Source organism: Panthera onca, chromosome B2 (assembly GCF_046562875.1).
Source record: "Panthera onca isolate mPanOnc1 chromosome B2, mPanOnc1 haplotype 2, whole genome shotgun sequence".
Classification (NCBI taxonomy): Eukaryota; Metazoa; Chordata; class Mammalia; order Carnivora; family Felidae; genus Panthera; species Panthera onca.
Genome location: NC_138343.1, coordinates 6797879 through 6869967, shown reverse-complemented (window position 1 = coordinate 6869967; position 72089 = coordinate 6797879). Strand labels below are relative to the sequence as shown.

At 42.4% G+C, this 72089-nt stretch overlaps 2 long non-coding RNA genes across 2 annotated transcripts; one reads left to right on the top strand and one right to left on the bottom strand.

Annotated features, from left to right (window-relative positions):
* Positions 1 to 32000: 32000 nt before the first annotated feature.
* Positions 32001 to 48283, bottom strand: LOC132666663 (uncharacterized). The gene is made up of 3 exons (XR_009604769.2): positions 48196 to 48283; positions 32703 to 32793; positions 32001 to 32075 (listed from the first exon to the last, which is right to left on the bottom strand). It is a non-coding gene; the product is annotated as an uncharacterized LOC132666663 (long non-coding RNA).
* Positions 32789 to 48339, top strand: LOC132666662 (uncharacterized). The gene is made up of 3 exons (XR_009604768.2): positions 32789 to 34007; positions 34120 to 34213; positions 48228 to 48339. It is a non-coding gene; the product is annotated as an uncharacterized LOC132666662 (long non-coding RNA).
* The last annotated feature ends 23750 nt before the right edge of the window (positions 48340 to 72089 follow it).

Sequence of the window (72089 nt, the reverse complement as noted above, 5' to 3'; positions counted from 1 at the left end):
ACATAATGTAGGTTGTAGTGATAGTAAAGAATTGAAATTTTAAAAGTGCACAAAATTAATTGTGGACATATTTTTATGCAAGATATATGGTAAAGTAAATGTAAAAAATGAAAAATAAACATAATTTTTCATATGTCTTTTCAAAAAAGGCTTTTGTCCAGAGGCGCCCCCGTGGCTCAGTCGGTTAAGTGTCTGATTTGGGCTCAGGTCATGATCTCGCCGTCTGTGAGTTCAAGCCCTGCGTCAGGCTCTGTGCTGACCACTCGGAGCCTGGAGCCTGCTTCAGATTCTGTGTCTCCCTCTCTCTCTGCCCCTCCCCTGCTTGTACTCTCTCTCAAAAATAAACATTAAATTTTTTTTTAAAATGGCTTTTGTCCAAAAAGGTCAAAGTTATCTGTGAAATGAAAAGGCAAAGGCCAAATTATAATGAAAGAATATCAAAATAAGACATTTTAAAATAAAGCCTTTACCCTCATGGACCAGGTTTGCCCGCAGGCATTGCGGGAGGAGAGGCCACCAGGAGAAAAAGCGAATCACAGAGTTGAAAGCCCCAATCCTGCTAGACCCTGGAGGGAGGTCCAGACGCCCCAGTTGAGCACAGGGGTGCCCAGGTGAACCCAAGCTCCAGTGGACCCGTCAGCTGAATGCTCCCTCTTGAGAGAGTCCCAGCAAGATGAGCAAATCAGCCCCTGGCCAATACACAGAATCCTAAGAAATAATAACTCATTATTAGAAATCTGAGACAGTATTATTTCTATTTCCAAACATGGAAGGAAAACAGACAAGAAAAAGAAAAAAAAAGGCTTGCCCAGTGCAATGCTGTCACTTCCTGCAAGAGGTCTGGTTGTGAACAAAGTCTCCATAATCCTTTTCCCTTCCTGCTATTTCTTAGAAAACTGCAGGGAATCTTCGAGACAATGAGGAAAACTGAAATTAGGTATGGATTATTGCCTTGGCCCATATCTGTCAGGTAAAGTTAATCCTCAGTTTTCGATGCTCTGACACTCGTAGAGCAGCAAAACATTAGGAGCAAAGTTTTTATTGGCACTGAGTTAACGTAGGAATGGATATATGTCAAATGAACTAAATAAGGTGACAAGAAAGAGTGCTTGGCAAAGTCTCTTGCACTAACATATGTATTCTGTCATTTTTTATCCGCACGCATATAGACCTGACCGAAAATTAGAACTCATTATATCCAGGGAAACCATGTGCTTCTGGTTCTGTAAAACTTATTATCTGAGGCATCATTAATCAAACATATCAAATTAACAGACACATATTTGTTGAGCTCATACTGTGCATGAAGCTCTGAGTCCAGGGCTGTATCACATTTTCCAGCTGAAAAACCAGTGTGGATGGCCTACTTGCGACTGGCTCACATTTCTAGAACGATGTGGATATTCCTCTCTGGTAGTGATGGTGGGTGGATGAAGACCTTGGATTAATTGTTGTGCACACTTGAGGGTCTGTGAATCATCGGTCATCCATATACCAAATGAAACATTTCTGCCATATATATTTTGCCCAGAAATATATTTCTAATATCATCCATCCATTTCAAATAGAAATAAGAAAGGGAAGCTAGTTTTTATCATTTTTTTACACCCTTCAGTTGTTTGAATACTTCTTTATTGTGTACATACATTATTTTTATTGCAAAATATGAATTCACAAAAGGACACGTGCTCAGAAGTTAATATATTTAAGACGACATGTGTCTACCTTTTTAATCATTGCGGTGTGGACATTTATTTATATTATTTAACATGCTTTCATTTTTGCACGGGTCTGCTCAGGCTGCTATGCAAAATACCGCACACTGGGTGGCTTAGACAACTGAAATTTAGTCTCCCGTAGTTCTGCAGGTAGAAAGTACAAGGTCAAGGTGTAGACAGGTTTGATTTCTCCTGAGGCCTCTCTCTTTGGTTTGCTGAAGGTCTCCTTCTCACTGTGTCCTCTAGTGGTCTTTTGGCTGTGTATGGACATTCCTGGTATCTCTTCTTGCGTCCAAATTCCCTCTTACAAGGACGCCAGGCAGACTGGATTAGGATCTGCCCAGATGGCCTCATTTGACCTTGATTACCTCTGTAGAGGTCCTCTCTCTACAGTCCTGTTCTAAAGTACTGAGAGTTCAGCCTTTAACATATGAATTTGGGGAGGGGAGCACAATTCAGCCCCTAACAGTTCTCATTATCCTATTTATAACATCAGAGTAAGTAAGTCCCTTTACAGTGTTTGTAAAGGGCGTTTTATGAATTCCTCTTTACATTATTTGAACACTACCTTGTTGATTATAATAATAATGAACGTTTAACATTTATTTAATGCTCACTACCTGTCCAGCTGGCACTGATTATTTTATTTGAATTTTAGCATTTAAGCTGCAGATAACTGCTATCATTCCCATTGCACTGATGGGAAGACTGAGATTTGGAGATGTTCGTGGGCTCGCCAAGTTCACGACTAGTACCTTCCTGCACAAGAGCTCTGTAAGCCGGCACTGTAGCTGCTATGGGATTTCTTGGGAGAAGGGCAAATGGATACTTCCCTTACCAGGTTTTAACCTCCTAGATGGCAGCTCCCCATATTCCTCTTTATCTTTCTAGCATTTTAGTTCAGTGCCTGGCAAATACTTGGTACTCAATTCATACTGAGTGATGCTGGGTGGTTTAAATCACTGTTATTTTCTTCTGAAAGATAAGGACACTAACTGCTCCATTTAAGAGTGAAATGACCTGGTAACGTTTGTAGGAAAAACAGAGAAACACATGTTGGGTCTTCTTCTAAAAATACTTGTTAGGGGTGCCTGGGTGGTTCTGTTGGTGAGGCGACCTTGCTTTCTGCTCAGGTCATGGATCTCACAGTTCCTGGGATCAGACCCCATAGGGCTCTGTGCTGTCAGCAGGGAGCCTACCGGGATTCTGTCTCTCTTCCTTTCTCTGCCCCTCGCCTGCTCGCGCTCACTTGCTCTCTCCCTCGAAATATTAAAAAAAAAAAAAAAAAAAGAAAACTTATTAGAGTTCTCTGAAAAGAACACCCCAACTCAGAGCTTCCCCCCCACCCCCGGCAATCAGATATTTATTTAATAACTCAGAGCCAGTTTGATATTAAGGGAACTTAGTGTTGTTTTCAGAATAGCCACAACAGTATTTTAAAATTTATAATGAAGGGGAACCTGGGTGGCTCAGTCGGTTGAGCCTCCGACTCTTGATCTCTGCTAAGGTTGTGATCTTGCAGTTTTGTGAGTTCGAGCCCCGTGTCAGGCTGTGTGCTCATGGCAGAGAGCCTGCTTGGGATTCTGTCTCTCCTTCTCCCTCCCTCCCGCATTTGTGCTCTCACTCTTGCTCTCTCTCTCTCTCTCTCTCTCTCTCAAAATAAATAAAAGTTATTAAAATTGGGGCACCTGGGTGGCTCAGTTGGTCGAGCGTCTGTCTCAGCTCAGGTCACGATCTCATAGTCATGTGTTCAAGCCCAGCCTCAGGCTTGGTGCTGCGTGTGGAGCCTGCTTGAGACGCTCTCTCCCTCTTTCTCTCTCTTTTTCTCTCTCTGTCTCTCTCCCTCTGCCTCTGTCCCCCACTTGCACACACACACTATCTCTTTTTAAGAAAAAAAAGAATAAAAAATATTAAAATCTATACTAAAAAAACCTACCTCTTCGGGCAAGCAATTACCATGATGTGTGTCTGCAAACTTGAAGATCACGAATGCACCTGGGCTTTGCTGGTTGTGTCCCTGCACCACCTCCCCATGTGCTTTCACGTTTTGGACGGTTTCGGCTTCAGCTCTGAACGGAGGGCCCTGGGGTCTCAGTGAGCTTTCCGTTAGCATCCGATTCATTGTTGTTCCTCCTTCAGCCGTCTGGATACGCCTGTGAGGAAATGGGAAGCAGCGGTGCTTTATCAAAGCACAGAATGATGAAATCCTAAGCACTTCAAAGGATTCCTAGTTTTTCCACTTAGAAATCAAATGGGATCGTGTTACTCTTTGCCCCTGTTATTGTAGTCAATTCTGTGTTGACTTAATAGGCCTCCTTTGACTTTTCGTCTTGTAAAAAATAGGATAGAGGCTGTTTACTGGTAATTTCTTGAACGCAGAGGTGTTTCACCTTGGTCTAAATAGGTGTTGTCAATGGACACACCTGCTCATAAGATACATATTTGCATATTTTTATACATACACGTAAAACCCACTAGTTCTGCCACTTAATACATGTTTTAAAGAAATAATTTTATCTTTTTTTTTTTTTTTTTTTTTTTACCATTTAATTTGCTTATCTGGAGACAGTAAGTCTGAACGATTTCAGAGGTAACCTGGAGAAATAAATTGCAGTTTGGAAAGAAGCTTAAGTGTCTGCTGAAGGATTTTATAATTGATATTATTTTTGTTTCCACCAACAGACTATGGAAAGTAATAGAAAAAATCATAAGCGAACAAGGTCCACGCCTCGTGCTCAACGGTTCAAGTGTAATTCTGTTTCAATATACATGCCTTAAGTTCAATTCTGGATGTGATTGGACCCACAAAAGGCAGGGACTCCACGAACTCATTACAATCAAATGGGACTTGAATTCTCTTGTCTAATGTCATAATAAGCAATTATGAGCATCTTCTCAGGCATTCAAATAGGGTAATAGTGAAACCCTAGAGAGACATTATATGCTGGCAGACTCTGGCTGATGTGATGGGCATATGCTCGATGGACCCCTAAAGGCACGATGGGTAGCTAGATGCCAGGGCAAATTGCCCTCGGTATTTAGGGTAGACACTACCTTCAATTACGACTTGTGTTTTATAAACTGAGCCGTTATAATAATATGTGTGTTCATTCTGGAGAATTCTCTGTGGCAACAGAACAAACAGCCTTTCTCATCCATTTCCCATTTTCATGAGAGAACAGCAAATGAAACTTGTCTTTTAACTTCGCATTTCTCTGATGGCGGAGGCTGGGAAGATACAAGTTGCTGCTCTCTGCTGCCATTTCATTAAGTTAAATGTGCTTTTGTCCACTCTGGGAAAGGTAGCAGATTTTGCATTACCAGGGGGACTATTTGAAGAGATAATTAGATAAGTAAATTCTCGCCAACCTGCGCCAAGATGTTGAGTGGAGCCTGTTACTTATTGGAAATTTCCCCTGCAAACAAATTTTACTGAATTGTCGTCTTCTTTTCAGCTGAGTCCTTGGAGCAACATGAGACGATCTCTCTCTTTTTCCACTAGTTAGAAAAGGAGGTTCAACCAGATGACTTCTAAGGGAGATTCCTGCTCAAAATGTATGAGTCAACGAAATAGTGATAAGATGTCATTAATACATACTGTAGAACTATCTAAATTGGATATCTGTAGAAGAATGTACTTTCCATAAGGACCCAGGCTACATGGTACAAGTAAAATAGAAATTTGGGCCAAATTTAATAGTTCTAAAACAAGTATCAGTATTAGAAGAAAAAATTAATGTAAAGAAAAGCATAAAGAAGTGGGAATGGTTTGCAGAAATTATCGATATTATTTTCACATATCCCTAATTGGCACGTTACCTACTTCCAAAAATAAGGTATATAGTACACATTGAAAACGAAACCACTGTAGGGGCGCCTGGGTGGCTCAGCGGTTGGGCGTCCGACTTCGGCTCAGGTCACGATCTCACGGTTCGTGGGTTTGAGCCCCGCGTCGGAACCTGGAGCCTGCTTCAGATTCTGTGTCCCCCTCTCTCTCTGCCCCACCCCTGCTTGTGCTCTGTCTCTCTCTGTCTTTCAAAAATGAATAAACATTAAAAAATTAGAATATTAAACCACTGCAGACACTCTAAATGTATAGACTGAGCTGTAAACTTCTTATTTAAAGATATTACATCTATTCATTTTCCCTTCAGCAAAATCAATGTAGTTATTTTGTTTGTCTTAACCAGATCAGCCTGCTGCATGGTTGGTCTGATCTGTGATGGCAGCGTTGGTCACTGAATCAGAAGCCTGGTGTGGACATCCATGCAACGATCGTCAGACTGTCCTCCGAACCAAACCTCAGCTGCATCCCAAGTAGTATCTTCGATGCAGGCAAATCATTAAGGGATTCCATTTTGGCTCTTTTTAACCATCAAAGTGAGTTATTTCAAGACTGTCTTACTTTGAAATGGCTGTTTGTAATTTTGCAAATTAGCAAACGCCATGCTTCCTTCCAGGTAGCGTAAGTTGTCGATAAAGGGGCTAGCACCCACTTTTAACAGGGTGACATTCTTCTGTTTATGGAAATCAGATGTAGGAATTTCCATAGCGTGTTGACAGAAAGATGAATAAAAATGTATAGGCAGCCCGGAACCCATTACAATTACCCATTGAAATTATTTTTGAACTGAAGACAAATTGGTTGGCTTTACTTCCAAATTGGCACATAATTCGCAGTAATATTTATTTACACAGTTAGGCTTAAGGATTGGGTGGAGGGATTAAAAACGAACGAATCAACAACAAACAATCAAATAATGACAGGAGATTTGACATAGTTGAACAGTTGCCTGCAGTTCAAAAGGCCGGCTCTACTTATCGGTTTTCATAATTCTGATTCTCTCCGTAATGACTCCTGCTCTCTGTTTCTATCTGATATCGAGCGCTGGTAACGCCAAGAAAGAAGCACAAAACAATGCTCCCGAGCGCGAGAAAGACATTTTTTTCATGCTTTTAGCAATGTGACCTTAGGTATTGATTTATAGCCCGCCGCAGCACCCCAGAGCAAGAGGGAACGTTGGTAATTAAGTCAGTATCTGCACTTTCTAAAATAGTGCTGACGTGCAACAAAGAGAGACCCTTTATTTTTCCTCTCTGTCTCCCAGTGAACGCAGATGCAGGCACTGACCTCTGACCTTTCGCCAAACTCTCTGGCTGCAGCTGGTATTTTTCTTTCTCTGGGCCTTTAGCTGCCGATAGACCGGTGAGATTCATTAAATTGTGTGTGTGCAATTTTCTTTTAAGCAAACATGAAACAATTTATACCCCAAGACTTACTTATGAAATATATCTTTACGGAGCTCAGAATGAAAGTAAACGCTTTCATTGCGGCGCCGATCAGGGATTTGCCAGATAAGTACCTAGGCCGATTGACTAAGATAAGAAGACACAGAAAAACATTTTTTGAAGAATTTTATATTAAACATAGAACTTTCCATTGTAAAACTCCCAAGATTGCAGAGCGAATTGAGTCAGAAATCTCACCCTTTTTTTTTTTTATATTCCATTAGAGTCATTACTGAAATAGGGCCACAAAAGGTAATAGCAATAAAATCAAATACCTTGAGGTGTGTATGCAAATTATATGCTAATGTATGATAATCTGAGTACCATGTTCAGTGGCCATAAAAAATACTAAATGCAGCTAATTAAAGGTAGGTAAGTTGCTGTGTTTTATACTTCACAGCAATATGAGAAAGGTAGTATATTATGATAATGATAGCATTGCTGGCCTTGGGGAATGCATCCAACATTTTAACGGGATTTCTTATTCTGGCATATTTGTCCATTTTGTTGAATGTAATCACTTTTTCTCTTTTCTACCCCAGGTTGTAGATCCATGAAGTGAGTGCAAAACTAAATAACAAATTAAATCTTTAGCCAGAAGGAAAGCAAACACTCTTCTCCCTAGAAACTTGGGAAGTGTCATGCCCACTTAGCAAGCCTTTTACAATGAGTGCCCCCCACTGGGGTAGTGGGGTTCAGCAGTCAGCCACATTGAAAATTTGGGTAACTGGAGCCAAGAATTCTCAACATAGCCAGGAAATGCAAAGACCTACTTCTCCCAGAAATGTAAGCTCAAAATAGAGTATTCTTTCGTATAGTGAACTCACATCATGGGATATGTATCTCCTTTTTTAATCCTAAGAAATTCAAAGAAAATGAAAAACAAAAACTACAAGGAGATTTATAAAAGAGCGTAAAGTTGGTGTGCGATCTACCTGCCTAAAAAAATGCCTGGTGTTCCATAGTCTAACTAAAATAAAAAGCTACATATGTATATTTAATGTTGATAGTAAGTTGATTTCTAAAGAGCTTTTTTTTTCCTCTATCATACAAATTTATATACTATACTAGCCTTTATATACTATACGAGGCTGAAAATTGCCAACCTAAGTTGGCAAAAAATTCACCTGGAATCAATTTATCAACTTGTGAAGTTTATGTGGTTGATGTTTTTCTGCGCGGCTGGGTGGAGATTTAAGTGTTCTTCAAAAAGATGGATTGATAGTTTACGAATTCGTCATATGTCATGTATCAGTATTTCAAACAAAATGAAATGCAAAAAAAAAAAAAAAACCCAAAAAATGAAAAATACAACAATCCAAACCAACTGACAAAAAACCCAATGACGTGGTTATCATGTGGGTTAGTAGGTCTCAGATTTTAGAAGGCATTAGAATCATATGGAGAACTTGTTAAACCTGAATACTCGACCCAGGCCCAGAATTTCTGATGACATAGGTCCGGGGCAGGGCCTGAGAATGTTTGTCGATAGGTGTTACCGGGTGATACTGCTGGCCCAGGGCTCACACTTTGAGAACCAAGGCTGCAGGCTAAGGAAGGCTAGTTGCGTAGCCAGCAACAGTTAAAAGTGTGCATTAGCTTGCTTTGAAGACCTTACAGGCCATTCCAACAATGAGTGCAAGGGTCTTTGCTCAAGTGGAGGTCATCCTGTTTCAGCATTGTATGGAGTGGTTTCATCTTCAACCATCTTCAGGGGATTGTGACCCAAGTTTTGTGAATTGCTTAAAATTTTTTAATTGACCTGACTTATTTGATAACACTTATTGTTTGCCACGACTCCTTTAGTTGGAAGAGTCATAAACCCGATTTAAGATAATTTAAGAAAAATAGGAGATTTGACTCTAAGAACATGGCTGGTCGCAAAATTAAGACCGCATAGGGCTAGGAAGTCAGAGCCTCACATGGAGCTCAGAGTCTGGAGTAGGGGATGAGGGTCTCAGACTACTGACTAGCCATATTCAGCAGTTTCCACTTCTTGTTGATTATGTTTATTTTTCTCTGTGGAGCAGAGAACAAGGCTGGGAGTACATCCAGTAATGTCTTCCCATATCTTCCATTGCTTTTCTCTGTTCCTGTGGACCCTTCGGGGAATCCCAGTGGGTTGACTCTGCCATATTGGTCTCAGGTCCTAGTGAGCCCAGCATGACAGTGCATATGACAAATAAAAGTCTGCCTTGTTCACTTCAATTAGGTGAAGAAGTTCTAGCTTGAGGAGATAGAGGGTATCTATTTTAAGGTGAATATATTTTCTTAAGAAGGCCTCACTGAGGAGAAGAAAGCAAATTTGAATCAAGAGTGGTTCATCGTTCTCCACAATGGTAGGGGACCCCGGTCACCATCAATGACAGTGGTACTTTAAGGAACGACACACGATCAGGAACAATCCAGAAACTGGGGGGCTGCTTCTTCTTTCTCTAGAAGGGATGGGGCCTGGAAAAGCAGTAGTGCCTTGGGAGAATATGTCTGCATTAGGACAAATATCAGCATATTCTTGGAAATCTGAGAGGGTCCCTGACTCTACATTCTGAGATGCTTATGTCTACTGAGTGGAGGTTTAGGAGACAGGCGTTCACCATAAACTGGTCTCAAACAGACTCTGTGGCAAGTGCTCCTTGTATTAGTTTCCTCTGGCTGCTGTAACAAATTAAGCCAAACCTGGTGGCTTCAAACCACATGAATCTATTGTCTTAGAAGTCCAGTGCGGGTCTCACTGGTTAAGGTCAAGGTGTCAGTAGGGCTGTGCTCCTCTCTGGAGGCCGTGGGGGATCATCCTTGCCCTTGCCTTTCTGGCTGCTGGAATCCACCTGCACGTCTGTACTTTGTCCCTTCCCTCCTCCGTCTTCTGGGACAGCAAGAGCAGGCTGAGACTTCCTCACGTGCATCACTCTGATCTTGTCTCCAGCTTCTCTCTTCCACTTTTAGGATCCTCGTGATTACTTTGGGCACACCAGATAATCCAGTCAAATCTCCCTTTCCTTAAAGCCAGAGCCTTAGAAAACTTAATCCCTCTTTGCCAAAAGGACAACATATTCACCAGTTCTAGGAATTAGGACGTGGCTGTCTTGGGGGAGGAAAGCATTGCTCTGCCTACCACGTTGGTGTTTGTGGATGGGGAGTAGATTCAGGTATGACCAAGCCCCGATCCTACCTTCAGTGATTCGATAGCCTATGCCAAGAGACAAAAGTGCAAATAAATCCTTCTCATACCGTTTGATAAGTGGTATAATAGAGGAGTCTGTAGGGCCCACTGATGGAGTAACAAAGTCAGTTTTGTTAGATCATAAAAACATTTAAGAGAGACGGGGGGAATTGACTTGAGTTTTGAAAAATGGGAAGAAAAGTTCTGCAGAGATTTCAGGTAGGTGGAGATTCAAGGCAAGGATGAAGTGCACTGCACTCTCTTACAAGAGGAAGGGGTGCTATGTAGTTGCAATGGTGAGCAGAAGCAAGTGCTCGATGATGCTCAGAACTTGGAATTTTATCCTGGGTGCAAAGAGAAGTCATTTATGGGTTTTGAGCATGGTAGATATGATATCCAATATGTGTGTTAGGTGGGTTTTTATATTGACAATGTAGAGGAGAATTTCTGGAGGAATTCATCTAGAATAGGACACATCACCGGGGAGATGATTGCAGCATTCCAGGAAAGTGGATGTTACAGGCATTCAGTGAACTCTGTGGTGGAGATGATGGGGAGAAGGGTGGATCAAGAGAAATACCAAAGGATGGCTGGAAGGAGTTGCTGAGGTTTGACTGCAGAAAGTCGAGGGAATAAGAGTCATGGAATCACTCCTGGCTTCTGCCTAGGGTAACTGGTTAGACTGTGGCACCACGAACCAGGGCAAGGATTACGAGAGGATGAGCAAGGATGGAGAGGAAGATTATTCCTTTCACCTTGAGTAGGTTGACCTAAGTGCTTGTGGGAGGAGGTTGAAGATCCGTCTTTACAGCAATTGAAGTGAAAAGATCTGGGATATTTGGTTGACTTTTCCGTTTAAAATAAACCCTCCAAATTATAATCTTAGCTTAGCTAGATGAAGAAGTTCTCTCAGAATGAGATGGGGTATATGGAAGGGGCTGATGGCCCAGGGGATCAGGAGACAGGGCACAGAACAGTGTGAATAATGTCAAGAAGGAAGAAGCCAGTGAATTTACAAAAATGTTAAGTGTCACTGAAATTACTCTGTAATGTGTATGTAGAGTGGAGAGAATACAAACGAAGGGCACGGGCTATAATATCTAAGGACCAGGGCTTACAGTGATTTTCCTGTGTCTTCACAAAAGAATGGCCTTTCACTTGAAAATGGGCATATGGATCCAAAGAAAGATGAGAGAGAAACGTAAAGAATATCTTTTTGCTTTGAAGGAGTTCCTGTCTTCCGGCTTAGAGTATTCCAGAGTAGTGAATTAATTTGCAGATGCTGTCAAAGATGCTCCTCATAATCTCCAAGGAGTTATGCAGAACTGGTAGAGTACCGGAAGACAAGCAAGCACCTAAATGACAGAGTCCAGGGTGGTGATCTTCTGTTTGATTCCTGACAAATTCTGGAATGGGCTACTCTGTCAAGTCGTCTGTGTTTGGACAACAGTCACATGAAGCAATGAACAGAAATGCACAAATGGGAAGTCATTGCATGTTTATTTCATTTATGGCATTATTGTTGAGAGCACACAAAGTTTGGAGGAAGCTAATTCACGGGGGCAGGATAAAAATAGAATGGATATTCTCATTTGGGAATAATAGACCCAGATAAAGTGAAATATACAGGGGCAGATGGAAAGTCCTATGTTTAGGTTTAAAAACAAACAAACAAACAAACAAACGAGACAAATGGGAGAATGTTGAGGATCCAGCCTTATAGCAGTTAGAGTGACCAGTCTTGTGTACTTGGCTGATTTTATGTTTAAAAGAAATACCCAAGTGGCACTTGGCTGGCCCAGTCAGTGGAGTGTGGGACCCTTGATCTCAGGGTTACAGGTTCGAGCCCCACACTGGGTGTAGAACTTACTTAAAAATAAAGTCTTTTTGAAAAAAGGGAAAGGGAAATACCCAAGGGTATAAGTTGGTTTGCCTTCAGAAACATGGGTCACCTCAGACGAGAAAGAAAACAGCTTTACCTGCACTGGCAAAGATCTCATTTTGAGCATTGAGTTGTCTTTTGGGTGGGTACTCTATTTTAAAGGGACAAAAACTAAAAGAAAGGAAACTCTCGGGATCTGGAAATTATGCCAAACGAGTAAAAGTTGAAGGATCTAATTACAGTGTTTAGGCCAGAGAAGACATGTTATGTCTTCAAATATTTGAAGAAACGATGAGATTAGGCCTCTAATTTTCTTTAGCTTGAGAAGCTGAAATTAGTGCAGTGAGGTGCGATTCAACTCAATATTGAAATAACTTCTAAAAATTAGGTCTTCTAAGTTTCATCTAGTACTCCGTCCATAAAAATTTTTTTAATTAAAAAAAATTATATCTTCTAAAGAAATGATTGAGCTGGATAATGAGAAGTGTGGTTCTTCTCCACAGCGATCCTCAGACACAAACTAAGTGGCCACTTATCAGGGATGTTGGAAAAGAATTTCCGGCATCAGGTGCGAGTTTGAAATGTATTGGTTTTCCCCTATCTTTATGAAGATTCCTTTTAATTAAGAAAAAATTCCACGGGTCTTCATATACTAATACTTCGACCAGTTACATGAGAAGGTATATATACTAACACAAAAACATTTATTTGGGTCCAGAACTATTGCCATATAGAGATATTTGAGATGGCTCAAAAGCATCTTTATATTTTGCAAAACTTAAGTTCTCAAGACATATTTATCCCAGAGACAATGCCTCCTGCTCTTTTGGATTCATAACTCCTGTGAATAACTTCATGACCTCTCATGTTTCCACAGTTCACGTGGATACTGAACAGGATAATAAAAATATGATTTGTGAGGCATCTGGGTGTCTCCGTTGGTTGAGCATCGACTCTTGGTTTTGGCTCAGGTCACGATCCCAGGGCTGTGAGATCGAGCCCCGTGTCAGGCTCTGTGCTGAGCAGAGAGTCTGCTTAAGACCCTCCCTCTCCTGCTGCCCTTCTCCCAGACTTGTGCTTAAGTGCTCTCGCTCTCTCTCTCAAAAAAAAAAAACAAAACTATATATATATATATATATATATATATATATATATAGTACATATACATACAAATATATATGTATATATACATACAAATATATATATATATAGTACATATACATACAAATATATATGTATATATATATATATATATATATATATATATATATAAAATATATATACACATATATATATATATATGATTCAGGGGTTCCTGGGTGGCTCATTTGGTTAAGCATCTGACTTCAGCTCAGGTCATGATCTCAAGGTTTGTGAGTTTGAGCCCTGCATCAGTCTCTGTGCTGGTGCAGCAGAGTCTGCTTGGAATTCTGTCTCTCTCCCTCTCTCTCTGCCCCTCCCCTGCTCAGGCTGTCTCTCTCTCTCTCAAAATAAATATATACATTTAAAAATAACATGTGAGGGGATCCTGGGTGGCTCAGTCGGTTAAGCGTCCGACTTCGGCTCAGGTCATGATCTCACGGTCCGTGAGTTCGAGCCCCGCATGGGACTCTGTGCTGACAGCTCAGAGCCTAGAGCCTGCTTCCGATTCTGTATCTCCCTCTCTCTTTGCCCCTTCCCTGCTCATGCTCTGTCTCTCTTTGTCTCAAAAATAAATACAAACATTAAAAGAAATTTTTTTTTTTAAATAAAGTGATTCGATAGGTCTGGTTAGGGCCCAAGAAGCTGCATTTTTACCAGATGATGAGGTGATGTTAATGCTGCCACTTTACAGATCACATTTTGAGCAGCAATAAAGCATCTCCCGGGTTCAAATTTTGTCTTATCACGAGTTTCCCCTCATATCTGTATCCAAGCTTGATACTCTTCCCTGTGGATAATTTATAGTGTAGTTCCCCGGCTTACTCTGAATCCTGGCTTTTACCGTTTACTCAAGCAGAGTGATCTTGAGGAAATTCACTCGTTACTGCTTCCTTTGTGAGGTTGTTACGTAAGATTAAGTGAAATAATGTATGTAAAGTGCTTAGCATGGTACCTGTTGTACGTTTATGGTTGCTGATTGTTTTGATAGCAATGAGCATAAATGTGATGGTAAGAAATTGAGTGGAAAGAGAATACAGGCATGTCTTCTCAAGTGCTGTGTATGTTCCTTTAAACATCGCACATTAAAAATAATAGGGTTTAGAGAAACAGGCTTGTCCAATGCATTTTTTGCAATCAAAGTACAAGGAAGGAAGGGAGGAAGGAAGGAAGGAAAAAAGGAAGGAAGGAGGAAGGAAGGAAAATAATTTGTATCTGGGGAGTTAATTCCGATGGCCCAGGCAGATGGCTCAGCATTGCTGAAGATCGCCTCCATGGATGTTAAAAATAAGCAAAAGAGAGTTCTGTAGCAATTCTGGGAGCACATTGATTAGAGTGGTGGTGGGCAAAGGGAGTGTGGAATGGTCTGGTGGGTTGCTGTTAGGATGGGCCAGGGGGGTGGGCGGTGCAGGGCGGCTGGAGTGAAGAGCCCCCACAAGGCTGGCTGTGCCTCCGAAATACCTTCCAGTAGTAGAGTCAGCTCTTGCCAAGTTGGAAGATTTTGAGATGGAAGTTCAACTGATTTTCCGCCTCTCCTCCTGCAGATCGTAATTCGAATTTATACCCTTCCTCACCTTGGGGCTGGGGAGGGCCGGGATCACCTCTAAGCCCAACTTTCCTGTGCTTCACTGACTTAATTCCAACTACAACACTGCGTTTCAGAACCGGTTACTAATTTCAGCTACCAAGACCTGCACTGCGGCAGAACAGAACGTCCGGAGTTTTGATTTGAAAAATGTCTCAACAAATTTTTCTTAAGTCTACATTTCATCTGGAGGGCACTGAGAAGGCACACTGCCTATAACCCTGTTGGATTCTCTAATCCCTGGGGGGCTAGAAGACACCCCAGGGAGAGCACATCCTGTGCACGCCCTGGCGTGAGGGGTGGGGTCGCCATCACAGAGGTTCTTGGTGAAACACCTCCCTCGTCTTCCCTCCCTTTGCTCTCCCTTCACTGGGGAGCACAGAGCTCCAGCCTGAAGCATTTTCTCCCGCTCCTAGGTCATTCCTAACCCCCCCTGCCCATCCCACACCGCCTCACCCTGGAGCTCCAAAGAGGACTGCAGCATACACTGGCTAAGCCAGCATCTTGAAAGGGAATGGAAAGGATCAGGTGCAACCTTGGGGTTGGCGACCTCATTCCTCTTGGGAAGGAAAGGATTTAAAACAAAATTCAAGACGAGGCTGCGGCTCTCAGCCCGGGATCTGGGCTCACAGAGCTTTCGGGTTCTGCCTCGATGTGTGTCTCAGCAGCAGCCCGCCGTCCGGCACAAGGCAGATTTTTCCTCCGCTTGTTTTATTCTAAATAGTCTTCAAAAGCGCCTACGGAACGCACGCAGACTGTCGCTTAGAACGGGTGAACTCACTACTGACGTTCCCGTGAAGGAGACTCCAGCCTGGACCAGCTGTAGCCACTTTTTAAATTCTCATTTAGATTCAAATTCCATATAATCCTGACACTAGGCGGGAGATAGCTGGAGAGCAAGAAAGGGACAGGGAGGTGCCTCTCCTGTGTCCATGAGGCCCTCGGGTCAAACAGAGCCCTGGAGGCCGCAGGGAAAGACTGGAAATCCTGGGAGAAACCAGCAGAATACTGGATGTGTGCCCTGGTCCATCTAGCCCGGGGCTTCTGACCCACACCTGGTGCGGACACGCCTGCCACGGGTTTATGGGGGTCCCCGGAGACTGTGCAACTCAGAACAAAGTAGCCATACGTGTCTAAATATCAGGCTGTCTCGTAAGACTGCTGAAAAACGTGCAGCCCTGTTTTTGGTTAAAAAATAGAAATAAAAGGCCTGGTGTTGTGAGCAGTGTTTGTCCTTGGCTCGTGTTCGCTTCCGGGGTCTTCCTGAAATCCCTCCTCGCGTGAGTCTTTCCCACCTCTCACCCCATCACCTCCTCCAGATTCACGCTCAACCGTCCCGCCTCCCCCCTCCCCGTCCTTGATAATTCGAGGGATTTATCTACATTAGAGCTACAGGGGGATATGTTTAATTTATATGCACTGGCAGCACTTTCACACTGTTTCAAGGGGCTGCGTAGGAAATAAGACACCCTTTCTCTGCTTTTTCACCTTTGACCCCAGGGGACCGGCCCGTCTCCCATTTGCTTTGTTGTACAATTTGGTACTCCTGCCCTTCTTCTTCTTCTTCTTCTTCTTCTTCTTCTTCTTCTTCTTCTTCTTTTAAGTTTATTTATTTATCTTGAGAGAGACAGCAAGTGGGGGAGGAGCAGAGGGAGGGAGAGAGAATCCCAAGCAGGCTCCACGCTGTCAGCACCGAGCCAGATGTGGGCCTCAAACCCATGAACTGTGAGATCGTGACCTGATCCGAGATCCAGAGTTGGACGCTTAATGGACTGAGCCCCCCAGGTGTCCCTGGGGTGCTCCTGCTTTGCCACGGAGCACCCCCCTCCGCCAACAATCCACTCTGCTCTACATTTGGTGACTTGTGGTGAGTCTGTTTGCACCATTGAGGCTTCTCGGCTAACTTGTCAGAGGCAGTGACCTGTTCTCTGGACCTGAGTCTCTGGCCTCAGGACTCTGCTCTTTGCTGGACTCATTGGTCTCTCCTTCGAGGCGGGAGGGAGGCTCATCCCCTTCCGTCCCTCGCGCTCAACATTTAGGGGGGATACTATAGGGTATGTGTTCTCAGCCCCAAATCCGATTTCTCCAGAAGGGCTGGCAGGACTCAAACTAACAATGAGTTAATGTTAATCATATTCATCTTCAGGACAGGCCTGGGACACATTATGCTTCTCTAAGTTGCAACGCATGTCGCCCAGGATCCATAGCTGAAGAAATCTATATGGTGCGGAGACAGAGGGGACAGATGATTCGACAAACTATTATTTCCTTAAACTATTGTTCGCTTCCTGTCTCTCTTCCCTCCGCCCGAGATGACCTTCTTCCTGATCACTAATTACCTCTTAATTAGTTCTTTTGCTGTCAGGCCCAGGCCTTTCACGTTGCGACCAGAGGATAATGTCAAAAATGTCAGAATACAAGACCGATATGGTCTCTCTCTTGCTCTGCTGTTTAAAATATTTCACTGTCTATCCAGCAATTACATCAGCATTTTCTGAAACAAAAACAAAAACAAAAATGACAGAGACTCAGAGAGAAACTTCAGCAAACGAATAAACGGTTGACTATACATTTAAAAACTGACGTAGCCAAAATCCCTCATGGAGACCCCATATGCATTCATAATTCAGAGCGGTAATGGTTCTGAAGGATCCTACAGCGAGGAGACATGTTCAATCCAGAATTTTCTCAACATAGTTGATCACGGAATTCCTTTTCAAATTTTCCCTACTAAATATCGACAGTACTAGTTTCCACGGAGACCCAAGGGTGATGCTTTCTGGGAAGAAAATCAAGCTGCTTAACTTTGTTGCACTGGGCACGGTGTGATGTGCTGTTTCCTGTCTGCTTGTCCAGACTGACTTTCTGCCCCCGGGAGCCTTGCCCTTTTATATTCCACCTGAACACGGATGCAGGGCTCTTCCTCTGTGCTTTCGCACCTGCTCATTCCTCTGCCCAGAGTTTCTCCTCCCCTTGTCTGCCTGGCAAACTCGCCCTCCCCTTTCTGTGAAAATCCACAGTAGAAGCCTCCCCCAACCTGGAGAATTCTTTCCTGACTCATGCTCATTAGAGGGACTCCCTGCTCCTCAGAGCTACCACCACGCCTTGTTCCCTCCTTCTTACTTTGCTTGAATTCAGATGCTGGTTTATCATTGTGTTTTGGGGTCTAATGTATTCAAGTGGCTGTGAGTTAATGGATGAGGGAGGTCAACTCTGTGCATGTGGTTAGTTTTTAGCATCATGCCTGGAACGTGGTAGGAGCTTACAAGATGTTGGTGAAACAAATGAGTGGCCACACGTCATGCAGTGGTAACATCACTTGGGATTCTGAACTATTCATTTGGATATATTTAAGTTAGAGAAGCCATGTACATCAAGAAATAAGAGCAAACATGTTCTCATAGGGAAATGGTAACTCACGAGATATGTGTATATAAATCTGCATATATACATACACATACATGCATAATACGTAAACAGATAGCTTTATGCATATAGGGGACACACAAGACACCTTTGCCTTCACGGACATCGTTTTCTCCAAGTCATAAAACATGGCTATCTACTATAGACAGACCTTGTTTTATTGTGTTTGGCTTTATTATGTTTTGCAGGCATTGTGTGTTTTACACATCGAAGGTTCGTACGTCAAGCCAGTCTATTGGCATCATTTTTCCAACAGCATTTGCTCCCTTCATGTCTCTGTGTCATATTTTGGTATGACAAACATAATCCTCACAATGTTTCAATCTTTTTAATGACCAGTATATTTGTCATGGCGATCCGTGACTTTGACCTTACTACTGTAATTGTTTGGGGGCACTGTGAACCACACTCATATAAGACAGCAAAATTAATTGATAAATGTTGTGTGTGTTCTGACTGCTCCACAAACTGGCCATTCCCCGTCTCTGTCCCTCTCCTCAGGCCTCCCTAGTCCCTGAGACGTAACAATATTGCAATGAAGCCAAATAATAACCCTACACTGGCTTCCAAGTGTTCAAGTGAAGGAAGTGTTGCACATCAGACTTTAAATCAAAAGCGGGGGTGCCTGGGTGGCTCAATGGGTTAAGCATCTGACTCTTGATTTCGATGCCTGCATTCGAGCCCCCTGTGGAGCTCTGTGCTGACAGTGCAGAGCTTGCTTGGGATTCTCTCTCTCTCCCTCTTTCTCTGCCTCTCCCTTGCTTTCTTTCTCTCTCAAAATAGATTAGCAAATAAATAAATCTTTAAAAAATATTTTAAAAATGCTAGAACTGACTAAGCTCCATGAGGGAGACATGTCGAAAGCCGAAATAGGCCCAGATCTCGGCTTCTTGCCACGAACAGTTGGGCAAGTTACAAACGCAAAGGAGAAGTTCTTTAAGGAAATGAAAAGTGTTACTCCCATGAACACACGAGTGATAAGGAAGCAAAAGATCTTATTGCTGATATGGAGATGGAGTGGCCTGGATAGAAGATCAAACCAGCCCCACCATTCCCTGAAGCCAAAGCCTCATCCAGAGCAAGGGCCTGACTCCCTTCAGTTTCACGAAGGCTGACAGAGGTGAGGAAGCTACAGAAGGAAAGTGTGAAACCAACAGAGGTCGGGTCATGCAGTTTAAGGAAAGGAGCCATCTCCGTAACACCAAAATACAAGATGAAGCAGTAAGTGCTGACGGAGAAGCTTCGGCAAGTTCTCCAGACGATCTAGCTAAGATCTAGCTAATGAAGGTGGCTACACTAAACAACAGAGTTTCAGTGTAGGTCAAACAGCTTTCTATTGGAAGAAGATGCCATAGAGGACTTTCAGAGCTAGAGAGCAATCAATAACTGGTTTCAAAGGACAGGCTGACTCTCTTGTCAGGGGCTAATGCAGCTGCTGACTTGAAGTTGAGGCCAACACTCAGTTACCATTCCAAAAATCTTAGGGCCCTTAAGAATGATACTGGATTTAGTCTGCCTGTGCTGTACAAATGGAAGAACAGAGCCGGGGTGACAGCACATCTGTTTACAACATGGCTTGCTGAATATTTTAAGCCCGCTGTTGAGTACTGCTCAGAAAAAAATAAGATTCCTTTCAAAATATCACTGCTCATTGACAATGCACCTGGTCACCCAAGAGCTCTGACGGAGGCGGACAATGAGATGAACGTTGTTTTCATGCCGCTGACACAACACCCATTTTGTAGCCCATGGATCAAGGAGTCATTTTCACTTTCAAGTCTTATAGTTTAAGAAATTCATTTTGTAAGGCTATAGAGAGTGATTCCTCTGATGCATCTGGGAAGAGTCAATTGAAAGCCTTCTGGAAAAGATTCACGCTTCTAGATGTCATTAAGAACATTTGTGATTCATGGGAAGAGGTCAAAATATCAACGTGACAACATGAACAAGAGTTTGGAAGAAGTTGATTCCAACCCTCATGGATGACTTTGAGGGGTTCATGGCTCCAGTGGAGGAAGTCAGTGCAGATGTCGTGGAAACAGCAAGAGAACTAGAGTTCAAAGCGGAGTCTGCAGATGTGACCGAATGGCTACAATCTCATGATCAAACTTGAACAGATATTGCTTCTTATGGATGAGCAAAGAAAGTGGTTTCTTGAGATGGAATCTACTCCCAGTGAGGATGCTGTTAGGATTGTTGAAATGCCAACAAAGGATTTAGACTAGTATGTAAACTTAGTTGATCTAGCAGAAGCGGGATCTGTGAAGATTGACTCCAATTTCGAAATAGATTCTACTGTGGATAAAATGCTATCAAACAGCATTGCATGCTACAGAGTAATCATTTGTGAAAGGAAGGTTCAACCAATATGGCAAATTTTACTGTTGTGGTATTTCAAAAAGTTGCCATGGCCAGGGCACCTGGGTGGCTCAGTCAGTTGAGTGTCCGAACCATCCCAACGTCATGGGATAAAGCCTCGAATCACGCTCGATGCTTAGCATGGAGCCTGCTGAAAATTCTCTATCTCCCTCTTTACCTCTCCCCTGCTCAAGCTCTCTCTCTCTCTTAAAAAAACAAGAAAAAAGTTGCCATGGCCACTCCAACCTTCTTCAGCAACCAGTACCTAATCAGCAGCCATCAGCACGGAGGCAAGACCCTCCACCAGCAAGCTCAGATGATGGTTAGCAATTTTAACAATAAAGTGTGTTTTTTTTTAATGTTTATTTATTTTTCAGACACAGCGAGAGAGACAGAGTGCAAGTGGGGGAGAGGCAGAGAGAGAAGGAGACAGAGAATCCCAAGCAGGCTCTAGGTTCTGAACTGTGAGCACAGAGCCCGATGTGGGGCTCGAACTCATGAGCCGTGAGATCACGACCTGAGCCAAAGTCAGATGCTTAACCGAATGAGCCACCCAAGCCCCCCAGCTACAAAGCATTTTTAAATTAAGGGTGTACCTTTCTTTTAAGCATAATGCTATTGCACACTTAGACTGTGTAGTGTAAACATAACTTTTATGTGTATTGGGAAGCCAAAACATTCATTCGATTCGCTTTATTGCAATATTCACTTTATTGCGGCGGTCTGGAAAGGAACCCATAATATCTCTGAGGTTGCCTGCACTAAATAAATAGATGAGAATGAATGCAATAAAACCCGTACATACTGTTGATGGAACAGACTCAAGCGTGCTGCTGGTCATTCTCCGAATCAGTTCTGAGCCCTTTCCTGGCCGGCTCTGTGCCCGAGGCTGACTCCCGGCCTCACCGCCCATTCCGGCACCAGCTGTAAATGGGAGGACGTGAGGAGGGAAAGTGGGGCCCGTTTGCCTTGTTCCCTCCTGCGTTGCCATCAGGAGGACAGCTCCTTACTGGGCCCAGGCGACCCCTCCTCCCTCCAGGCCCAGGAACGGGCACAGCTTCCCCTACTGCCAGCTTCTGGAAGTCTCCGCGTCCCTCTCCTCCCCCGTCGGTGCCACAGCTGGCAAACCGAGTACAGCCTCTGCACCTGCACCACTTGGGATGAAGTGTCTCCAGCTGGAATCTTGTCCCATATCTCCTCTTGTGCGCATGTGAGTTAGATATTTTTTTGTGTATATACAAACTGTAAACATAACTGTCCATTCCTTTTTCTTTAATTGTCTTTTTTAATTTTTCTGCTTTCTTTATTTTTAGATTATCCTCTGTTACTGACATCCTAACTGAAGGTGACTCATATCTATATTGTGGTGTGTGTGTGTGTGTGTTTGCGTGTGTGTGTTTGCCATCAAGGGAAAACTTTTATTTTGGGACACCTGACCTTGGGCTTGGGAGTTTGAGCCCCACGCTGGGTGTAGAGGTTACTGTTTTTATTTTTAATAAATTTTAATATATTTTATTACATATCATATTTACTAATAAAATTAATAAAATATAGACAATAAAATCACATATTTATTAATAAAAATTAATAATTTTTACTTTTTATTATTTTATTTTTTTTTTAATTTTTTTTAACGTTTATTTATTTTTGAGACAGAGAGAGACAGAGCATGAATGGAGGAGGGTCAGAGAGAGAGGGAAACACAGAATTGGAAGCAGGCTCCAGGCTCCGAGCTGTCAGCACAGAGCCCAACGTGGGGCTCGAACTCACGGACCGCAAGATCATGACCTGAGCCGAAGTCGGACGCTTAACCAACTGAGCCACCCAGGCACCCCACTTTTTATTATTTTAAAATAAAATCTTTAAAAGAACTTTTAACTGTATGAAAGTTAAAAAATATTTAAACAACCAATATCTCAAACCAAATGATAAAAACGTTTAAACAAATAACAAAAACATAAGTCACAAAATTTAAGCTCTCCAAAATTGGTTTATGATGGGCGCCTGGGTGGCTCAGTCGGTTAAGTGTCCAACTTCAGCTCAGGTCACGATCTCGCGGTCCGTGATTTCGAGCCCCCCGTCGGGCTCTGGGCTGATGGCTCAGAGCCTGGAGCCTGCTTCCGATTCTGTGTCTCCCTCTCTCTCTGCCCCTCCCCCGTTCATGCTCTCTCTCTGTCCCCCCCAAAAAAATAAATAAATAAACGTTAAAAAAATAATTCAATATTAGTTTATGAACTCAGGGCTAATCTAATAGAAAAATCATGAAGTTTGAATGAGTATTGCTGCTACTTAGGGTTTCCCCCATTAAAAGAAAAACAATCAAAATTTATTCTGGTAAATATTAAATTTCTTGTACAGACTGGTTAATACATGCTCATATATTTCAAGGTGGCATATAAAAATGCTGATGCCATACAAAAATGGTCTTCATTGTTTTAAATCTCAGTATGCGTGCCAAATTTTAATGATGGATAAAGTAATAGTGGACTTTTTATTTAAATCAAAATACAATACTTACATTATCTAATTCTGCAGTGTCCAATGATGTGAAAATAATGTATTCACAAGAATTATATCAAATGAATCTTTATTTGAAAAACACTATCCCAAAATTATGTTATATCTACTTGAATAAGAACGACCGTAGCGGCAATTAAATGACAGCAACTAAACCAAGAAGAGATCAGTGAAAACGACTGTGAAGACAGAAAACGCTTGCAGGTGCGCCGAGGCTGTGGGTGACCAGGACCCGGCTGCCGTGGGCCGGGCCACACCTGCAGGGGAGCCTCGATCCCTGAGCCCTCAGCACGTGACCCTCCTCTTCCCTGGGGGGCTGGTGGCCCAGGGGACCCCCGGACACTTGCGGGCCTCTGTGGGCTGTGAGTGGAGCACCGGGAGCCAACGGGCCACTTGGGAAAGGCTGGGAGTCGGACGTGGCGTTGGCCAGCATTTGCCTGTGGCGATCCTTTCCTTCTCTCAGCTCCTCGAGGTTCCTCCAGTCAACACAGCTGCCGTCCAGCTTTCTCCAGCTCTGTCCTCAGGGAAGAGGATTTATTTGGGGAGAGAGGAGAGTGGGGGAGGGGCAGAGAGAGAGGGAGAGAGAGATTCCCAGGCAGGCTCCTCACTGTCGGTGCAGAGCCTGAGGCGGGGCTCAGTCTCCTGAACCAGGAGGTCACGACCCGAGCCGGAACCAAGGGTCAGACGCTCAACCAACTGAGCCACCCAGGCGCCCCACGGATCTCTTTCGATTGGAGGCAGTGCTTCTCTCCATTCTTTGCCCATGTCTTCGGCCGTCTTCCTCTAGAGGCTGGGAATCTGATTTGTGCAGTTCGTGCTTCTACACACGCTGGGAAGTTTCTTCTCGACTCCCAAGCAGCCTGTTTCCTCCTCAAACAACTGTCTGTGACGTTGCACGATGTGTTCTTGATGTAATCCAGGCAGAATTGGAAGCTTCAGCTTCAACCGCAGAATCTCACTTTCAAGCTGTGAATTTTCACGCTACAAAGGTGCTTCTTCGGTTTGGAGTCTTGTTATTTGTCCTGCGAGCTGTTCATTCGTTTGTTTTCCTTCCCACAGTTGTCTGGCTATTTCTTGATTTTCCTCTTCGTACTTTGAAGGGACACCCTGAAGTCAGCATCGTCGACACTCTTCAGATCAACTACTGACTGGTGGATGGGGCCATTGCCATCTTCTCTTTTGGTTGACTGCCCCTCTCTCTAAGGAGATCAGAGAAGGGGAAGGTCGTCAGCAGGTTTTCTGCCCTTGATATCAACTGGCTGAGTTTCTCCCTCGAGACCTGCCGCATCCCTGCGTTCGGCTGCTCCAGCCCTTCTCTCTCCTCCTCCTTTTCCTGGACTCTCTGCCTCCGTCTTGCAACTTCTTGTTTGGACGGTTCTGGACTTTCCTTCAAACCACCCATTATTTCCTCCTGAAGTTGTCCTCTGTCCTTCTCTGATGCCTTGAAGATGGGTTTTTCATCAGTTGCTTGGGAAAATTTAGGGGGCTGGCTCCCCTGTGCCTTTTTCAGGGAGTTGACGGTGACATCTTGGAGTGACGACCTGCTCAGGTTTGTTTTCATCGCCGACAAGCACAAGGTCTGTACGTGAGAGGACCGGCCTCCACCCCAGGTGCCTGAGGGCCTCATCGGCCTGTGTCACTGGTGCGAAATTCTCACCACGTTCGCCACAGACTTTGTTGCAGGCAGAACACGGTTTGCCTAGAGCCTTCACACTTCTTGAAGTTCGTAGTCTCTTTACACCCGAACCAGCACCGCGGTACAGACCGGGATCTCCCAGGGAAACACACAGAGGCCCGGGACATGGCTCCAGCTTTCAGAAATCACCCACAGGGCGCCCCCCCCCCCCCACCACCCAGGTGCTCCAAGGCCAGCTGGAACGTGGATCTGGTGACGGGCGGCAGGCCCTCCATGGCTGCATCGCGCTCCACAGCGCTGTCTCCAAGTGCCAGCATCCTGTGGGTCTCTACCGATGGCTCAGAACCCCGGGGAATGTTCTGCCTCTAAGATAAACAAGTGCCCGACAACCAGGGCAGAGTAGTCGGGCCGGGGGAAGGGGAGGCCAGCCAGGGGCCAGAAAGCAGTTCTCCCTAACTTGGCCCTGAAACAGAAAGGGATGTCACTTAAACAGGCACGGGCTCAAGTGCAAAGGGCTGATGGCAGCTTGGAGCCCCCGCTACTCCAGGCCCACCTGGCCCTACAGCATACCTAGGGGGCTCAAAGCAGGGCCAGGCCATGTCCCTTTTCTCACACCAGAGCAAGTTAGGACAGAGTGGTGGGGCCCCTCTCCCTGTCCCTGGGTGAGGCTCATTTTCCTGATTTAAGGTTTTCTTCTGCTGCAGGAAGCCTGGTGCTGCCCACGAGATCCCGGGGATCCCACCCTTCTGAGTCTTCTTCTCTCCTCTGTATGTGGCCAGTGTGGGCAGGCAGGGGCCCCGGGCGGACGGATGTCCCCAAAGGTATTAACTAAGAGACCTGGATTCCAATCCTAACAACTCAGGAGAAATCAATCACAACTGGCAGGTCTTATGATTTCCCGGACTTTCTGTGGAGCCAGTAGCCCCTGTTCGACCCAGCGTTCCTGGAAGGGGTGACTCTGCTCCAGAGGTGACAGAGTGACCGGGTTCCTTCCCTCATGTGGCCCTCCATCTTGAGCCTGTGCCTCCCAAGATGGCCTCGGGGAGGGTCCCTAGTCCATGAGTCATCTTGAGAAGTGGGACTCTGGGGAGGCAGTCCTTCTTTGGGCTCAGTTTACCACCTTTTACTTCATTAAACCACATCTCACACTCTGGTGTCTCTCAGGCAGACCCTGCTCAGGGCCTCCTTGTCTACCACCGGGGACTCTGTCGTGAGCAGCTTGTCCCCAGTCCCTTTACTGAGAGGGACACAGGACAGCTGTTAGCCAAGGCCTGTCTGGGGGTCCTGAAGGGCTCCATGGGCGCAGAGAACAGAGGCTCTGACCAGGCCTGGTGGTGCAGGGAGGAGGCAGCCAAATGCCCACGGTGAGAGTGGCTTCGTTTCTTCTTTCTAACTGGACTATTTTTTAGGAGCATTTTTAGGTTTAAAGGAAAACTGAGCAGAAAGTACAGAAAAGTCACGTATGTAAAGGACTATTAGGAAGAGAAGCTTCCCAAGGACACTGAGGCACATCAGCCATTTTAGAAAGAACACCTTGGGAATTGTAATCTTTACACATGACCTTGGCTTCTAAGGTCTCATCCAAACAACAGACCCGCGGCATCGTGCACAGACTTCCACTTACCCGCTCGGGCTGAGCTGACCCCACTAGCAATCGAACATGGCTCTGGATATTGATCCGGTCACATGGGCAGCGGCGAGGCTCCCTTTGTGTGAAATTTACAGAAGAGCCTGTTAAAGAGAGCTCTGATGGGCAGAAGCGTCTCAGAGGCTGTGACTTCCCCTCATGGGGCGGGGAGGGAAGGATCTGTGGCCACTTCAACCCCGGCGAAGGGGGTGGCCCCTCTGGGATGCCTCTGAGGACTCCCATGCTGGGTGTGCTGAGCTCTGCTGTTCCCCGGGCTCCTTTCTCCGGACAACCCCTACTGTACTGTGACCCCGCTCGTCATGACCTTCACCCCATTAGTCGTGACCTCCACATGCTGCAGCGATGGTCTATGTTTCTGCCGCCGTGTCTCCCTGGCCTTGAGCTACAGTGAACTCACTGAGCACGAGATCCCTTTTCGAAAAAAAGTCCCTACTGAAAGAGGTGTTGTTTGCTCTCTGGCCCTCAAACACCAAGGCACTGTTGTGCTCCTTAAAATTGTAAATTATGTCTGTTTAAGAAAATGTCAGTGTTTTTTAAAACAGAATAACAGTGCTGGAAAAGAGTTGGCTGTGCTATTTGTTACCAGTGTTTCATGCAAGAAAAATGATACATTCATCATTATGAGTGCCGTCAAGGGGCCTAATGACTCGGGCACAAAGCTGCTTCAGTTCTTGTAAGTAACATGATGGATTTTTTTTTTTTCCCCCTCCTCAGCAAGTTATCTGAGTAATGGGAAAGCTCGTAAACTGAGATCCAGGGAGACTTTGTCAATACCGTACTATGCTTAACAACAATTAAAACGTAAGACACATCTCGTATAATTAAATTGATTTTTTTTTTTTTCTGCCAGAAACAAGACTTTTTCAGGTAATGATTGCTTTGGCTGGCGAAAATTGTATTTTTATTGAGGTGGGGGGAGGAAGGGATCTGTTGTTACATTCAGACACCACTCCTTGTGTCTTCAAAAATCCAATTCTTAAATAGGCCAATAGGATGATTTTTGAGTAGAGAAGGGTACGTAGCTATGGATAATCTATGCAATCAAGAAGGAAGCCCTGCGCTGTTAAACATGTTATTTGGGGACATAGAATTTCAGCCCTGCAAGTGGCCTTCGATGTGTAGGAAGGCAGGGAGAAAGGTGTTCACAAAGGGACCAGGGCTCTGATTTTGATCCGGACGTTGGCTGGTTGGGACCCCGAGCAAGGCTCTTAATTTAGCCCTGCATTCGGCAGTGTAACGTAAGCATAAAATGGTCACATGTTTCTGTGTCTAAAATATGTTAAGGTCTGTAAAACAAGGGGCTTCACTTTTTCCATTAAAAATTGCCTTTTAAGGGTAAATGTAACACCATCCCCCCAAAAGCACATAGCTCCTTTTTGACCCCTGGATAACTCTACGAAATTGGGATATTTACCTGAACTTTCCTTACTTGGCCTCCAATCATGTTAAACAGCTGTTGGAATGAATACAAAGGGATTTGCCTGACTTTCTAGTAATAACTTGATTTTTTTCTTCCCCCTGGTGGCTTGAAAGCATTATTTAGTGAATTGAACTTTACCTGTTCCAGAAATGGGACTGGCTGTTTTTCCGTTAATATTACTGGGTTTAATGGGGCTAGAAATATTAAAAGAAACCCTAGCTAGCCATGTGAAAATTTCAAAAGAAAGAAAGACTGTTATTTTCTTTTATTTTTACTCCTTTTTTTAAAAATTTCTGTCTTTCTTTTCTTTCTTTCTTTCTTTTTTTTTTTTTTTTAAGCTGTAATAGCCAGAGCAGACAAGGGTTCTGTGCGAGCGGGTGGGGTATCCTTGCTGTGAAATATGCTGGAATGTTTACCAAGCTATTTCCCGTGAGAATCAAGATGTTTCTCTTCTCATACTTCATTTTCATGGCAGTGGCCTTTTCAAAAACGGTGCCTCTGTGGCTGCTGGTCAGAGTCCATGTGTTGCCCCCTTTGGAAGTCATGGCTGTGGCCTGTGGACCAGCCATGCTCCTGCTGTGGGCAGAAGCACTGAGAGCTCTGCTCCATTTCCCACCATGTGGGGATCGAGTGCCATCTCCTTCCAGTATTTGCTGGAGAAATGTCTGAGGGGTGAGGGCATGGGAGAAGACTTATCCCTGCTGGCTGGGTCAGCATGTGTCTCTGTGCCTCACTCTTGTCCTGCAGCCTCCGCTTCTGCCATCACTTGGCCCTGGGCAGATGATGGAGGTGGTGTGGTGGATTGAAATAGGAACATTTCATGTCATGCACACGGGGAAGAATAACAACGACAGAAGGCCTTGGGGCGGGTCTTTCACTATGGATGATTCAGTATTTAGTTTCACCTTTCACATGAATCGATAATCTTCAGTTTACAAAAGTAAAACACGTCAAAATAAAATACAGAATAGAATACTCTATCATCCTACTTCATGGGTTGTTTTGAAATTCAAATCGAATGATCAAGTGATGGTACTTCCGATCATACAGCCCATTCTACAGGTAGTAAGTAGATGTTATTCTGGGAACCAAATTCTCTTAAAATAGTGATGATGAATATCACAATCCCTTCATTCTACCAAGAATATACTTTCCGCACTTGTAGTGAGTCTATCGGCTAGTTGATAATGTCCTCAATACATAAGCAAGGAGTCCATGAGGTAAGAGGATTCAGCAAGTAGGCTAGGGTCACCCCGATAGAAATGAGGTCCAAACCAGGTTCTCTGCTTCCTGACTCCATGATCTTATTCTCATTGCTTATCGACTCGCTTGAGTCAAAGAACTAGAATTTGGTTTGGGGGGCTTTTTTTTTTTTTTCCTTAACTCTTTGTTGTTTAAAGTTTATTTCTTTATTTTTGAGAGAGACAGAGGCTGAGTGAGCAGGGGAGGGGCAGAGAAGGAGGGAGAGAGAATCCTTAGCAGGCTCTGTGCTGTCAGCCCAGAGCCCGATGTGGGGCTCGAACTCATGAAACCCTGAGATCACCACCTGAACTGAAATCAAGAGCTGGTTGCTTAACTGACTGAGCCACACAGGCGCCCCCGGGATTTGTTTTAATTTGATACCTGCCTAATTATTTTAATCATATGGCTCTCTGAAAAATATAGTTTATCACATATATGTATCATATATCATATATAATAATTGATATATATTTAGATAAATATATGTTTCAGTCTTTGGAAATGGGAATATTTCAGTTTCGTTTACAGAACTTTTAATTTTTAAATATCTATTCATGTTGCCGTATTACAGTAAATTGAATGGCGAGCGAAAGCAACCAGCTTCTTGACTGTAATAACATTTCAAAGCTCAGTGATAAAATATATGCAGTAATGATTTAAAACAGTGCTGTGCTTAGGGCTTTGATGTTTCACAACAATCCCCAAAATGTGAAATTTCTTTGAGTATCAAATTTGAATTCACTCAGGTGAGAAGATATTCGTTCAAGCCTTTAGTTTGGAAATGTGAAGATGAACTCTTCTAGAAGTTCCTTTTAGTAATTAACAAGTTTTTTTAATAACAACAAAAAAGAACATTTTTGTTGTTTTAATTACTTCTATAGTTTTTAAAAAATTTCATGTTTTCCACCCAAGCCCACCATTCTATCTTTAAAATTTCCTTTAGATAAATGAGGTCCTTTTTGTTTCTTTCATTATTGATAGATCCTACATTAGAAAACCACCAATTTATTGTAGCTTGTAATTAATTACAAAAAGATAACTTTGCTATTATTGACTTCAATCTTATAAAACAATGAAACCAAGTATAAAACATTTTAAGTAAATTGCTTTTATAGGATTTTTATCTTCAAAATTGACCATGACTCCATGGTTTGGTGTGATTAATGAAACCTCATTAGTTTGAACTTATGATCAGATCAACTATACTGGGTGAATTTGTTCTACATTTGAACCAAAAGTGTGTTGGTAATAACATAAAGTAGATTTTAGGAACAATAATAAAGACTGGTAAAAGTACTAAATAAGGAAGTGCAGTCATACCTCATCAATGTTCGAACTTGAAGATATTTAAACCAAAGGCAATCAAGTAAACAAGCAAACAGAAAGAAAAGGAAAGAGGTATGTAAATAATCTGTATAATGTACTAGAAAGAACACTAGGCCCAAGTCAGGGGACATAGCTTCCTACCTCAGCTTTAGAAATTCCTGGGTGGATTTGCATGAATTTTCCCCCCGGGCCTTAGTGCCCTTCATTTGTAAATAGAATTGATTAGGCCAAAATGGCTTTGTAACTGTTCTACACTTAATACTAATAGAAGATTATAATATGTCCTTTTTGATTTGTTTATTATTATTAGTTTTTAGTGTTTATCTATTTTGAGAGAGAGAGAGAGAGAGCTCTTGTGCAGGGGGAGGGGGTGGGAGAATCCTAAGCAGGCTCTGTGCTGACATCACATCAGTTTATTATTAGTTTTTAATGTTTATTTATTTTGGAAGAGAGAGAAAGAGAGAGAGAGAGATCTTGTGCAGGGGAGGGGCGGGGGGAGGGAGATTTCCAAGCAGGCTCCACGCTGTCAGCAGAGCCCGATGCGAGGCTCGATCTCATGAACCGTGAGATCATGACCTGAGCCAAAATCAAGGGTCAGTCACTTAAACGACTGAGCCACCCAGGTGTCCCTAATATGTCCTTTTTGGAAAAAAAAAACAAAAAAAAAACCCTCTACAGCTCTACAGCTCTACTGTATGTGTTGCATTTTCCTGTTCCATAGGAGATTCACTTTGGGGTAGGGGAAGTGTTCTCTGTTCAAAAATCTCTCTTCCTCTCTGTCTCCTTGTATCTATCTATTATCTATCAACTCTCTCTCGCTCGCTCGCTCGCTCTCTTTCTTTCTAATCACTGAGACAAATTGGCCTGCTGTGTTATATGATTGAGGATAGTCCTCAGTGTAGAGAAATTCACATGATCTGGAACAATGTATAGAATAAAATAGTGATCTTGGGGTACCTAGAATCCAGCTGGCTTCATACATCAGCCAGCTCTACCTAAAGCAAGTCAAATTTCTAGGAACTGGAGCATTCATAATTGGATTCTCTGAACATCCATCTTGTCAGATTTTGCCCTGGATTTGACTCGTCCACCTGGTACTTTCCACCTTCCAACATCCTGAACGTACTCACACTTCTGTAATGTAACTTGGACGATGCTTCTCTCCTAATGCAGGTTTGATTGCTCACTGCTCTTAGGTTTTATGTTTCTGGAAACTCTTTTCCAGAATATTTCCTTCTCTGGACTTGGGTTTGCCTATCCTAACACAAAAACATTTGTCTCCTTTGAGCACGGGGAGCTCCACGGTCCTTGAAAACATTCCTTTGGGCGGGAAAAGCTTGTACCCACTGGCACTTTGGCACCCATTAAGTCAACAAGTACTTGTCCCCAGCAGGTGGGATTAGCACAGTGGGGTGGAGTCTCAGATTGCCTAACTATGGGAAAGAGAGGAAAAGGAAAAGGAAGCAAGTGAAAGACCCCAGGAGGGGAAGATGGGAAATTGCCAAATCTGTCAAGAACACAAAAGTCCTGATGTTCTCAGAAGAGTTTCGGTTTCTGTCATCAAGGAGCTTTACAAATATTTTTAAAGACAAAGCATAGACTGGAAAAATTAAATGATTATACAGGTATGTAGGAGTTCGCTCTTGAAGTTGATGGATCGTAGAGTTCTATGAGAGTTCATAAGTTTAGAGTTCATCTCTGTTGGATGATTTCTGTATCGATGGACACCTAAACGTAAAAACCAAAACGATTACGCTGAGCCAACATCCTTGTCGCATCCTTAATTTTATGGAAAATTATGGGAAAATGTTAAGATCGCAAATATTCCTGTTCTGGTTAATAGGAACAACTCACATTGGAAAGACAGCTTTCCCAGTCAATGGGTGGGAATACATTATGGAGTTTTTGCTCATGAAAAGAGGCAGAAAGTTGTTACCCTAATCAAGGTCATTGGCAGCAGCAGGACCTGACCTGGCTGGTGATGCTAGGTTCAACCCGCTCCCATTTCTGTAGATTTGGTTTGTTTGTTGTTAATAAAAATAATCACTTCACACACATTTATATTCAAATAGAGACTCAGAAGTCAATAAATGAATCTATTCACTCGGTTGAGTAAAGCAATCCAATTTTCCCAGTGTGTGCACATGTGTTTGTGGTTTGCTAATATTTTTTTTTTTGTCTTTTTGAGAAATACATATGCTATAGCTTCAAGGGTGGAAAATTTTACACACTTCTGTAGGGAGGAAGTTTAATTGTAACCCTTTTGCATATATTCTTGGAGAAAATCTATTTTCTAAAAAAAATAGATAATTCCTTAGCACCTAGGAATATAAATAAAATATTATATTGACATACCCTCTTCCAGGCTTTCCAGATAAGAATATCAGGTCACTTTCTATGCCTCATCTTGTGCCTCTGCTAATTCTTTGTAAAACATAAACACATCCTGGAAAACAGCAAGGAGATATTCCAGTTATAACCTTCCAAATACATTCCATTTCTCTGCATGCTAGAATATATTTAAAACAGATTATATTTTCCCTCTGTGTTTCAGTTTTCACAGTTAATAAGACAGGCATTTTCATGGCTGGCTTGCTGTTTTCATGGGTAGCAAATATTCTGATCAGTATTCCAGATACCAAGTTTACTGAATTTTATCCAGAATAGAAGGTGCCATAAACATGAAAGATTTTACTTCTTGCCATCTATATTTAAAATATCAAAATAGTTCTAATCACAAAAAAAATAGTTCTAATCAGATCATTAAATATGTCATGATTGCTTTGGTAGCTGGCGTTTCTAAAGAAATGTCTTGTGAGCTAATTTGTCTTGAAGGATTTTCATGCCAAGTAGGAGCGGGTGAGATTAAAAAAAATAATCTCCTAGCATTAATCGCGTATTCACAACTGTAAAATAAAACCTTGCTTCTCACTAGAGAGAAGGCAAGTAGGAAGTTCCTAACATTGACTGAGTGTTAAGAGTTTCAGTTCTTATGACCTGAATTTCTTTGCTATTTTATCACACGTGATCAACCTGTTAACCCCTCCGCTGAGTGTAAATAGTTGTGTTAGTCACTGGTAAATTTCTCTCATTATTCTTGTGAAATTTACAGAATCAGTTTGGTTTTAGTGCAAAATATACTTACCCTCCCAACTTCTATCTTCATGGGAAAAATTGAACCAGCATTTCCAAAAGAGAAAAAGCTTAGCCATTTCCCTCTACCATTTCCTCAATTTGATTCATTCTGAGTCTTATGATATTAAGGATAGCACCATCCTAAGTAAGATAAGTAAAGTCCAGCAAAGTGATTGGCGGGATAATGGAAGAAAATGTGGATGCCCTGTGTGTTGGGGGGGAGAGATGGACATTTCCAAGGGAAGTGATGAACCAACAACATGGAGGTCATGGGAATTGCTGTCACAACTTCTAGAGATCAGCCAAAAAGCACGAAGTGAGTTTTCTTTTTAATTTTAAATATTCTGCATAAAAATGTGGGGTAATATCACTGTTACATGGGCTTAAAAGTTCACCGGTAAGCCTGGGCATTCTATTTGTTAGTTGATCACTAGTGTCTTGAGTCGCCTGCACCAGGAACCACAGCTTGAAAGCACCTGCATCTAAAATAATATCCTGTGCCTACATTGACAGCATGGGTACCAGGTAAGCTGTTGTCCAATCTCACGCTATTGAGAATTTTCCAGAAAGGGACATATTTAATTCAGGCTGCCATACAATACGTAACATGGTCCTCTCTCTTCTAATACACTCACAGGTACGTTTGATAGGGGGTGAGGATACACAGCTGACTGGCCAGCTCGTGCCACCCGGTGAATGTTCCATGACAGGTACTGGCTTCAGCAGTCTTGGTGGGTATGGCTCTCATCTGCACTCTTATCTCAGGCTGGTTGACAGTCGGAAGACCCAGACTTCTGCGGAGTTACTTGTGCAGGACCCTTTCATGCCTATAATTTTGGTTTGGAGCCGCAGCAAAGAATCAGCGTGATGGGACCATCTTTTACTTCCCAGGAAGTTGAATAAATGGAAGAGAAGGCAAATTGCCGCTAGAAAGGACACGCACCTTTTGGGGGGGGGGCCGTTATTTTTGTTTTCAGCTTTAATTTTTTTTTCAGATTTATTGAGATATAATTGACAATAAGATTGTAAGACCTTTAAAGGGTACAATGCGATGACTCAACATACATGTATGTTATCAAGGGACTCCCACATCCCACAACTGAACTAACAACATATTCATCACCTCTACATCTTTATCTTTGTTTTTGGTGGGGTTTTTTTGCTTTTTTTTCTTGTTTTTGGGGGTTTCTTTTGGTGAGAACATTTAAGTTTTACTCTCTTAGCAGATTTCAATTATACAATATAGTCTTATCGACTACAGTCACCATGTTTTACATGAGGTCCTCAGACATTATTCTTAAAACTGTAAGTGTATACACTTCACCTTCCCTCTTGCCCCCACCCCCAGCCCCTGGCAACCCCCATTCTACTCTTTCTTGCTATGAGTTCAACTTTATTTCTTTTCTTTTCCTTTTTAGATTCTGCATATAAGTGATGCCATAAAGTGTTTGTTTTGCTGTGACTTATTTCCCTTAATATAATGCCTTCTATTTCTATTCCTGTTGCCACAAATGGCATGATTTCCTTCTTTTTGAAGGAAATGTACATTTCAAAAACTGTTTATTTCTTTACTTTGGGGGAGGGGGAGAGAGAGAATCCTAAGCAGGGTCCATGCTCAACACGGGCTCCATGTCACGACTGAGATCATGACCTGAGCCAACATCCAATGTCGGTCATTAACCGACTGAGCCACCCAGGCATCCCAGGAAATGCAGGTTTGTTTTTTTTTTTTAAATGGCAGGCGTCAATTTAGACACAATGGCCCCTGATGTGCCTTCAGAAAATAAGTACTCTGTTCGCCCAGGCAAATAAGGTCTGTTACCTACAGATTTGACTTCTCACATTACATTAAAGACAAAAGAAAGAAGAAAGAACCAGCAAACAAAAAACAAGAAGGGAAAGAGGGTGGATGGAAGGTAGGAAGGACAGAAGGAAGAAAAAGGGGAGGAAGAAAGGCAGAGTGTTTAAAAATACGCTACTTTCTGAAAGTTATCCAAGTAGGTAAATTATAAAAGCAACATAAATGTCCAAATCTCATCCCATTTACATAAATTAGCATTCACCTCTTTGTCAGTTCTGACACTCGCTCATTCTGCCAGGCACGGTTAAGCACTCCCAGGAGCGGGATAGAAATGACCTTGCCATATAAGGCAGTGGTTTGAAACTACAGGAGACACACGACCCTTAGCACGCTTGGAAATATGGGACTCTCAGGGAAATGACCTCCATGGAGTGCCATCCAACTTTTATTATCCATCCCACTTTCCTAATGTGTCAGGGACTGACTGATAGATTATGCCTTCTGTACTGGACATTGATAAACCAGTTCAGTGTGTCAGGCTTCGGCTTCAAAGCCGCCCAAGATAGGGCAGAGTGTGAAAGAGAGTAGTCAGCTTCAGAGAGAAAAGCAGACAGAAATAGAGTCTCCACAGAGCTCCAGTTATTTTCTGCAAGCAACTGGCCCTCAGAAAACAGCTACCATCCTGGGCCAGATGCTAAGCATGTGACGTGGGAAGGCCCTTCACAGAGCATGGAGCGTCTCCACCGCACAGGTGTCCTGGCCCCGGAGGCCCACCAACCAGCGATCTGATTCTCTCAAGGGATTATGCAATGCACACTCGCCTCCCAGTGAAAACAGGCCACTTACGCAAACACGGGATCCACTGTTAACTTCGGCTGCTCTCCCTACCTCCATCCTCCGGTTTGGAAACAGGAGACGCCTGATGTAGGCAACGCAGGCTTCGCGATTCTTGGGTCTCTACTTGTTAAAATTGGCAGCCCTAGTTTCCACATGGTGACTATGCCACTCTGAAATGAGGCATGAAATGGGCAAGAAACGGAAACAATGTTTGCCCTGAATGCCCGGGACACAGAAGTTGCAGACGTAAATTCACACGACGAATGGTATTAAGCGTCCACTGGGCTTCAGCCCGAGTTCGGCAGGACTGCGGTAGGTCACGCCAATAGACGGAGTCAGAGCAGAGTGGGGAGTAGTTCGTCTCCTTGGATGCCGCGCCGTCTGAATCTTCTCAAGCCCTGCCCTTCTTCCAACCCACCCACCCGTGCCTACTTCTCTGTAACCCACGTTGCTTCCTGCTTGGTTGCTTTTGCTGGAGGCTGTCCCCAAATATCCAACCTTCCATTTGTGTGCACCTTCTCTTCTTTCTATCCTTGTGCTCAAACTTTCTTAACACTTAGTGGCTCCTCGGGAAGTTTGCGGAAGGGAGGCAGAGTGGGAATGGGGTCCTGGAAGTGATTATTTATTTCAAATGCACACCGACCCAGTAGGGAGAGCCACCAAGCATCACCTATCTTATGTGCCAGTCTATGTATTCTAAGGAAAGAAAAACCATGCCATGTCACCCGGTTATGACTCTCAACCAGTTGCCTCCTGGGACATACTTGGGAAAGACCACTGTCTTTCATATTGCATGCTTGCGTGGGTGTGTATACCCAGAGAGCAGGGACTGGGTGACCCCGGATGTCGGTCTCTGTTTTCATTTCTGTCTCTCCCACTGAAAGAAAGAAAGAGATTGAAATGTAAGAGTAGGAGATACATTAGAAGTGTAACTTTGAAATTTATTTGAAATAAAGTAAAATGAAAACCTTTACTTCATTTTAAAGGCCACATACCTTGGGGATTTTGCTGTTCGGGTGAGGGTATTGGTTATAATCACCCCTGCTTCTCTTTCTTTGTGAATTGTTACTTGACTTTTGAGAATTTCTGGGGTTTCCAGGAAACGTATGGGACTTGAGACCAGTATACTGGCAAATAATTCTGGCTGTGACCCCTACTAGTTGTACAAACTGTCAAAATCAGTTAATCCTCTGAAGCCTGTTTTTTTTTTCTTTTTTTCCATAAGGGCAGATTGGAGCAAAGCCCTTTTGAGAATTTTGTAAATCATATGAGATGGAGTGTGTCCAGGGCCTTTTAAAATCAAGCCATTGTGCATGCAGAAGGTTATTATCTGCTCTATGATGCTGGCCCCTACTTCCATTTGAGATGGTTAGACTCTAAGAATTGGTTTTAACTTCTTCACGATTCACCGTATTGGTACACAACCAAGTATTTGCAGAGTGAGAGTCTAAGATCAACGTAAAGAACCCATTCCACACTGGATAGGAGCACGAACTCTGCAGCAAGTCTGTATGAGTTCAGATCCCGACCTTGCTATTTGGCTTTGTTTCCCGATTTGTAAAATGGGGGTAAGACTACTGCCTACAGCACAAGATTGGTATAGGGACTCCGTGATGGAGACTGGTGCTTGGCACGTATAATGTGCTCCATGAGCATTTGCTGAAATACAATAAAACGTGCTCAAGGCTTTTGTGGCCACGACTGCTCTCGTTAGTGCCCTCGTCTAATGGCTACAAATGCCATTTGATCGCAGAGTTGTTGCCCAGAGTTCAGCACTACAAGTTTCTTTTTGGTTCCAATGAGATATTGGAAGCCTTTTTTTTTTTTTTTGCTTTTTCATCCCCAACAAACCACTTCCCGTGATACATTTTTATTGGCAACCAAACGCGCTGCTTTAATGGCACGGAGAATTTAATCAATTAATGAAATTCCATAGGCCATTTCCAGTTGCAATATTTTGAGAGGTTAATTTTGCAAACACCTGAACACTTTGGAGGATCGTGGAGCAGACTGAGCTATTGGCACATGCATAACCTCATTGGACCAAAGAGAGAATGATCAGGATGTACGGATAATCATGTCCCTAGCAGATGTTCTTGGACAAGATGATAATCCCCTACCAACTGAGTGTCTTTGTCTTAAATTGCCACGTTCAGGTTGTTTTCAAAAATAGCGTCACAGAAAAAAGTCGTTCATGGCGCTGACGATATTTACCATGTGTGCTAACTTCTTTCTTTACCATTGTCCACCTCCTTGCTCACATCCCAGGAATAAGCAACTGTGTGTGACAAAAATACTTATCATTCGAACACGAAATATTACAAAAACAACAGCAGCGAGAGCAACAACAGCAACGACCGAAGAGTGAAAAGAAAGAGAAAAAAGCGTGTGTGTAGAAGCAAGGACAATTGTTAACTACTTATCAACCATGTTCATATTAGAGAGGATGGTTTATTCTAATAGTCAAGGAACGCTGCTAGCAAAATGGAGTTTTTAAAATTTTCTTTTTTCAACGTTTTTTATTTATTTTTGGGACAGAGAGAGACAGAGCATGAACGGGGGAGGGGCAGAGAGAGAGGGAGACACAGAATCGGAAACAGGCTCCAGGCTCCGAGCCATCAGCCCAGAGCCTGACGCGGGGCTCGAACTAAAATGGAGTTTTTAATAACTAATGTCTTGTCAAAAAGTACGAGCTAACTAAACCATATTTAGAGTTGACAAGTGGGTTACGCTTTCACATTTTCCACATATGATGCAAATGCAATTTAATGCATTTCTTTTGCCCTTGAATTCTCAAACTTCTGTCGGCAACAGTATTGCCCAGAAGGCCCGATAAACATAGATTTGTGCACCTGTCCCCGGAACTTCTGATTCAGTAGATTTGGGATGCTGCCCAAGAATCTGTGTTTGGAAACAGTTTTCTGGCTATGCTGATGCTGCCAGTGTGGGGACCACACTTTAAGAACCACCGTCCTATCATCCCCTTGTAACAAAGGGAACTGCATTTTATTGTGACAGACTGTTGACTTCTGCGGCCCCTGTAAGTCACACCTCCCGGGGCCGACTCCCGGCGCATGTGACTTGCCTTCAACAAGGGAATGCTGTTGTGCCGTTTCTGGACCTGAGCCTGGCAGGTTTTGCATTTTGTGCTTGTGGAAATCTGCCACTGTGTAAGGAGCCTAACTTCCCTGAGAACCTCACATTTGGGAATGTTCGAGATCAGCACATGGAGAGCGAAAATGGAAAAGAACCGAGGAACCCAGCTGGCAAAGAGACCAAAGGTCCCAGGCAGACAGCCTCAGCTGGGCTCCCCACAGCCAGCCAGCACCAACTTATCTCACGAGTGAGGGCGTTTTAAACCCCCCAGTCATCAGTCAACACCAGGTAAAGCAGAAAAACAGCCAAGTCAACTGATGATTGTGAGAGGTCATAAGCTGTTAGTCTTGGGGTGTTTTTTTAAGGCAGCAATAGAAAATGGAAAAACAAACAAACAGATTGGTACCCGCAGATGGGATGTCCCTGTGACAGAAAGCTTCATCACGTGCTACTAATTGGTTTTGGGATTAGGTGGCAGGCAGAACTCTGAAGGGACTCAAGGAGACTTTTCCTACGAATGGGCAAATGGAAGGAAGTTATGTTGGTGACTGGAGGGAGTGGGGCCGGCAGAGGAGTGAGTGCGGACTTCCCTGTAAGGCAGGTGAGGAGGAAGGTACTTAATCGGGTTGTGGCCCTGGGGATGGAGACCTCCCAGCAGGATTTGAGAGCACAAATGTACTTCCTCTGATAAGGGATAAAAGGCATGAGATGCACTAACGAGGAAAGTTTGGTCGTTAGGCAAAATTAAAAAGAAATGTAAAGACACCAGGGTTGGCTTCATTCAAATATGGCTGCTTCTCATTCACACTTTTTCCATGTGTTAAATAATCCTCAAAGTAAAGAACGGCCGTCAGGGAAGGACCAAGGCTGTCATTGTAGGTAAAAGGCGGTGTCTGGGTTAGGGTCAGGTCTTAAGACCATTTGTTACTTCCTTTGAAGGACATGAGGTGATGTTTCCTAGACCCTCTCTGCTAGACAATAGGGTTTCTGAGAATCTTTTTTAAAAATATTTTTTAACGTTTATTTTTGAGAGAGAGAGAGAGAGAGATTGAGAGAGACAGAGTGCAAGGAGGGGAGGGGCAGACAGAGAGGGAGACACAGAATCCGAAGCAGGTTCCAGGCTCTGAGCTGTCAGCACAGAGCCAGACGCGGGGCTCGAACCCACGAGCTGTGAGACCATGACCTGAGCCAAAGTCGGATGCCTAACCGCCTGAGCCACCCGGGGAACCCTGGGTTTCTGAGCATCTTAAAGGTGTACCACATTGAGCCCTTCAGCTAAACAAAAGCCATCTAAGAATTATAAGACATTGTGCCGTGGCCAAAATTACAGAGGAGTCTTTTTCAAAGAGATCTGCTTTTGTGACCTTTATATGTTTTGTAAGGGGATGAATTACAATGAGATTCGTTGGAAATCTATGGGACTTTGAAGGCAATTGTATTAACAGAAGGACTTCCAATTTGGATTAAAAGGGACAGACACAGTTCCAAATAACAGAGGCCTTTGGACCCTTGGATTCCTATTGGCAGGAAGTAGTGAAGAAAGCTACTCATCTACAAATATTGGTTATTTATTATGGAAAAGGAAGGGCAGGTCAGAGGATGGAGCCAGTAGTCATGGGAAAACCATGCCAGGCCCTAATCAAGGAACTGTTTATGTTTACCCCAACAGATTCCAGAGTTTCTTTGACCAATGATTACCACGTGGCTTCCATATTCCCTGTCTTTGAATGGGAGTTTCTATTACGGTTTTCCTGTTCCTGGTGTACAATTGTATGTTGGGGAGATGAGGGAGAGAAAGTCTATCTCATATGCTCACAGGTCTCCAAATCAAGTGGGAGGGTGCCTGATGAATGTCCTCTGCACCTAGATTTAGGGGGTGAGTACCTGGAATTCAAGCATAAGGCCATGCTGGAATGAGATGAGGTTTCGGGTTCATGGGAAGAAGTACATATATTTTGCATGGGGAAAGGACATAAATCATTGAGGGCCAGAGGGCAGATGAACCAAACTGTAGGGAGGGGCCAGCTGAGAAGGCACGAATGCCCTTGCCGGCAGCCCCTGGGCCTCAAGCTGACAACTGGCTTCAGCTTGCGGGACAACCGAGTGAGCCATTGCGGAAGGACATCCTTTAGCCCCAGCTGAGCCACCCCAATGGCCACCATGTCAAAGACAATTCAGCACAAACTGCAGAATTATGAGCACATAAATCAGAGTTGTTGTTGTTTTAAAGTTTACTCATTTATTTTGAGAGAGAGAGAGAGTGTATGCATACAAGTGGGAGAGGGGCACAGAGAGAGAGAGAGAGAGAGAGAGAGAATCCCAAGCAGGCTCCTTGCTGTCAGTGCAGAGCCCAACATGGGGGTCAATCTCACAAACTGTGAGATCATGACCTGAGCTGAAATCAAGAGTTGGACACTTAACTGATTGAGCCCCCCAAGCACCCCTAAATCAGTGTTTTTTTTTAACCTGTAAGGTTTAGGGTGGTTTGGTATGCAGCAAACTTCTTTCAAATGTCCCTGATTGAATTGTTGATTGATATTGAATATTGATATTTGATACTGATATTTGAAATGTTGTACCTTTAGAACAAAGACAGATTAGGGTTCACCCTAAAAACTACCACCCCATCCCTTTACCCTTTCCATCTGTATTGTGGGTAATTTTGCCTTCTAGGATTCGTATTCTCTTTTGCACATTTATGAGGTTTTTTTCTAGATGATAGAGGCAATTTTCTCCATATTCTCAACCCCCACCCTTCTGCTTTTTGTTCATTGCTTGTTAACAATTAGTGGACACATTTACAGTCATTCATTAACTTTTTTCTGCTTCTGTGTAATGTATCTAAGATGGGACTTCAAAATCTCCTCACAGAAATGAGCCAAATGGATCCTACTGAGACGTGTTGAAGTCTGTCTGGTACGGTGATGATGGCGAGCTTCGGAGCCTCTGTGTCCTCTCTGCGTATTTTCCTAGACTTGAAGGATGCGGGAACGGCTCCCAGCAGTGACCCTGTGGTGCCTCCAGGATACTGCTGGCCTCTCTCCTGCCTTCTCCAGTTCCGACAACTGGCAGTTTTGCCTTTCTTGTTTTTTTTTCAAGTCTACTGAACGTCCAGTTTTCTTTTCCCAGGACTAAGTTAGCATTCTTCCTGCCTTCTAAAATATGGCTCTATTTTATTCTTTTATCTTCTAATGGTAAACCTGAGTAAACATTCAACATGAGGTATATTTGTAGCATTTCACCTTCCCACACTCTACTTAATTCAGTATTGTTCATTGATTCACACGTTCACTTATGTGTCTCCATCTTCCCATCCCCCTGTTGCCTATGCTTATCCTTTCTGAGTAACTCTAAACTAAATATTGAAACAAACATGAAAATAGAGAGTAATGTCCCAGCTGTGATGCATATTTAAAAACAAATATATTTGGCTTCAAAAGATCTGTGAGAAATAGATTATTCTTGAACTTTATCAGCTTAAATTTTCTAGTTACTAAAAAGTTAAAAAAGTAACTAGAGCAAAGGAAAATAGCGTTCTGACACATTGTCGAGTTCCTCGTAAGTTTGTTTAGTGCTCCGTGAATGAACAGATGAGATGGGTAAATGGAATATCATCTTGGGGTTCACTCTACGCTCAGGGAGATCAAGGCAGTTCAGGGAAATTTCGTTCTCTAGATTGGAACGCGTTCCACTGAGTTGAAGTTGTGTTTGTCTTTCTCCCGGTTTCCCTTAGAGGGGGGTTGCAGATTAGAAAATTGTTCTCCTTTACCTAGGAGTTACCAAGAAGAGAGGCAACATGAAAAAGTACCTTTACTGAGGAAGGAAATAGCAAGCTTCTCCAGATAATCATGTGATGTCGTATTTTTAAAGGCCTCACCCATTGAAGAGTTCTTTTGTCTCCGATTGCACTAACTTGTCTCTTAGAGACTCTCAATCTAGGAGACCGAGTAGAGGCCGGTGATGCTGGATTAAGACAGCATCACAACCGAGGGGGGCCGTGGGTATTATTGGTTAAATGCTATTTGACTTTTTGAAATGTATAAGCAGTCAAAGCAATAGAGACAGTTTGGTATATACCACTGTGCACAAACAACTCTAAAACTCTATGACTTAAAACAACCACCCTCTTACCTTTCTCATCATGCACAAGGGAGTGGCTTGTTAGGGGTGTAGCAGTGTATGACTCAAAATGGCCCAAGTGGGGTCGTATGTCCGGGCTTCCATTTTCTCTTCCAGCTGGGGAATCCGTTTTCCTGCGGTAGCCCCAGGGTTTCTGCTTCTCCGATGCATTCTGCACACGGTCTCACCTCGTGGTCTCTCTGGCAGGGTGGCCGTACTTCTCACAGGGAAGCTGGGCTCCCAGAAAATGCAAAAAGCCAGAGCTGTCAGGCCTTCTCCAGCCTCAGGCCTGGAGCTGGGACAACATTGCTTCCATCGTTTTGTTGTTCGATGCAAGTTTCAGGCCCAGCCCAGATTTAAGGAGCAGGCACTACACAGAGGTGTAAATACCAGGGGGTGTGGTTTCTCTTGGCATGCCACTGTAAGGGACTACAAAGTGCAATCCTCAGTGCCTGCAGACGGAAGCAGCAAGTCTAAAAACGAAGCTTGCAGAACACTCATGTGGCTCGTGCAAAATGTGGAGATGTCAAGAAAGGAAGATGGCTGTGTAATGACGGATGCTAGTCTCCCAAGGACGGACTAAGTAGGAAAAGAGGGCCCCTGGAGGAAGGAAGACTATCCCAGTTGTCATCTGGGACATTCATTGTTTTGACTGAACTCATCCGTTGCAGTATCATAGAAGAGAATGAATTTTATCACAACTGCTGTGAATTACGCTTTAGAAAAATCAGACTCTGGATGTAGAAATCATCTGTTTCAGGAGTGAATGCGTTCCTGAAAAGTTCTTATTCTTGATGCTGATGTCTTGTAAAGACTTATAAAGTAAAAGGAAACAAAACAAAAGGGGCGTGCTATCCCTACCAAACCTTAGGTATTTTAGCTCAGGGCCACAGCCCTGCAGAGGAAGACAGGTATCGGAAGCAATCTTGGACGTCGGAAGACCTCCGTTTACACGTCTGTTATCCTGTTGTTTTATGTATTATTCAAGGTCCTGCCAAAATAGGAATTAAAGGGCAGCTGTCAAAATGACAGCTTAAAAATAATCTGTTCTGCATTATTTCTTTGATGTTCAATTGTGTCGTTTAAAAAAGAAAGAGACATGTTTAATCATCTCCCTATCTGATTAATTTAGATTATCTCATTGTATGATATTAAAAGAATGACAGGGCAATTCATATTTTTTTTTGTATATTTAATGATCTGTTGCCCTAGGACTAACTCAGTTTTGTTAATTAATATTGGAAGAGGTAGCAAGGAACGTTTCAGGGAGAAAGAAAACCCTAAGCGGATCTTCGTGTTTATTAGCGAATAGTTTTCTTGGCTTTCAATTATATTGTCTGTATTGTTTTAATTTTTGAAATCTGTGCCTAGCCTCCCATACAGTGGATTTTTTTTAGGTTCTCCCTAATTATAATCCACATTTCTATCTTTCTGTCACACAGAATGGTATGTATCCAATGTACATTTTTATGCCGCTCTGCATCAGTGCAGGAAATGAAATATTTGAATAGCAGCGGATGTCGTGTGTGGCTTTCGCCCCAAGAGACTTCTCTCAGGAAAAAAAAAAAAAACAGTGGCCAGGACGTCTTTGAGTCCATCAGTATTCACACAGCTTTTACATGTGGCTTCATTCTAATCCTCGGGTATGAGAATTGAGCCGTAAACATGTGTTCTTTGTATACACGACACAAAAGGGCCAAGGAGGAGAAAAAGGAAAGAAGACAAGGGTAGAAATAAGGTTTTTAAATGTCCTTGCTTTCCTGGTGTGAAGAAATCAGATGTGCACCCATAGCTGATGGTAACGTGTGTGTGCACCTGTGTGTGTGTGCGGCGTCTGGGCGTGGCAACCGCTTGGTTGGATCATAATCCCGTTCTCAGAAAAGCTTACGGGCAAGAATGCCGATTCCACTTTGATGCCTTGATAGGCTACTTCTTTTGAATTTGTGGCACAGGTATGTATGGAGATACGTCCGTGCGGTCACTTACCGTTAAAGGGAACATATTTGGTTATGCTTCTGTACTAACGAGGTCCCTTCGTTACTTGCCTCAAATCCACAAGATAAGTCCAAACCACCTTCCCAGCCCCCAACCCCCTCAGCGCCAGTTTTCTGCACTGCTCTGAAGAATCCGAAGCCCGATTCCACTTGCAGCCAGATGTGAACAATCACCGCTTGACACGGGGTACAAATAACACCTACTCCAGCCATGACTCTTAAATTGGAGCTCTGCCCTTGATGGGGGCTGGAGATTGCTCTGGCTTTTGTAACTTGCACGTGAAAGGTGGTAGGCACCGAGTGACAAGGAGGTCGGGGCATTTAGGTTGCAAGCTGGAAGCAGATCTGGACTTCTCCCACAAGAGAAGCGGCTTGGGGTCACAGGTCACAGGTCAACCTGAAGGACTAAGTGACAAAACGAAAGGACAAAACGAAACAGATGCACAAACATAGGGGAAGGAGGGTGCAGGCCAACTTGGAAGCCTAAATGGCCATTTGCTCTCATTCTTCAAAACTTTCAAGATGCTTCTAACGATCCAAGGCTAGAGCTGTTTATGGTTCATGGTGTTCGAGTAAATGGAGTCCTGACATCTAACCTTGAACTAGCGGGAGACACAGAGTAGAACAGAAGCGTCTGGACTGGAAAAGCCGTGGTCCCTTAGCAAGCCTCTGTGTTTGATAAGCATGTTCGGATTTTACCAAGGTCCTCAGACTGTACTCCAAAAATGAAACTAACACCTCTTTTTAATTCCAGAGTATTGATCGTTTTTGTGTTTTGCTGCATGAGTCTCTCTCCCTCTTTTTAAAGTTGAGGTTGCAATCATTCCTTCCTCCTGGATGTCTAGCATTTGTTGTGAAGATTAACAACACGTGTCACCTGCAGAGAAGGCCCCTGCTGAGTTAATGTTCAAGTCCAAGGCGTTCGTTGTACAAAAATCAGGAAAACAGGTCATCCTCCTTAATGCTTGATTCTTGAATTATTTCTGTTTTTTTACTTTCGTTTTTCCCGAAACGTTGTTTTTGGTCAAAGTGAGATGGTCTTCTGTTTCTAATCTTCAGAGTGAATTGATTCCCTCAGAGGAGAGACATAGAACTATTGCATGTAACAGGGTCAAAATAAACATGGTCCACAAATCGTGATCAATAGTAGAGATGTTCATGGTTCGATGAGTACAAGAACAAAGCCAAGAGGGGTGCTCTTAAAAGGAGACCCAGGTTACTCAAGAAGGCCTAAAATGCATAGACATTTTCCTCCACTGGGAATCACTTACTAGAGCAACAGGAATACCTATTAATTGCTGGTGGGAGTGCAAGAAGGTTCAGTCACCTGGGAAGAGAGTTTGTCAGTTTTTTACAACACTGAACATATTCTTACTGTAGGGCCCAGCAATCACTCTTCTTGGTATTTACCCAAAGGAGTTGAAACTGTATGGCCACACGAAAACCTGCACCCAAATGCCTACAGCAGCTCAACTCCCAATTCCTAAAACTTGGAGGGGCCCAAGATGTCCTTCAGTAGGTGAACAGGCAAATAAACTGTGATCCATCCACACAATGGGCTGTTATTCAGCGCTAAAAAGAAATGAACATCAAACCAACAAAAGACACGCAGGGATCTAAGGTGCATTTTACTAAGTGAAAGAAGCCAATCTGAAAAGGCTACCTACTGTATCATTTCAACTCCGTGGTATTCTGGAAGAGACAGAACTATGGAGACAGTAAAAAGATCAGGGATTGCCAGAGCTGGTGGATGGGGTGGGGAGAAAGACGAAGAGAGAGAGCACAGGAGAGTTTCAGGGCAGTGACGATATTATAATGATGAATACGTGTCATTACACATCGGTGCAAACCCATGCAATGAACAAAACCAAGAGGGGATTACAATGTACTCTGTCGACTTTGGGTGATTACAGTGCATCAAGGTAGGTCCATCCATTATAACAAATGTACCACGCTGGTGGGGGCTGGGGACACTGGGGGAGTCTGTGCATACCCGGGGAAGGAGGATATACAGGAAATCCCTGTACCTTCTCTCAGTTTTGTTATAAAACTAACACTACTCTAAAAAGAAATTTCTTTAAAAAAAAGCTTTTTTTTAAAAATCATTTAGAAGCGAGAAGTGAGAATTGGAGAAGAAAAACACTGTCACATCCATTAAATAGAAACAAGAAAAATCTTACTGTCAGCCCTGTTTCTATTGAGTCTTCGTTGCTGTCTGACTCTGTTCTGGTACTGGTGAAACCATAGTGGAAGTAACCCACTGGCTTCATTTAAATTTCAGTTGCCTTGACTCTTAAACCCATGAATAGACTTCCCCTCATTTGTCTGGTCTGCGGGGCACATCACCTCTTATAAGTATGCTAGGACACTAGAATTCCCCCTGAAAATAGTATTTATGTACTGAAACATTTAAGGAAAGCTACTAAACAAAGAGCAACCGATTTAAACATTAATCAAATACAATATTAATATGGAGACTGTTGACCGAAATAAATATGCATGCATATTACAAACAGTAAAAAACAAACTGCTTAATTTTTTTTTCCTTTTCTGCGGAAGGGGGAAGGAGTATGTTTTAAAATGTTAGTCTAGGGGTGCCTACGTGGCTCAGTTGGTTTAGCATCCGATTCTTGACTTTGGCTCAGATCATGAGCTCACGGTTTGTGAGTTCGAGCCCTGCGTCGGGATCCATGCTCATAGCATGGAGCTTACTTGGGATTCTCTGTCTCTTCTCCCTCAACCCCTCCCCCCAGTAGTGCTTGCATTCACTCTCTGTCTCTCTCTCTCTCTCAAAAGAAATAAACAAACTAAAAAAAGTGTTAGCCTAATGTCCCATATCATCAGGTCTAGCACAATCATGCCATACCTTCAGTTCCTCAATATTTCTCATTCTTCCAGGAGAAATCAGCCTTTTCTCTTGGGAAATACTCATCAATGTGTTCAAATACTGACAGAAGAGGTGCTGAAAACAGTTTTAATTTGATCTTAGATGTTTTCCCAAAGAAACGAAGCAGAGCGAGAGTAGAAAAAGTCGTCGGTCAGCGGAATGATTGTGCGTAAAAGTTCTCTGTTGCTGAGGTAACAAAGAAGCCTAATTCTACCATTGGAGAGAGAGTTGTTGAGGAAAGAGTTAACAAGCTGATAGGAGAGTGATCTAGAAGCCAGAAAAGAATTTCACCTCTTAAAGATAGAATGCATCACACTTTTACCTTCCTGAAGAAAATAATACCTATGGAGTGGAGTATAGTCTGCTTAGTCTTTGTGTTGTGTAACATAAATTCTGAACAGTTATGGCAGGCAACTGGAGGTTTTGTGTACTGCTTAATTATATCATCTTTGGATTGAGAGAGCCATAGATTCTAAAAGTCTGCTATTGTCTTCATCATTTTCTAGATAATCTTATGTAAGCTCCTTAGCCTCTCTACGCCTCAGTTTTCTTATCTGTAAAAGAATGATAATAGTAGAATTTGCCATATAAGTCTGATTTGAGAATAAAACAGAATACTGTGTATGAATTATTGAGAGCAATGTCCGTTCTTTCATAAAAAATAAGTATTTTCTGTTATTATAGTAGGGATCCCTTTCAGTTTTATAAAAATAATTAGATATATCAGGGGTATGAAACTACTAGTTCCTAGGCTACAGTTTTCTCAAATCTATAAAATGAAGAGATATGTAAACACAGAACAACATTTAACTATAACAAAAACTTGATGAAAGATATTTGGACTCAGACTTCTGTGTGTGTGTGTGTGTGTGTGTGTGCGCGTGCGTGTGTGTGTGTGTTTCTTTAGTTGGATATTAGGTTTGGCGTTGAACTGCTTAATTTTGTTAATTGAATTATATTATAATTCAATATAATTATGTATCAAAATGCACAGATTTGAAATGAAGATTGTCGTGAATTTTTACACAATGCACAAACATCTTTATTTTTTTTAATGTTTATTTATTTTTGAGACAGAAGGACCAAAGCACGAGCAGGGGAGGGGCAGAGAGAGAGGGGGACACAACCCGAAGCAGGCTCCAGGCTCTGAGCTGTCAGCACAGAGCCCAACGTGGGGCTCAAACCGATGAACCGAGAGATCATGACCTGAGCTGAAGTCAGACACCTAACCGACTGAGCTACCCAGGTGCCCCTGTACAAACATCTTTCAACACCACACAGTGTAGGACCTAGAACATTTCTAGCACTCTACAAGGCTCCCACCCACCCTGCAGTCAGTATACACGCCAAGGGGAGCCATTATTCTGTTTTAGCTCTTTTTGAATATTACATAAAAGAAATGTACAGAATGTATGTTTTTGTACCTGACTTCTTTCCGTATCATCATGTCTGTAAGGGTCACCTACATTATCATGTGTATCTTTCTTTCATTCTTTTTTTTATGGATGTAGAGGGTTCTGTTGATGAATATCTGTTTTCTTTTTTCTAGCGAGGGGCTATTATATGACAACTGTTGTGTACGTAATTTGGAGGACAAAAGCATTCATTCCTGATGTACGTGTATTCACCGGTGGAGGTGAGGGTCATAGAGTATGTAGATTCAGTAGGTGTCATCAAATATTTTTTTAAAGTCATTGTACAGTTAACAGTCCCACCAACAATTCAAGAGTTTTCATTCTCCTCAACCCTTTATGTTCTTTGTTTTTATTTGAGAAAGAGACAGAGAGAGAGACAGAGAGATAGAGAGAGGGAGGGAGGAAGGGACCGGGAGACAGACAGCTGGGGAGAAGGGCAGAAGGAGAGAGAATCTTAAGCAGATCTCACACTCAGCAGGGAGCCTGACACAGGGGTTCTTCCCATGACCTTGGGACCATGACCTGAGCCAAAATTAAGAGCTGCAGGCTCAACTGACTGAGCCACCCAGGCACCCCCAGCCCTTTTATACTTAATTGCAGTCATTCTTCAGGTTGTTAGTGATGTCGTACCCTAATTGGTATTTTTTATGATGAATAATTATGTTGGGCATTTGTTTATTGCCCTAATATTTTCATAACCATAAGGATCTGAAAGATCAGTTTCAAAAGTTGCTCAAGAAGGGTGGGCATAATGTCAGTTTCTTGGCAGTGAAAAAGAAGGTGAAAAGAGAGGACTAATGTTTACTTAGTACCCCTTATGTTGTATGGACATGGCCTGTGCTATCTCAGTTAATTATTTTAACAGCCATTTGTGGTAGATATTTTTAACGAATGGTAAAATTTATATATTTATGCATAGAATCCATCCAATTTTCTATTCCCTCTTCTCTTCTTATACTTTTTTTAAATTTAAAAAAAATGTAATGTTTATTTATTTTTAAGAGAGAAACAGAGACAGAACATAAACAGGGAGGGGCAGAGAGAGAGGGAGACACAGAATCCGAAGCAGGCTCCAGGCTCTGGGATGTCAACATGGAGCCTGATGCGGGGCTTGAACCAATGAACTGTGAGATCATGACCTGAGCTGAAGTCGGATGCTTAACCGACTGAGCCATCCCGGTGTCCCTCTTCCTGTACTTTCATATGCTCTGATTTTCCTTTAACCCTCAGAACGTGTTTTTCCACATTTATGGAGAATATTGGTTATTGCTATGGCTTCTTGATGATATTCATTTAATCCGTTGATAATCTAACGTTATGTGGGGTAGCCTTTCTTTGTTTTGAACTTGTATAATAAAACACTATTACCATTATAACTTACAAAACTGTGAACTTGTTTCCATTTTGAAGAAAAACATCCATCCCTTCCTTCTGGCAAAGGAGGAACCCAAACTTTGAATTCTCAAATTGTAGTATGAGAGATAATCAATAACCTGTTTGCATCACTGCTTATTTTCAAAGGCCTTTCAGATCCCAGGTTCAAATTAATAAGTAATCTTATCCCTACTCCTGAAGAATCAAATATTCACACTCTTGAGTCTCAGAAACTCTTCTTTATTTGGGACTTTCTTTTTATAAAAAAAAAATGTTCTCATATCTATACTTAGTCTCGTTGACAAAAATCAGCCTGTTTAAGAAAAAAGACACTGGATGCAAAATGTTAACCTGAGAGGAAAATCGTTAATTTTCATAACCTCAGAAACAAGTTTATGTAGAGCCTCAGTTGAGCGTGTTTAAGTTGGTTGATGGTGTTAGTGACTTTACTACCAGCTAAGAAGTTTCCTACATCCTTACTGTTTCTTCCTCTCTCCTTACTCAGCCCTGCTACCCAAAACAAAACCCCCAAACCCAAAGGAAATTAAAAACTTCACTGGAAAAAATAAGTTGGCATTTATATATTAAAAATATTAAAATATACCTTAAGTATTAACCAAAGCCCTTCTGGTGTGGTTCTCAAGAATGAAGGTGAAACCAGTTAGAAATGTAAACTCAGCGTCTGGAGTTGGTGCTATAAACATTTTACACAAAGCCGGGTACATAATAGACACTCAAAAAATTTTTTTGATTCATCTGATTTTTCCCTGTCCAGATACTTTTAAATATCAGTGTTGTCCCAGTAGGCTTGTTTATCTTGTGTCTAAGCACAAAGGTTTGTTCATCTTTAGTATTAATTCCTTTTACAACAAAACTAAACACATCTTCCCTGAAATATCATATTAAGCCATTTAATCTTCTGAAATGTACCAGCTCCAGATCCGTTTTTTTTAAATGTCTTCATTAAAGACGAATACATTATCCACAAGTGTCACCAGGAGCAAATACATTAGCTTCTGAACTCTTTTGGAAAATGTCAAACGACATGGCCTAAGTCCAGCATGCCCTGTTGTACAATTTCTAAATTTACCTTGGCTTATGTTTTTGTGTGATATAATATTCAGTGGCTGGAGGTGTGCCTATAATTTCAAACCCATGTTTTGCCATGCATTTGAGTAGATTCACACAGTTGAGTTGCGAGAAAGTTTATGGATCTGATATAAATGTACTATCTCGTGTTTGGCAATGGTAATTAAATATTTGGATAGACAGGTGGGCTGGCTGCCAGCTCCCCACAGGGGTAGCAATTTCTGATGCTTTTTCCCAAGACTGTTTATTTGCCCTCAAAGTAACTTTATTAAGTTAAAAAGTCACAATAAATCTCTATTGTAGAATCCAACAGATTCAGTCCTTTTGGAGCAATGATGTATTCTAGGGTAGTTTGGAATAATTCAGGTTGATTGCCTTCAGTCTAATGTCATTTGAAAAGATAGAAGCAGATTTTCATGTGGACAGAGTGGGTAGCTGGGAATCAATCAATCAATCAATCATGGAAACAAGCAAACCCTGAGCTACAGGTCAGGGAGAATGTGGGTGAGACAGTGACCACATTTTTGGTTGGAATTGCTGCTCAAATTGCTGGGAAAGATATTTCTAGACTGTTATTTTGGACATACGTGAGTGGCTATTCTGAGATTTACGGATAGGCTGGACAGGATATGACTGGGTGTGACAAAGATGTGGCTTCTCTGGAAAAGCAACCAAACCAGGAAAGGGGATGACAGAAATGCAGGAGAGTCCTTTAGATGAACATTCCTGTGTCCCTGACGATTTGAAGTGTTAATCTATGAAAGTGTGTGTATAATGGAAAGGAAATGTGGTTTTCACCCCTCGCTCCTGTTCAAGTTTCATTTTCATTATACACAGTGATGGGCTATGGTATGTTCTTGTACCTTGTATCTTGTATCTTATTCTTCTATCTTGTGTCTTGAAGATACACCTCTCCAAGGCAGCACGTGCACAGGCATGGCCTCAGGCTGCAGAAACCCGAAAGTAGGACCAGAAGAGGAAGAACCCTTTAGAATGAAATGCAGTTGGAAGGAGAATCACGAGAGCTCACAGCTTACTTACCAGCTCTGGCACGTATATTTGGTAATTGATGATTAAAAATGAGAGCAAACCAGCTGTTAAATGAAAATAAAGAATATACTGCGTTGCTCCCCAAATCCACATGGTACTTCTAATTTTTATTCTTGTGCATGTTACAGTGGTTTTAGACATCCTTCTGGAAATATTCTCTGTTTTATTTACCCAATTCAACAGATAATTGTTGACTATCTTGATTTGAGAAAGTTTCACATTCTTTGAGTGTGAATTGCTGGGTGGCAAGATAGAAATTAAAGTGGAAAGATCTGCAGTGGCCAGGCCATGGAAGGACTGCCTTTTCCTGCTGAACACTTGAGATTTATTCTGTAGGATGTGAAAAATAGGATACACAAAGTGGAACTGGGGAAAATAATTGCATTTCAGTACTATACTCAGTGCTCACTTTACTTTTGCTTGATGTGATTAGAGTCTCAGTTCCCAAATTTATCTGAACATTTGGAATCCTCTGGGGATCTTTTGCATATTTCAAAGCCCAGACCACGTCCCAGACCAATTAAATCACAATCTCTGGGAGCGTATGTTGGGGAACGTTGGTTTAGGAACAAAGAAAAAAAAAACGAGTATTACTTGGAGAGGATTGAATTGACTTGAGATGGGTTAGGTCAATTCATTTATTTATTTTACGGGTTTTTTTCATGATTTTTTACTTCCTAATTTGTAAGCAATGGAGAATTGGCATGAGGAAACAGGGCCAGGTCCTCTCACACAAACAGAAATCTATTCAATTGTGTTTCTGCATAGGCACTTTGTATCCTGTGGGTAGAATTAAGGGCTTGGGATATGGCATGGAAGATGAATTTCCAGACACTGTATCTTTGGACCTATAAATTACTCTTTATTTTTCCCACGGAATCATGCCACCTATGAATATTTTCTATATAATATACTAGTATATTTGTGCAATATTGTACTTAGAGAACAAATAATATTTATTTTTGCCATAATGTGGTGATGTGTCAGAGCAGGCATGACCACATAGATCCATTATAAATACTATTTCCTTGTTATTCAATTCAGATAGGGATTATTCATACAAAGGGTTTTTCCATTATGTCCAGGGTCACACTTTTTTCTTCCACTTTGTGTTCAAACCAGAGATCTTTCCCTTGGTCTTCCTTGGATATTGAGAAGGACGGTCCTCCCGCCCCCCTTTTTAATTACAAAATGCTAGTTAACACACACACATGTGCATGCAAGCACACACACACACACACACACACACACACACACACCCCCACCCCTAGTGCAGACCATGAACTCATTCATCTAGCAATTGACCTTAACCTAGAAAGCTCACCTGAGACATGGCAGAGAGTGATCCTGTGTCCCAACTCCAGATCTGGTAAATTTAAATGCGTTGCTCAGAAAACTGCATTTAAAACAATTTAATATGTCTGTTATGGGTGGTCTACTGTCACTGTTAGAAACACTGATGTTAGCAACTAAGATGCAAAGACAAATAAGGGGAAAAAATTGTCTTGAAAGGGCTTGGGGACAGAACAACTTTTTGTGGCCTCCATATTTGTCGCAGACATTGTTCTGAATCTGAGCGATTTTTCTCCTGCCACGAGGCCTAAGAAGAATGTCCAAGCTATGCTCTCTTCCATGTTTTAAACGGGCTCTCCTTCTCTTTCTTACTTTTCATGGCCTGATTGCTTGCTCTCACCTCATATGCCTCTTTTTAGAAGTATATGGAGTCTCCTCATTCCTTAGTTTTGTCCCCCTTAATCCTATTTTCTAACTTTTTATTTTATTTTATTTTATTTTTTAAATTTTTGTGGTGCTCGGCCATCAAAGGCTCTACCTGGACAGTCCAGCCAAGACAGTCACTAGGGCCAGATGACCCTCTCTTGGCTTCTTGGTCCATCCATTCAGTCGTAACATGCTACTACCTGGGTAACAGGATGCAGTGGAATGAATGTTGAACTCGAAACCCCGCGATCTAGTCTGGCTTTAGCATTTGCAACAGGATGCCCTTGAACGAATTCCTTTTCCAAAGTACAGTTTCTTCTTCAGGGAGTTGAAAACGCTCATATCTGCTCTGCTTACTGGATGACGTTATTATGAAACAAAGTGAAACTGCTATATGTCAAAATAATTTGTAAACCTCGAAAGCCTCAAAAATGTCTAAGGCGGTGGTTCTCAAAATGTAGCTGGCATCAGACTCACCTGGAGTACTTATTAAACACGGCTTGCTGGCCCCGGGATTTGTGATTCAGCAGGCCCGGAGGAGGGACCGGGAGTTTGCTTTTTGAGCAAGTTTCCAGGTACTGTTGATGTTGATGTCGCTATTCTCGGGATCACACTCTGAGAACACTGGTCTAAGGTGTTATAATATTTTACTTTCTCAGTCGTCATCTGCTTTCTATGGCTCCTTGTGGATCTAAAACCCCGAGACGCCATTGGTAAAGGTAAAGTGTAGTAAGAGTAATTTGAAAATTGGCCAGGAGTGTAGGTCTTTATAAAGTACCTACCAAATGGGATCCCGAAGCAGCAGAAAACCATCTCATAAGCTCCACAAGGCTCTAAGACATTTTATTTTAAACCTCGTGTTTTCTCAGATAATCATTGAGTTTACTTTTGGGGACTATGGAAGTGGTCAGTCTTATCCCTGAACCGAAGCGGGATATGCCAGATTGGGGCAACCACGTAGGGGTCTCCTGCCCGTCTTCTCGCTGCATGCATGTTTAATGGTGCGATCCTGGGATACCGTAATGAAGAGGAACAGGACACTGTCAGCCTCGAAACACACTTGTGGTGCTACAAATGGTAATGCAGAGAGCACGCGAGACAATTTTAGCTGGAAAATGAATTTACGCCGCTACGTAGCTATGGAACTCTTTGCTACCAAGCCAATATCATTCGGGCTTATGGCTGTTAGACTCCACAAAGGGAGGTTAATTAATGAAACAAGCCTGCTCTGAGATGGTCTAAAGGAAGCGTGATGGGTTGAGCCAACCTTTGAGGTGCCAAACAAGACCACATCTGCCTACACAAGAGAAGGAGTGGGCTGGAGTCAGGAAAAGTTGGAATCCTGTAGATTTGTGTTATGACTCTGGCTTCTCCAGCCTATCTCTGTGCAGTACGTGTACTTGACCAAGCAGTGGAACAATCGGTCCTTTGAAGGAAAGACGGGTCAGCCTAATTGGTCTTTCCCAAGTCATTGCTCAGACTGCTAAATTGAAAAGAAAAGATGGGTCAGCGTAAAGCCATTCACATGACTCTGATTAGCTGCCGAGGCGCTACAAAGGCCCCAGCCATGGAATCCGTGCTCACTGTTTCTTCAGGGTGCAAGGATGCATCTGGCCGGCAGCGTGGCTCTCCGTTGCCCTCTGCAGGGATGAACAGCAGGAGCCTTGTCTGGGGAAAAGACTCCAGAGAACTGCAGGCCTTAGAAAGATCTATACACTCGTGGCAGTAAATTTCAAGGCGTGTCCGGCTCATCAAGGGCCTATCCAGTGTGGGTGATGTAACAAGCAGGCAACGTTTTCAGGAGCCCAGTTTAGTGCTTCGGATGTACGCGGCATTTGCTGACTTGGGAAAATGGGGTGATTTTGGTCTTGGAGGCACATAAGGGAAGGATGAGGGCTGCCTGTCTCTTCCCCTTCATCGGAAGGCAACAGCATTGTGGGTGATGTTAAGATAAAACAGAAACAGAACAACACACGCCATCCCCCGCCCACACACGACTCATTTTTATATATTCAGTACTGATGGTAGTGGAACTAATGAAAAGCAGATTGGTCACAGCAACATAGAAAATCAATTCTCAAGCTCTTTCTTATTCAGGTTTCGATAGGACACTGCTCTCATCTGTTACGTGAGGGTCTCAACGTGATGTTTCAAATGCGTTATTCTTCAGGGTGGAAATGAAGACACGTGCCCCGGGTCACGCACAATAATGAAAAGTGACCTCTTTCTCAAAATGGATGCTTCCCATGGCTTTACGTTTCCAGTCTGATGGGAAAGAACTTGTGTAATTCTCTTCCATGAGGCTCTTTCTGGTGATAGGAATCACCAGCTGAAAAATGAGACGTGTGCATTACACATGCACTCGTAAGTTAATATTGATCAACATTTGGGGTATTTTATGACTTTGTGGTGACCTCATGCTTTCTCATGTCCTCACATGTTAGCAGGACTTGAAACCAGTAAGCCTGACTACACAAATACATATTCAAAGACAGATCAAAGACCGTAGTCTCTAGCCTACAGCCAAAGAACAAGCATTTAATACACGTTTCCTCCAGCAACATTCGCAGCAACATGTCTTTAGGAAATACATGCAGAGGAGACATGGAGGGGATAGGTTAGAAATGGTCTCTACAGGGGTGCCTGGGTGGCTCAGTCGGTTAAGCATCTGACTTCAGCTCAGGTCATGATCTCACGGTTTGTGGGTTCGAGCCCCGCATCGGGCTCTGTGCTGACCGCTCAGAGCCTGGAGCCTGCTTCGGATTCTGTGTCTCCCCCTCTTTCAATCCGTCCCCTGCTCACATTCTGTGTCTGTCTCTCAATAACAAATAAACGTTAAAAAGAGAGAGAGAGAGAGAGAGAGAGAAAATGTGAAGCATCCAAAAGTGAGCCACAAAGATTAAGGAGTTGGAAAACAAGCCCAATTTGAAAAGGTTAAATGAGACGGATTTTTTTTTAAGCCAGGCAGAGTAAGTAGAGGGGGTCAGTGAATAGTGATTTCTATCACGTGAAGTGTTATTAAACAGATAAAGGTGACCCACTATTCTCCATTGTCTGTGAGAAAGGATCAAGAGAAAAATGTGCTCATGTGTTAGCCGTGAGGACTCCTTTTAGATGCAGGGAATAGTTTTCTTATCTGATGTTTCCAAACGTTGACTGCAGTTACTTACCATTTGATTAGGTCATAAAGGTAGTTTCCAAGGGTACTTGACCAAAGAATAACTAATAATGTTAACCTTTGTTACATTCTTTTTATGGGCCATGTACCATATCAGGCATGTTATATACACTATGTCATTGAATTTTCATATGAACTTTTTGGGAATTGTATTTTTATCCCCATTTTATGGATATGGTCAATAAGGCTTTTAGATATTAACTACCATGGATATTTAGTGGAGTCAGTTTCCAAACTGAGGTCCATGTGAGTTTAAAAGCCATGTCCCTGAGCACCATGATGTACAACTTTCCCCCCTGTTGTGCCGTTTCCCTGTGTAGGTCAGTTCATATGTTGTTGAGTTGGAGCCTCAACGATAATTTAGAATGCAGATTTACTCTAATAAGTAGCTCAAAGGATATTTAAAGAAGTTAGTAGTTTTGCCTTTTTTCTTGACCCGAGGGGCAAGTGTGATCTTACAGAGGAAGAGCCCACTCCAGTGGCTTGTTCCATGTGGTTCTGGGGGTTGCAGCTTGTGTTCTCTGGAGTCTTCATGACCACCCGTCACTTTGCCTTGACTTTTACTGGCCTTACCAGTGAAGACACTGAAGATGGGACTGTATCCGAAGCACGGGTCCTGAGAGTCAGGCTCTGTAACAAGAGAGCCTTGAGTGCTTCATGAATGTATAGAAGCAGATGAAGTTGCTCAGAGAGATATTCTTATGTAAGTCCCTGAAAGTCAATATTCCCTCTTCGTACAAGGTCTAAGTAAATTTAAGCTACACGTAACATCGCCATGAAAATTTCTATGGGTTTGTACAGCTGTATCTGACTGTATCTGACGTTGAGAGTCTGATACAAGGTAGGTAAATCAGAGAGAGAGAGAGAGAGAGAGAGAGAGAGAGAGAGGAGAGAGGAGTGTAACATTAGAATTGCTATATAGATCTTCACTATATCACTATATTTTATATTGGGAAAGTGCTAAGCCCCTAAAATATATGTGTACACACTGTGGATAGCGTCAGTGAAGTTTGGGAGCCCACGTAGACTTGGAATGGTTGTCGATGTTGGCAATACTTTTATGGTGTTCTGACTACCCTCCTGGGAAGAACCCAGAAGGTCTAGTAGGAGGTGTGCCAGGGCCTGGGCTCAGCATAAGGTAGCCCACCTCGTACAGGGTGCAGACGTGTGTTCCAAATTGCACATTGCGCAGACTTCCTCATTCCGAGGCTGTGCTTTGAGTCTGTGTTTGTGTGCTTGGCACCAGGGCACCCTCCCGCCAGAAATCCAAGCTAGAGAATCAGGACAAATAATGCAGAGCAACTCAGCAAATCGGACCCAGGGTGTGAGGTCCAGCGGCCAGTGCCCAAGAATATTACGGGAGGTTGTTTGGGTAAAACTGAAAGGAAACGAGGCCACGGGCATGGGCGAAGGGCATACCTAACAGCTGAATTGTTGATGGTTGCCAGGTCCGTTCATATCATGTAAGATGAGCGTCACGTCACAGCACATCACATAAGAGAGCTTACTCAAGCCTTCAGTGGCACTGAAACTTCATCCATCTGATTTCCATTGGCTTACCTGTGACTTTCCTAATATCCCCTTCATCTTAGTCTTGTCCCTTGGAATACAAATCTACTGAAAAATTGAGCCACCTCTCCTAATGTTTTTCATTACCTTGCTCCTGTGGCAACCAGTTTGAAGTACCCCCAGAACTACTCTGGATCAGTACTGCTGGTATGCAGGTCGAACACTCACATCATATCCAGAATCATCGGTGTCTTTAATGTTACTTAGCAGAATTACCAATTGTCCCTGATAAGCAGCTTCTTTCGTTGTCCTTGGCTGCTACTGAAAACACACACAATTCTGATGGCCTCCTTCCTCACCCTGGCTACTTTATCTCTCTGAGCAGATAACTGTCCTTCGCCCGATTTTATTAAAAAGAATAATAATAAATAAAGTTTTAAAAGGAAAGGATTTTATTAAAAAATAAAAGAGTCACATTGGAGACTCTAAATCTGCATTTGCAAGAATCTTTTGTCTCCAAGGAAGAGTGACACTTGTCTACTCTAGAATGGAACCTTCTGCCTGGGCATGGAATCCCATAACTGCCTTCCTTATTAGCGACCTTGCTCTAGCAACTAACCCCGTATTGTACCAGCTATTCCCTCATCCTTCACTTCTCTTTTCCCTTGGCACATAAACACGGTGAAGTGTCACCCCTATTCTTTAGAAGACTGCCTCTCTTTCTCGGAGCAATACTCTTTTGTTCTAATCAACCTTCCAAAAATTATTTTATTGTGTCTACTGTCTTCGCTCTCATTCTCCTCATCTCGGCTCTATATAATCTGTGTTGTTTTCTTATCCATCTACTGAAACCATTCATTTTAACATTAACAACATCTTCCTCCATGCCCAATCTGGTGGCTACTTTCAAACCTCACCTGGCATGATTTCTCGGTGGTATTTGACATTCCTTCCTTTTTGAGACATGGATTCCCTGATTCCACTTTCTCATTTGTTTCTGACATCTCAGACTGTTCTTTATCAGCCTCTAGTTTCAGGTCCTTTTTCTCTCTTTACCCTTAGATTTTAGGGCACCTCCAGATTCTGTCTTTGGTTTTCGTCTTTCTCCTTTCCTTCTTATGGTGTCCTCAGTCATCTTTTTCAATCTATTGATCTCAATAGCCACAGAGAGGTCAATGGCTCCTAAAACTTTCCCCTCCCCTCGTTGTCTCTTCTGAACTCGAGGAACATATATCTGATTGCCATTGGAATTATCATTTGGGCATTTTACCCGTATTTCAAAATCAATAGCTATGCTTTAAAATCTCGTGTTCTTATATGCAACCAATGAGGTGAAGGGAAGTGGAGAGATATAAGAATATGATCATTCTAGACCAAAGTTAGAAGTTTGAATGAAGGATATAAATTGGCATTTGTGAGGATTTGATCTGTGTCATAAATGAATCAATAATAATCCTATATGAAGGAAGATACACTAACTGTAAATGGATTGATTACATGCTTGTGCAACGCTTACTTATCAGATTAAAATAAAATGTCAATGCAAGGTCAAAGTTGGTTGGTTAACCCTTTGTGTGAGCACTGGGACAGTTGAGAGTCACACTTATTCCCCACTCCTCATATTTCCACAGGAAGGAGAGAATTTACACTGCCTTCTCAGGAAAAAACAGTATGGGATAATCAGTTACTCTCGGTTCCTTCATGGGTCCCCGGGTCTGGAAGAAATGATGATTGATCGGTGAATTTGGGAGTAAGAATTGAGTGCGGTGTTGCGTTCAGACCTCTTTCTCTTTCTCTCTCCCTCCCTTTTACGTCTGCCTGTCTACAGGGAGGGTAGTGTCTTACTTGGGGTGTTCATCTGAAATTTTAGGGAATAAATTCTATTCAGAGAGAGATTAATCGGAAACCCATTAAAGACTGTCTAACTCAGGTTATATTATCAATTAAATTGATAATATGAGCTTTATAAGTTTGATTTCCTTAGGTCTTTTTTTTTTTAACTTGGAAAGAGAAGAAAGAAGTATTTATTCACTTTTAAAACGCTAACACATTAGCAGTGACAATTCCACCATAAATCAACTGTGATCAGATATTCTGAAACTTGTTTCTTTGGAAGTTTCTCAAGGTACTTTTCCCTTTATATCTCTTATTGAATCACAATAATTGATTCTTTATTTTAACTCTCTAAAAGGGATAACCTTCTAAATTCATTTATACACGGTAGGTGACAGTTTTGATCATGTTTCACGTATTTATCATATCTTTTTATACACTATTTTTTTACTTTTATAATCACTTTTATCATCATGTAAGGAATTACATGATAATTAAGCAAAAAGACTCAAAATATCTAGTATTGTCCATGATAGGAATAATATGATCTATCATTAAAATACAATGGAAGTAAAGATCTTTGATATAACATAAAAATTAATAGGTATGAGAAAGACATCCTTTCTTCATGGATTGAAAGATTTAATATTATCGGGATGGTTACACTCTCCAAGCAATCTACAGATGCGGTGCAATCCCTATCACAATCTTAATGGCTCTTTCTACAGAAATGAAAAAGCTGATCCTGAAATTCATATGGAATTGCAAGGGAACCTGAAGAGCCTAAACAGTCTTGAAAAAAGGAGAACTCACACTTCCTGATTTTATAACTTAATGCGGAGCTCTGGTGATAATTTTAAGAAGGTGTGGTGTTGGCATAAGGATGGACATACATTCAAAGGAATGGAATTGAAAATCCATAAATAAGCTTATACATCTATGGCCAAGTGATTTTGATGAGGGTTCTGAGACCATTCAATGGATACAAATAGTGTCTTCAATAAATGATACTGGGCCAACGAAATAGCCAGATGCCAAAGAATGAAGCTGGATTCTTACCTTATACCATGTACAAAAATAAACTCAAAACAGACCTAAGAGCTAAGTATAAAAGTGAAAACTAGAAAACTGTGAGAAGAAAACATAGGAGGGAACCTTCATGACCTTGTATTTGACAGTGGTTTCTTAGATGTGACATCAAAAGCACCAGCAACAAAAGAAAACAAACTGAATTTCATAAAATTTAAAATTTTGTTTAATTGGTGAACATTAGCAAGAGAGTAGAGAGACAACAAATGGGGTGGAAGAAAATACTTGGAAATCATAGTTATTTAGGTGTTTAGTAACCCTTAAACACCTAAGAGAAATCATAGGTGTTTAGTATCCGGATTATATAAAAAACTCTGACAATTCAACAACAAAATGAGAAATGACCAAACATGGGAAAAAGACATGAATAGATATTTCTTCTCCAAAGAAGACGCACAAATGGCTACCAAGCTCATGCAAAGCTGTCACCATCATTAGTCATCAGAGTAATGCAGATCAATGCTACTTCAGACCTACTGGGGTGACCAGAAATATTAAAATATATCACTGGGGTGACCATAAAAATATTAAAAACAAACAGCAAGTGTTGGTGACAATGTGGAGAAATTAGAATCTTCAGGTATTGCTCGTGGGAATGTGAAATTGGGCAGCTTCTGAGGAAAACAGTTTGGCAGTTCCTTGAAGAGCCAAACCAGAACTACCATATGATTCACCAATTCCACTTTTAGGGATTACCCCAAAGGATTAAAAATGCGTGTTCAGAGAAGCAGTTATATGCAAATGTTCATAACAGCACTCATCACGATGGCCAAAAGGTAAAACAACCCACTGTCCATCAATGATGGATGGATAAGCAAAATGTGGTATATCCATTCAGTGAGATATTAGTTAGCCATAAAGAGGAATGAAGTTCTGATATAGCTACAAGCATGGATGGGCTTTGAAAATATTTTGCTAACTGAAAATATTTTGCTATTGTGTAGACACAAGAGGCTACATATTCTGTGATTCTCATCATATGAAATATCCACAATAGGTGAACTGATAGGGACAGAGAGAAGACTGGTGATTAATAAGGGTTGTGGATGGGGAGGAAGGGAAGGAGATTCTTGAATGGATATGAGGTTTCCTTTTGGGATGATGAAACTATTCTGGAACTAGATAGTGGTGGTAGTTTCACAGCATTGCGGATGTTTTCAGCGCCATTGAATTTACGCTTTAAGTTGGTTAAAATGAGCAATGTTACGTATGTTTTACCATAATAAAAAATGAATGTATATGACAAGAATTTGATGACTCATTTAATCAGATAACGGGATAACTTTTTAGGATGTTAAGGAAATGTAACGAAAAGATGCTCAAACATACTTAGCCGACACTGAACTCTTCCAATTGTTGTTTCTTATCCACGCTGTAAGATACTAGTTATTTTAGAGACAGTTCTAGAAGCAGGGGAGGGACTGGAAGCAGGGAAAATAAAAACGTGTTCAAGGTTCATATCCTGCAATCACAGAAAAAGACATTACGATATCTGTAAAAGTAGGAATTGTCAGTGTCTTTGAAATCCTCCTGTTTACTTAGCTATTGTTTTAATATTTATGCTCTACTATTGAAATGAAACCTTTAGTGATTTCCTAGAGCATGGATTATGTATGTATGTTTTGGAAGAAGGAGAGAAAAGGAACCATTCAACAAGATATGCACAGTTTTAAAATATAGATTTATAAGCAAAAAAGTTTTCGTGTACATAAAAGACCTCTTCTGTGAAATGAATATTTCACTTCCTTAAAGAAGAAGGCTAAAATGTTTTATTCCTTGTATAACACACTGAACAAATACTTGTTTCTGACTGTTGATTAATTCCTGCATAACATGCATAACATAGTTTTAAGGGAAAAAATTGTCTTATAAATTTTATTATTTTTTTATGTTTTTATTTTATCTTTGAGAGAGAGAGAGAGAGAGAGAGAGAAGGACAGAGAGAGTGAATGGGTCAGAGAGAGGGGGTGAGAATCCCAAGTAGGCTCCCTGCTGTCGGCAGACCCCGATGTGAGACTTGTCCTCACAAACGACTAGATCATGACCCGAGCCTGAGTCAGACGCTTAACTGCCACCCAGGCACCCCTTGGGAAAAAAATTTTTTTTTTAATGAACAAACTGGGTCTATATTAATTAGATTTTTACCAGTGTGGCTTATGTTCCCATCTAATTATGCTCTTTCAAATTTCAGTAACTGCAGGTTCCCAATTGCTAACTCCATCTTATAAGCACACAATTTGTCAAATCTCATTTGCCGTCATGAGTGGAGTTTTTAGGAGCCTTGCCCCTCTTGCAGAGATGTCTTTAGTATTCCTACTTCTACTCAGTGGACATAATGGCTTGTGTTTTCATGTAGAGGTAAGCTATGTTCACTTGTTTAGATGCCATTTATAAAAAAGAGGTGGAAAGCAAAGGTTATTTATCAGATTTTTTCATAAAAGTTTTTTTATTTTATTTTTTTTCAAAAATTTTAAAATATTTTTAACATTTATTTTTGAGAGAGAGAGAGAGAGAGCAATCAGGGGAGGAGCGAAGAGAGAGGGAGAAACAGAATCCAAAGCAGGCTCCAGGGTATGAACCATCAGCACAGAGCCTGATGTGGGGCTTGAACTCACAACCTGTGAGATCATGACCTGAGCTGAAGTAGGATGCTTAACAGACTGGGCCACCCACGTGCCCCAAGTTTCTGTATTTCAGTTGTAAATAATCAGATGAATCCAAGGCAGATAACAACAATTAACATGTTACTGAAAAAATGACAGAATGAAATACACTCATATAGTTTTATATATATATTTATTACATATTTATATATAATTCTATAATTTAATTATGCATGTATGTTAAATGCAGTATATATGTTTTATGAGGCAGAAAAGAAGATCTGGTTCCTCTGTACTTTTAGGCAAATGGGAGAATTGGCCTAGTGATAAGCTCTGTTTCAGTCAACGAAATTTAAAAGAACATAACATCTAGATGGAAGCATTTGAGAACCAGTGGGCAACTCTTCATCAGCCCCTTCCACTTTAACAGCAATCACAAATGTTTCAGCTGTTGTAAATTCCATAATCATGAGTTCTTATTTGAGTATATGGAACCGACTTTTCACGGGACCAAAATGAACATGTGGCTAGTGAGTTTTAAGCCATTAAGAGTCAGGAATTGTTTGCTACAGCAACATAGCCTCTCTTTTACTAATCTAATATATTATAGGCTTAGGTTGGGCAGTAAGTGCAAGACAGCAGGTAATATGCATGTATTTGAAAATGTACATGAAGTGCCACGATATGCACCAATGTATACGTACTCCTATATTGCTGATTCAATGGCAATTTTCTTCTCTCCAAGGAATTGGTGTAACCCTATATAGATCATCCTTAAGTTACCAGGGGGTTATGACCTGAGAAACCTATCTTATGTTGAAAGTATAGGAAGTCAAAAATGCATTTAATACCCCTGACCTACATAGCCTCGCCTAGCCTAGCCTTCTTGCTTGGAACACTTACATTAGCTTAAATCTAGGCAAAAAGCATCCAATACAAGGCCTGTTTGATAATAAAATGTTGAATGTCTCATGTGAGGCAGCAGATACTGTACCGAAAGTGAACAGCAGAATGGTTGTATGGGGACAGAATGGCCGTAAGGTATAGGTTGTCTGCCCTCGCTATCACTGCCTGCCTGGAACCACCACCACTGCTCAGCATCACGGGAGAGGATCTTACGGCACATCGCTGGCCCTGGCAAAGCTCCAAGTTCAAAATTCAGTGTCCGGTTTCTATGGAAGTTGTATGGCTTTCGCCCCATTGTGAAGTCAAAACCCGTAAATGGAACCGTTGCAAGTTAGGCACGTGTCTGTGTCAGCACAGGGATGTATTTGCCCTGGCTCCTGTCTATACCCACTTCTGTAGTCAGCAAGTTCAGGACACTTCACAGCTCTATTTCCGCGTACCAGACTCTTCCGTACTAATCAACCTTAGACTTATTACTTCTTGGGAGAATGGCTGACACATGGGTTACATAGTGTTCTCATTCTTTAAGCCTCTAATTTTGGAAACTTAAATCTATAAATCGTATCTTTAATATTCTATTTAAATTACCCATAGCTGTCTTCTAATTGCCGAATGACCAGAAACGGAAAAATCCTGGAAAGAGGACTCTGGTTGTATTTCCTAAGAGTCAGCTGAATGCTTCCCGTGGTCTTTTTGCTGTCTCCTAGGGTTTTGCTATCTTCTTGGGATTTTTGTGGAAAATTTCACTGTCAGAGAACCATGAAATTTGCCTTCACTGAAACATCATGATAGTAATTATATACTTAAGCGTGCAATTGTATTTTTTAAATGTCTCCTTCAACAATTAGGTTGTCACTTGGAGAACTTTTCTTTTTTTTAATGTTTATTTACTTTTGAGAGAGACAGATACAGAGTGTGAGTGGGTTAGGGGCAGAGAGAGAGGGAGTCACAGAATCCGAAGCAGGCTCCAGGCTCTGAGCTGTCAGCACAGAGCCCGACGTGGGGCTCAAACCCAAGCAGTGAGACCATAACCCAAGCTGAAGTCAGACACTTAACTTACTGAGCCACACAGGGGCCCCGAGGACTATGTGTTTTGTTTACTCCTTTGTGTCCAGAGGCCAGAACCATTCATGTCACATAGTCGATGTTTTAACCCTACCACATAGTGGGTTTTATATTTTTTAAATTTTTATGTAATTCATTTATTTATGTTGAGAGAGACAGAGACGGTGCAAGTGGGGAAAGAGCAGAGAGAGAGGGAGAGATTTGAGAATCCCAAGCAGGCTCCACACTGTCAACACAGAGCCCGATGTGGGCTCCAGCTCATGAACATTGAGATCGTGACCTGAGCCAAAACCAAGAGTTGGATGCTTAACCCACCGAATCATCCAGGATCCCTATTAAATATTTATTGATAAATGACTGAAGGAACTTTCCAAGGTTGATTTCTTCTCGTGTGTGTGTGTGTGTGTGTGTGCGCGTTCCCTTCCAGGACCACTCTTATTTACATGAGACTTGAGTGAAAATCCATGGAAGAAAGAATTGCATGGTTAGTGTAAGGGCTCTGTTTCCCCTCCCTCCATCCCACCTGATTTCATCTGGTGCATGATAGCAACATAATTGAAGCATGCATGCGGTTCTGAATACAAAACACATAAAACCACATAAATCACTTCATTTTTTAGCTTTTTTATGGTTGTGATTCATGGCAGTGTTGGTGAGACTGGGTGTCAGGAGGGAGAGTTGCATTTGTAATTAGAAAGCGAAACAGATGTTGAAGCCTTCATTTTAAATGATGTTTTCCTTATAATAGTCCTCATTGCTTGCTGATCATTTTCTATTTCACCTATTGAAATTCGCGGTGTAAAGATCCGGGTCTCTAGATAATGCTCACCATATGAGCGCCTCACTGCAGTAGAGCCCTGACAGTTTTTGATTCATTATGCTTATAAAACAAGACCCCCAAAGCTCCCATGTGTGAAGGCGCAAAAACAGAAACAAACTTTAAAAAATTCTTTTCTTTTTTTGGAGGCAAAGTATCGGGTGTATAATCACGTTTACACACTGACTTTTAGACTCTAAACGATTACAGAATTTACGTAGCATGTCTTGACCAACAACTACTTTCCCAGCTGATCAGACGGTAGAAGAAAGGCACCTATATCCTAAATCAAAAAGGAACAGTGCTAGGGGAATGAAATGTATCTTAGCTCGCCGAGTCATGTGATGAAAAACACCATCTGTGCTGACCCTATCATGTCTCCCAGAGTGTGGTCTCACACACCTGCTCCGATAGGGGCAGTGTGGCATTGATGTACCTCTGTTTTTCCAACACTGATACCTGGGCCACGGAAAAGATGTGATGCTACTGATTGTAGTTCAGTTAGGATTTAGAATAGAATGGTGTACATTGGGTAGGAGTGGACATGAAAACGGGGGGCAGGGTATCAGAAATAGTTTCAGGCCAATTGATCTTTCCTTCTGCTCCTTTCATTCTTCTCCCACCCCCATCTTGAATATGGGGCCATGTAGGTATAGCTGGCTGAAGGTGGAAAACAACTTGAGTGATTACAAACATATCTAGATGTGGAGACCTGAGAACAAATGGATGCCTCCCTACCACCTCCAATATCACAAGGGCAGGCACTATGTCTACAACATCTTTCACTACATTTATAGAGTCTAACTCAGTAAAAGGTGGAGGGTAGGGGTTCAATAATTAATTATCATTAAGCCATCCAACATGCTACAACGTTACTCAACAATAACTAGTCTTTTGCTAGTCGTGAACATTGAGTCAAGTAGACCCAGATTTTAAGCTCAATAAAGCACTAAAAATATCTAGAACCAGATCTCAGATACAAGTCTGCGGACCAGCTTCTCTTGCCTTGAGAAAGAAACACTTTTTTTTTTTTTTTTTGGTCTGGCTTCAGAAATGGAAGTGATTGTCCACATCTGACCCTGAACGAACCAGTCAGCTCCTTCTTCAAATAGAATGCTTCTCTTAGGAAGAAATAAACATCAGCCATGGAGCAAATGGAACGTACAAGATAGGAAATTCAGGTAATGAGTTACAGAGATGCATTGAACAAATCTGCTTTGATGTGACATTGGAGCACTGGTGGCAATAAGATGTTGGCCAAGCCCATTTGATAAAGCACATGGAAAAACAAATTTAAACTTCTAGTGTAACAGCCTGTATAAATGTGTGTGTGCACACATCACTCTTTGATCAGTTAATGGAATCCTCACTGAAACACATTTTCATCCCCAAGTGGTTGTGAGTCAAGTTTTTCAACTTTGGCTTTGCATTCTTTTGCAGGGCCCCTTGACTTCATAGTCGCCCTTCACTCTACTTCAAAGCGAGGTGTGTGTTTATCGTCCCTGTTGTGCATAGAAGAAGAAGAAAAAGCTTTTAAGTGGAGCCTTGCAAATGTGCCCAGAATAGACATCAGTGCAGAAAAACGATTATGTACAACAGCAGACCCGTAGAACCCCGTTCATTAAGGGAGATGTTCTCCATTAGGGAAACTTCTCAAGTCCTTTGTCCATCCATAGAGATGAGCCCTTTGTTCTTTCTTTGATAAGAAGACATTTATCAGGTGATAGACCAACTTTCAATTACTCAGCACACTTATGACGGCTTTCCTTTATTTCTATAAATGAACTTGAAGAATAAATCCTTAGTTCATAGGTGACCCACTGCTTTAAGCAAAATATTTCAGGGCAAACCACATGCAGCCAGCCTCAAACGTCACAATATGTCAAGACTTCTTCAAATTAGAGTCTGATCTCCCTCTACCCAGGGGATGTCACTGTCACTTTATTAATATTTAGACGCTTTAATTGTAACCCGTGAGCCGCTAAGAGTAAAGGATCCAGTGCAAGATTACTGGCTGTTGATGGAAGATGGTAAAGCCCAAGGTCCCGGGGTCCAGAATCCCACCTTTGAGTGAACAGAACGAGCGTCAGGAGAGACTGGCTGGCTTGTCATTGAGGGTCCGAGGAGAAGCCTCTGCGTGTATGTGTATATATCACCCGGGAAGAAGAGGCACGATTGAGTTGTGTATTATTCTGGGCTCGTTTGCTCCTCATCTGAATTGCTGAATAATCATGATCAGCTCTGGAGAGGCCGTGTCATTTCGTGCGTGAGACAATCTGGTGTCTGTCCTGTTTTTGTCTCACCTTGGGGGTCAACGCCTCTCCGCGGGTGCCCGCACTGCTGCGCAGGGGAGCGTGGGGCCTGCTGGGCATGTGTAGGTGATGGCTTCCAGCTGTTCGCCTACAGGAACTCGCTGGAAGTCTGTGCCAACGTCAGAGCTCTGGACGTTCGGCGGCAAAAAGCCTTGCAGGCAAGGTCACGGTTTTGGTCCTCGGAGCAAGAAACTAAAGAGAATCACGGTCCACACTGTCCCACAGGAGAGCTGACAAAAGTTAGCTCTGCTGCAGAAAACATTTCGCACACATAAAATGCCCACTGCTCCAGAGGCAGAAAAAGAGAGAGAGAGAGAGTTTAAAGCATGTGTTTGAAGGACACAAAAACTACCTCTGGAATGTTGTCCACATGCGGCAGGTAAATAAGTCTTTGCTAAGTGAAGTTTCTCGGCAACTCGGCAGTTAGTCCTTCTTGCTCAGGGACCAGAATCAACCCCCTTCCAAAATTCAAGCCATCTGCGCCATTAGTCATATAACCAATCCTCGCCGATACCTCACCCCACCCAGTGGTCTTGAAAACACGGGTTCTGTAGAGTGTTAAAACATGATAATAAATGACAACGCGTGACGATCTATGAGGCCTCTTACCACTCTCCGCTTCGCCCGGCTGGGAAAACCACGATTTCCCAAATCTTCACAATTTCGAGCACTTGTGTGTGTCGAACAGACTTCTAAAAATGTGTCCATTTTGTGGGATTTTAAAACCACTCACTCATGGAGGAAGCCCTCGGCTTCTCCCGAAAGGAGACTCCGGGATCAAAATGTCTTTTTAAAGTCTTCCCGTGGCCAAGCAGTCGGCGAGTTGGTACCGATCAGCAATCTGGAAGCTAGTTAATAATGCAAAATGTTCTCTTTCTTATGGTAGAAAATAAAAAGTAGGTTTGGCCTGGCTCGTTCTGGACGTAGTTCTGTTTCTTGAGGCTATGTCGTACAAATGAGCAAGGCTGTCCCTTGCTGTGAACATATAGAGAGTGGCTTGCAAATATTAAGCCATTAATGTCCTCAGTGTCCTTAGGGCCAGACAAGCTGGGAGCCTTCTACATCCAGAAGTCAGAACCGGTGTCCTAAGACTGGGTCCACCACTCCCACAAGGGCCACAGTGATAACGTGTCGTTATTCAGTGAACGTCTTTCACTGAACGTCATTCAGTGTCGTCGCACCGAAGGACTCGTTATGAATCTTCTTGATTATTTCTTCACCGGGTAACTTCTTGAGAATCCGCCAGACTTCTTTAATAAAATTAATGCGGGGTGGTTCCGAATACCAGCAGCGAGATCCCATGCACACTTGTGAAAGGCCCTCAGGAAACTTAGGGATTAACTCTTATCAGTAATAGAGGAGATATGAAATATTTAGAGGGAAATATAAATAGGTACCTGCGAGCCGTCACTCGGCACATCATATAATACAGGGCTTGAAGTGTTTTTGGAGTCCAACTCTGGCATTTCCCCTGCCATCGTGACAGTGAGTGTCAGTTACGTCGTACAGGTATGCTGCATTAAGAGAACATTATTCAAGGGAGAGCTAAGACCCAACTAGTGTGCAAGATGTTAAAATAACAAACTGTCGGGGGAGAAAAATGTCAAAACTATAAAATACAGCACAGATGGCAGAGCTGAGAAAAAGCTCTATTCTTATGCAAGACTAGTCGATATTTACACACTGAAATCGATGTCACTCACATGTCACAGATTATTTATTGTCTAAGTATACACAAACACGTGGGGTCATCGACACAGAGAGGCATTTTGACAGTGCTGAGCACTGAACTTCAGTGCATCATTCTGGAGGTTTTTCTCCCGAGTAACTGTCTAACTTTTAAAACATCTTCAAAGGATGTTGCTGAGAATAGCCTGCCTGATGGATCCGTCACCACTTGTCAATCAGTTAATC